At 40.0% G+C, this 72,089-nt stretch overlaps 2 protein-coding genes, 1 long non-coding RNA gene and 2 pseudogenes across 3 annotated transcripts; 1 reads left to right on the top strand and 4 right to left on the bottom strand.

Annotated features, from left to right (window-relative positions):
- Positions 1 to 14,719: 14,719 nt before the first annotated feature.
- LOC104427894 (scarecrow-like protein 9) lies at positions 14,720 to 16,585 on the bottom strand. Its single transcript, XM_010040906.3, has one exon. It carries the CDS (start codon positions 16,583 to 16,585, stop codon positions 14,720 to 14,722), a length of 1,866 nt encoding a protein of 621 aa, XP_010039208.2.
- A 3,358-nt stretch (positions 16,586 to 19,943) lies between these two features.
- Positions 19,944 to 27,582, bottom strand: LOC104427893 (annotated as a pseudogene).
- A 3,637-nt stretch (positions 27,583 to 31,219) lies between these two features.
- On the bottom strand, positions 31,220 to 37,175 carry LOC104427892 (scarecrow-like protein 9). Its single transcript, XM_010040903.2, has 2 exons — positions 36,230 to 37,175; positions 31,220 to 32,382 (listed from the first exon to the last, which is right to left on the bottom strand). Exons 1-2 carry the CDS (start codon positions 37,173 to 37,175, stop codon positions 31,220 to 31,222), a joined length of 2,109 nt encoding a protein of 702 aa, XP_010039205.2.
- A 17,480-nt stretch (positions 37,176 to 54,655) lies between these two features.
- On the bottom strand, positions 54,656 to 59,922 carry LOC104430497 (annotated as a pseudogene).
- An 8,053-nt stretch (positions 59,923 to 67,975) lies between these two features.
- LOC120288144 lies at positions 67,976 to 68,453 on the top strand. Its single transcript, XR_005546434.1, has 3 exons — positions 67,976 to 68,116; positions 68,200 to 68,326; positions 68,419 to 68,453. It is a non-coding gene; the product is annotated as an uncharacterized LOC120288144 (long non-coding RNA).
- The last annotated feature ends 3,636 nt before the right edge of the window (positions 68,454 to 72,089 follow it).

Genomic DNA, 72,089 nt, shown 5'->3' with positions numbered 1-72,089 from the left:
CAATCCCATATCCTTCAATTCAAAATTGGAAGACAACCAACTTTTGACAGTATTAACAAGTTCCATATTGCTTCCGACAATTAGTATATCATCAACATATAATGATATGATCACAAATTGATCCTTGGATTTTTTGATATATACATAACGATCCTCATCTATCATTGTAAAAGCATATGCCATTATGACATTATGAAATCGTATATACCATTGTCTTGACGATTGCTTAAGGCCATATATCGACCTCAAAAGTCGACAACCTTTTCTTCTTGGCCTTTCACTATGAAACCAGCAGGTTGTTCCATATATGTTCCTTCCTCTAATTCTCCATTGAGGAAAGCAGTCTTTACATCCATTTGATGTAACTTAAGATCCAGACTAGCCACTATTGCCAGAATAATGCGAATCGAGGTAAATCTCACTACAGGAGAAAACGTATCTTCATCATCAATTCCTTCCTGTTGATTATACCCCCTTGCCACAAGGCGAGCCTTATGCATTTCTATCGAGCCATCAGCCTTTCGCTTTATTTTGAGAACCCACGTATTCCCAATAGCTCTGCGTCCTTTTGGAAGATCAACCAGTTCCCAGACTTGGTTTGATTTCATTGACTCCATTTCCCCTTCCATTGCATTAATCCATTTTTCCTTACTAGGGCAATTCAAAGCCTCATTAATATTTCTTGGCTCATCCTTATCTTGTGGAGCAACCATAAAAGTTTCCCCTTCAATGTCAAAACGTCGACGGGGAATACTTTGGCGACTTGTTCGCTATATGGGAGAATGTACACTTAGCACATCATTCCCCATTATGCTCCCACTCGGATTAGATAATGACGTTGTCTCATCATGTGGTTGTAATTGAGAATGAGTTGAATTCAATTCAATACTTCTCATATTACTCCCACTTGGACGAACTCCACTAATATCATTATCTTGATCCAAGGTTTCATATAGGGGCAATCTTCCCCTATTTCGCCCTTCTTAGGAAATTCATCCACTAAGAATGTGACATCCCGTGATTCAAATTCAGTTATACTCCCACTTTCCTGCTCACCTATGAACACATACCCTTTCGAGTGTTCGGAGTATCTCATTAAAATACTTTTCTTGCCTTTAGGACCCAATTTCCCAAACTTGTGAGAGGACTTATGAGTATAGGCAGTACTGTTGGAGAAATCTCAGTGAAAGTGTTTTGAAGTTGACAAAACGTTTCCATCAGTCTAGTCTGAAGGTCTGCAGACTCGTTAGTTAAAGTCTCAAGACTTCCGGACAGCCGACTCAAGACTCAAAGTCTATCCTCATTGACAGTCTCTAATCCGTTGAAGAAAGGTTATCCGTAACTGGATGTTTTGTTCAGATTTAACCTTATCATCCGGAGAAGATCTCGTGGTTGGAGAAGACGTATAAGAATCCTTTGATTGATCAAGATTGATTCAATGACTGAAGATTCGATGATTGTCTAAATATTATTGGAAGGTTCTACTTATGGAAACCGAGATCCTGATTGTATGGGCGAACAGGATTGATGGGCTATCAACACGTTCCTTTAATAGCTCGAACAATCTTCCTAATTGATTCCGTCCAACGGGTAGATTGGAGGAATTCCTTTGGTAAGTGCCAACGGGTATGATGGCATAAAGGAGTATATAAGGAAGACGTTCTTAGTTGTTCGAGGTGTGCGCGATAGAAGAATTCCAAAGTCCGAAGCTCCTATTTGTTTAGATAAATCCTTTGAGCGAATACTTGTATACAAAAGAGAGTCTATATTTGTGAGAGACCTTGAGGAGGTGTGGTAAAACATCTACACTGTGGAATCAAGGCAAAGCCGTGCTGTAACTTCTTTTTGATCATAGTGAAATCCAGCCGGTGGGGCTCATCGGTGCGGAAGAGTGGACATAGGCTTGGAATAAGCCGAACCACTATAAATCCTGTGTTCAATTTTCTCTTCCTTACTCTCTCTACCTCGATCGTATTTCAATTTGTTAAGAATTGCTTCTGTATTTGAGACAAATTATTTGTGCGCCTATTCACCCCCCCTCTAGGTGTTTATACTAGCAATATTAATTGGTATCAGAGCCTGTGTACTTACTTTATTTGAAGTGTTTTACTTCATAGTAAAAGATCCATGGCTAGTATGCTAGCACCAGGGTTGATGGAAGGACAAAGCAATACCAGACCACCCTACTTTGATGGAAAGGATTACAACATCTGGAAGAATAAGATGAAAGCTTTCCTACGATCAAAGGATCCTCTAGAATGGGATGTTGTAGAAAAAGGAATTACTCCTACCACTGCATTAGTCTCTGAAAGAGGAAAAGAAACTGAAGAAACTAGCGGAATGTCTCAGGAAGAAATAACCAAGAGACAAACACTCGATGCAAAAGCAATTTACTCCTTATATTGTGCTTTATCACCAACTGAGTATAATAGAATATCTTCTTGTGGTACAGCAAAAGAAGTTTGGGACAGATTGCATATCACCTATGAAGGAACAGATCGAGTGAAGGAAACAAGAATCAACATTCTTCTTGGTCAATACGAAGCCTTTAGAATGAAACCAGGAGAAACTATATTTGACATGTTTAGTCGTTTTACAGATATTGTAAATGGTCTTGAAAATCAAGGTCAACCAACTTCTGATCCCATGAAGGTAAACAAGCTACTGCGTGGACTCTCCAGGATTGGAATCACATAAAGACTTCGATAAGAGAGACGCAGAGAATTATGCCACTATCTCGTTGACGAGCCGATTGGAACTCTTCAGTCCTATGAAGTGGAAAGGATCAATGAAGATGAAGATCCAAAAGGTAAGAAATCCATTGCATTAAAATCAAATGATGATTTTGATGATACAGATTTTGAAGATGATATGGACGATGAGGAGCTTGCTCTCATGATAAGAAGATTCAGAAAACTAAATAGAAAATGAAGAAGGTTCAACTCAAAGAAACAAAGCTTTCAAAGATAGCAGACCAAGTCTGTTGATGATGAGGAACCAAATAAAGATGTAGTCTCGCTTTGAATGCAAGAAAAAGGGACACATCGTACCCAACCGTCCTCTTCGAAGAAGAAGAAAGGAAAAGCTGAAAAATTTCGAAAAGCTCTCAAAGATGAAACTTAGAGTGATACTGAGTGTGAAGAAAGTGATAATGAATATGCCAATCTATGTCGATGGCACAATCGGACTTAGACTCTGGATCAGACTCAGGATCAGACTCAGACGGTGAATTTGAGGCAAGTAATTTTAAAATTCCTGTCAAAGTTTCTAAATATATTGATGAACTATGTTTTAGTCTTAAGACTTCTCTCAAAAGAATTTCCAAACTGAAAAAGAAAACTCAGCTCTAAAACAAAAAGGAAATGTTTTAGCGAAAGAGTTAAAAGTCTAGACTTGTCCGTTTCCAATCTTAAAGAAAATGAAGAAAATCTTTTAAAAGAAAATGCTTTTTAAAAATAGACTTATCAAATATATCAAAGAAATTTTCTATAGGGTCTGAAAAACTTGAGAAAATTCTTTTAGCACAAAGACCTTACTTCAATAAGTCTGGTCTTGGTATGACAGAAGAAACAATTCCCTTGATTGATTTTCCTAAAGTAAAAGAAAGAATTAAGAAAAGGCTTTCAAGTGAGGTTTACAAAAATCACTTCAAGAAAGTTTTTGTAAAACCTGTAGGTAGAAATGCTCTCAGATGTTCTAAGTGCAATAGTCCGGATCACTTTGAAAAAGAGTGTCCTATGGTATGGAAACCTGTTAAGAAAGTTTGGGCTAATACTGTTTATCTTACTAACACCAAAGGACCCAAGAAAATTTGGGTACTAAAGAAAGCTTGAGACTTTATTTTAAATGCAGGTCTCCGTCAAGAAACAGGTAAAGTGGTATCTTGACAACGGATGCTCAAGAGACATGACAGAGACTCAAATTGCTTTATAAAGCTTGCTCAAGTAAATGGTGAAAAAGTTTCATTTGGAGGAAACAAAGAAAGGAAGTATTGTGGGATTTGGAACAACCGTGAAAATTGGAACTCTCACAATAAGTAATGTTTCCTTAGTGGAAGGACTCAATTACAATCTTCTCAGCATTAGTCAATTGTGTGATACTGGTTTCAAGATCTTCTTTCAAGAAGGAACATGTTCGGAATCGGTAAAGACTCTACTCGATCTTTCATGGGTCGAAGACATGGAAATATCTATCTTCTGGATGTGAAACCAAATGAATCGCAATGCCTTATCTCAATTCAAGACGAAACAAGCTTATGGCACAAAAAGCTTGGTCATGTCAACATGAAGCAATTAGCCAAAATCTCATCAAAGCAGCTTGTTCGAGGACTACCCAAATTGCCATACCAAAAGACTGATTCATGCACTCCATGTATTCTCGGGAAAGCAGATCGAGTTGGTAAGTTTGAAGAAAGATCGATGAAGGTATCTTCCTTGGATATTCTACTTCAAGCAAAGCTTACGAGTCTATAACAAGAAGAGTCAGTCTATAGAGGAGTCAATGAATGTCAAATTTCAAGACTCAACGCAAGATGAATCAAGTCGACTCATCAAGAAGAGTCTCGAACTCCGCTCTAGACCCTCCAAAGTCTACAACTCAAGAAGCATCTTAGACTGGAAAACCAGCATCAGGTTGTTAGTGAAGATCCAAATAAAGAAAGAGATCATCAACCAGACAAATCAACAAGTAACTGGAAGCATAAGTCCAGTCATCCCAAAGATCTTATAATTGGCGAAATTAATGAAGGAATTCGCACCAGATCCAAAAGGCGAGAAGAGTCTAGTGCTGTGGCACTCGTTTCTGAAATTGAACCAAAGAGCATAGAAGAAGCTTTGTCGATGAAAGCTGGATTGAAGCTATGCAAGAAGAGCTCGAACAGTTCAGCATTAATGATGTCCGGGAATTGACATCCAAACCAAAAGGTAAAACTGTTATTGGAGCTAAATGGGTGTTCGAAACAAGATGAATGAGAAAGGAAAAGTCGTATGAAACAAAGCAAGATTCGTGGCCAAAGGATATACGCAAGAAGAAGGAATAGACTATGATGAGACTTACGCTCCAAAGAGCAAGGTTAGAAGCTATTCGACTATTACTTGCGTTTGCTTGTTATAAGAATTTCAGGTTATTCCAAATGGACGTCAAAAGCGCCTTCCTAAATGGATTTATCCATGAGGAAGTTTATGTGGAACAACCACCAGGGTTTGAAGACCCAAAGAAGCCGGACTCGCTTGGACGAAAAAGGCTTTGTATGGTTTAAAGAAAGCACCTCGGGCTTGGTACGACAGGTTAAGTAAGTTCCTAATACAAAATGGTTTTGTCAAAGGTAAAGTAGATACGACTTTATTTATCAAGAAGGAAAACAAAAGTTTCTTACTTGTTCAAATATATGTGGATGATATTATTTTTGGATTCTCTAATGAAAGTCTCAGGCAAGAAATTTTCAAAGTCTATGCATGATGAGTTTGAAATGAGTATGATGGGAGAGTTAACATTCTTTCTTGGTCTTCAAGTAAAACAATTGAAGGAAGGAACTTTTATTTATCAAGAAAAATATGTTAATGATCTTGTCAAAAGGTTTGGATAGGAAAAGTGCAAAAAGACCGACATACCAATGTCAAGTTCTTTAAAGATAGACAAAGATGAAGAAGGGAAGAAAGTTGATCAAAAGTTGTACAGAGCATTATTGGATCACTTCTTTATCTAACCGCCTCTAGACCTGATATTTTGTTGAGTGTTTGCATCTGTGCTAGGTTTCAATCGATCCTAGAGAATCTCATCTCGTCTTTGAAAACGCATAATTAAATACATCGCTTCATCATCAAGCATCGGTCTTTGGTATCCTAAGAAGGGAGACTTTAAACTTCCGGGATATTCGGACGCAGATCTGGCGGTTGCGAGTTGATAGAAAGAGCACTTCAGAACTTGCCGGTTGCTTGGAAGCGAAATGTGTCTTGGTTTTCAAGGAAACAAAGCACTGTGTCTCTTTCAACAAAAGAAGCAGAGTATGTAGCTCTTGGAAGCTGCTGTTCGCAAATTCTATGGATAAAACAACAGCTAAGAGATTTTGAAATTGAAGACTCATGCACGGAGATTAATTGCGACAACACCAGCGCTATCAACCTCACCAAAAATCTAATTCTCCACTCAAGAGCAAAGCATATAGAGATTCGACATCACTTTATTAGAGATCATGTTCAAAATGGAGATGTTTCAATTCAATTTGTTGACTCAAAGAATCAACTGGCTGATATACTCACAAAGCCTTTGGAGAAAAATCAATTTGAGTCTATACGGACCAGACTCAACATTTTGAGGTATGAGGATATCAAAGTCTAAAGACTTTCAGACTCAGGCTTACAAGACTTTATCTACAGTCTTGGTTCGACCTTTAGACTGTAAGTCTTTCTCTCTCCAATCTTATCTTGAAAAGGTACGATCATCAGACTTGTTTAAATTGTTGCTATATTTAATTAACGTAAAAAATTGCATCGATTCATTTTCAAAAGGGAAGTTATTTTTGAAATAGCTATTTTTGCGGATAAAGACAGTTATTTTGAAAAGGCATATTTTTATTTCCTTTGTGACGGTTCGTTTACCCTTCTTTTTAACCGAACGAGCACTGTCGATTTCTCTTCACTTTTCTATTCACTTTTATCTCAAAAACCCTAGAAAGCATCGATCCTCCATTCCCGATTGTCTTCTTCGCTCAATCTTCAAAAAGTTGTCATCTTTTCTGGGAAAGTCAAGCAAGGAATCTTCCAAACACTGAGAAAGATGTCATCTTCGCGAAAGTCCTCAAGAATCACAAGCAGGGGACCACAGAGAATGAGTGAGGGGCCTACGCACTTCGATCTTGCAAGATGAAGTTACTCTAGATCGACAACCGAGCCCACAACATTCTCGGCAGCGTCGCGTCTCCTCCATCTAGTCCTCAAGGCGTTGTTCATCGCATCAAGAAGAAATCATCGAGGATGCACCCGTAAGAGTTCAAAAGCCCGCTTTTATTTACAAGCTATATCGTGCCTTAAAAGGAATTCGTACTCCTTTGAACTATGTTGATGAGTTTCTTAGAGACAAAGGATATAGGAACGAATATATCTTTCTCGCGAAAAATGGAAAGTTTGGGAATTGCTTGTAAAGGGGTGGTGAGGAAACCCTTACGAATATCCCAAGTGATCCTCGTGGATCGGGGACCGAATCAGTAGATGGGAATGACGATGATAATCTGTTCAGTCTATTTCAACCGAAAATGGGTATTGCGGCTGAAATTCAAGGAAAAAGGGGAGATTTGTTCGATCAAAGGAACAAAATGATCTCGTACTCGAAATTGCTGAAGCGTGGGGTAATAAACCTAGGAGTGTGGACTTTGATTTTCTGGATGCTGTGAAAGTGAACTTGAGGGAAAAGTTCAGTTATCTTCAACTTGAAAAGTTCTGTTCTAACTCAACTGAGGCTTATGCTGAATTGACTGCATATTTCTATTCAAATCTTAGCTTTTTAGATGCGAATAGATTCTCCTTCAGCGTTAAAGAACAAGACTAGGTTGTGGATATGAATATGCTTTGCGGATGTGTTAGAAGTTGAGAGAGCGGATATCAACTAATCAAAGTTTCCATTGCTCGGGCCACACTTGAACCGGTGAAAGACGGGAGAACGGATGAGAAGATCACCTACTCACGGATGAATGCATTCAACATCTTGCTTCACAAGATTGTGATTAATTGCCTTCGGCCGAAATCAACTTCCAAAACCGATGTTTCAAGCTCGAGGCAAAGTTGATGTATGCCATCCTCTCGTGGAAAGAAGTTTTCTCTCCCTCATACTTTGTTATGTTTCACATGTATAGAGCAAAGATGAAGGACAGAGGTCAACTCCCTTACCCAAGGCTTGTTACGAAGTTATTCGGACATCTGAATATTCAGCCTCCGCAAATCTTTTTGTGTTCGATCATGCGATCATATGGTGGTAGGACTGAAAATGGTGACCAAAATGCATCGAAGGAACCGAGCAAGGAATTGGAGAAATTCAAGGAGAAGACTCTGCCAAATCTCATCAATTCTCTTCGCTGCTAAGAGAAAAGGGAAGGAGCCCATGGCTACTCCATCAAAGAGAAGAAGAGCTCTCCTCGTTGAGGATGAAGATGATGACGAAGACATCACCATCTCTGCAATGGCTTTGAAGAATTTAAGTCGTCCTGTTCCACAGAAAGAATCGGAACAGAAGATGAAAGAAGCAGAGGAGAAGGAAGAAGAAGAAAGAGAAGCAGAGCAAGAAGCAGAGGAAGAAAGACCTAAAGAAGAAAGAAGAGAAGAAGGAGAACCTGAGGAAATCTCTTCTCCACTTGTAGGCATGGAAACAGGGGGAGATCAGGAGAAAGGAGTGACGTCTTCATATCCCGATGCAAGTGAAGGAGTCAGTCGCTCACCTGCATACCGAGAAGATGTTTATGCATCTCAATTTCCAGAGGAAGGTCATGAAGCTTCATCGCCAAACCTGTGAGATTATGCTGATCCACCATCGTCTGCTTTTACTCCATTAGATCGAGCCGAAGCAAGTACTCAGACTGATAATGGAGCAGATTTTCGCAGAATCATGGATATTCTCTTGGAGATGAAAGGTAAGATTTATGCCTTGGGATGCGAAGTTCAAAGCTTGAAGAATGAAAGTCAAGCTTCTTCCTGTTCATTGAATGATAAGATGCAAGCCCTCTCTATTCGAATCAGGCCAATGCCAAGAGTTAGGAGGTTGTACAAATGAAGGAAGACTTTAAAAGGCCGGAAGGCATCGTTCGATCTATGGAAGATATCCAGCTTGTCCGCGTTCCCAAGCAATCTTAACTTCATCTCATCCTTTTTAATGATGACAAAAAGGGGGAGAGATGCAAGATTTGATTCAAAATCTTTTCATTCATTAAACTTTTTGTTGGATTGTTTTTGAGGTTTATGGTTTGAACCTGTTTGACTTTGTTTTGTGTCTGGATAAGAACTGCCTAGACTTGGACTTGACTTGACTGCTTCTATTAATCAATATTGATATCTTATGAATGGCTTAATCATATACTAGACTAACCTATTTTCTGTGGTTGCAAATTCTAGTGTTATTCTATTAGCCATTTATTTCTATAAGATATGCATATGTGTTTGAGAAATGTTTTGCAGGTCAAAGTTATCCAAATCTGCGGGAAGGTTTTGTCACCATCAAAAAGGGGGAGATTGTTGGAGAAATCTCGGTGAAAGTGTTTTGAAGTTGACAAAACGTTTCCATCGATCTAGTTTGAAGGTCCGCGGACTCGTTAGTTAAAGTCTGAAGACTTCCGGACAGCCGGACTCAAGACTCAAAGTCTATCCTCATTGACATCTCTAATCCATTGAAGAAAGGTTATCCGAAGCTGGATGTTTTGTTCAGGGATTTAACCTTATCATCCGGAGAAGATCTCGTGGTTGGAGAAGACGTATAAGAATCCTTTGATTGATCAAGATTGATTCAATGAATGAAGATTCGATGATTGTCTAAATATTATTGGAAGGTTCTACTTATGGAAACCGAGATCCCGATTGTATGGGCGAACGGATTGATGGGCTATCAACACGTTCCTTTAATAGCTCGAACAATCTTCCTAATTGATTCCGTCCAATGGGTAGATTGGAGGAATTCCTTTGGTAAGTGCCAACGGGTATGATGGCATAAAGGAGTATATAAGGAAGACGTTCTTAGTTGTTCGAGGTGTGCGCGATAGAAGAATTCCAAAGTCTCGAAACTCCTATTTGTTTAGATAAATCCTTTGAGCGAATACTTGTATACAAAAGAGAGTCTATATTTGTGAGAGACCTTGAGGAGGTGTGGTAAAACATCTACACTTTGTGGAATCAAGGCAAAGCTGTGCTGTAACTTCTCTTTTGATCATAGTGAAATCCAGCCGGTGGGGCTCAATCGGTGCGGAAGAGTGGACGTAGGCTTGGAATAAGCCGAACCACTATAAATCTTGTGTTCAATTTTCTCTTCCTTACTCTCTCTACCTCGATCGTATTTCAATTTGTTAAAAATTGCTTCTGTATTTGAGACAAATTGTTTGTGCGCCTATTCACCCCCCCTCTAGGTGTTTATACTAGCAATATCAAGTACAACCCTATGGCTTAAGAAAACTTAAGTCCGGTTTTCTATCTGTCCATAACTCATATGGAGTGGAAGTAACTGATTTGGAAGGCACCCGGTTAAGTATATGGGCAGCAGTTAACAACGCATCACTCCAAAAAGTGATATGTAAGTTAGCATGCGCCATCATGGACCTAACCATTTCCATTAGGGTTCTGTTTCTTCTCTCTGCAACACCATTTTGTTGAGGAGTATATGGAATAGACAACTGTCTTTCTATTCCCTTTTCATCACATTATTTTCTGAACTCATCAGATAAATATTCTCGACCTCGATCGGATCTCAATACTTTTATTTTCTTGTCTAATTGATTTTTTTCCAAGTTCATAAACCTTTTGAAACAACATAATGCTTCAGATTTATGAGAAATCAAATAGACATATCCGAATCGAGTATAATCATCTATAAAAGTGATGAAGTAAACAGCCCCATGCCTTCCTCTCACATTCATTGAACCACAGACGTCAGAATGGATTAAATGTAGAGGAAATTCAGCTCTTTTACCTTTTCCAAATGGTTTCCTTGTCGTTTTCCCTACTAGGCAATGCTCACATCTGGACAGATCGACTTTTTCAATGTTGCCCAACAAGCCCTTTTTGGCTAGTCTATTTATAAGATGTTGGCCAATATGGCCAAGTCTAGCATGCCACATAATCACATCATTATCATATGAAGTAGGAGACGTGAAACAAAGGGAATAACATATATTGACATCACCACAGTCAACATTTAGTACAATAAAACCATCTAGAAAATGATCACAATCATAGTAGTTTGTATCCAAATACAAATCTACACCGCTATTACGGAAGTTCATACTAAAACCAAGCTTAACCAACACCAAAACAGACACTTAAATTTCGACGAATCTCTGGAGCATATAGAACATCATGTAGGAACAAGGTGCGTCCATGACGCATGTTCAATTGGCAGGTGCCAATCCCTTTAACTTCATCTCTGGAGTTATATCCCACATAGATCCACTTAGTTCCAATTGGTATTGTCGGAATTCCACGAAGGATTCTCTATCCTTCGCTACATGGTCTGTCTTTCCTGAATCTATAGTCCACAAATGATTAGATTCAGCCAATAATTCAGAACTTGACACATTATCAAAGTTCTCAAATGTACAAGAGGTGTATACCTTCTTTGGCTCACGACAGTCGCGAGCATAGTGACCCTTCTTGTCACAATTGTAACACCTCACCCTTGACATTTTCTTCACTTGAAGACGTTTTCCTCTCTTGTGTTGGTTAACTCTTGATCTCTTGCAATAAGGACTTGATCCTTTACATTCCCACATATTGAACGAATCAATACGTTTGCGCTTAGAGCTCAAAGCCTTTTCTGAGCTAAAACCAGCATTGCAAATATCTATTTTCGGCTCACATGCCATCAAACGGTCCTCTACCAGCTCAAGGTGGCGCACAGCATCCTCAAGATCTTCCATAACATGGTCAAAAGCTTCTAGTGCTTCTTGCTTTTCCAGCACATATTGAATCTTCATATTCAATATTTCACAATTGTTGCCGTTCATATCAGCAATTACGTTCTTAATTGCTGAAACCATCAATCTGAACACATCAGACTTATATGCACGAATAATTAATGCCTATCATTTATGCATCCCTTTTTGCACAGACCCATCATATTAATGAATAATTTCAAGTAAGGATTTAGAATCAAAAGGTCACTACGTTTCCAATCATCCTCCAAAAATCCTGACTTAAAACTATCATTAATATGATTGCCATATGCAAAATCAATTCTATGAAGCTACAAAAACTTCTAAACTACCCACAGCTAATTACCTACAGCAATCAGCAATAACAGAAAGCAACAGATAATTGATATCCAATAAAACAATAATGCTTTCAACACAATACAACAATCTCTTACACTAAGTAATATACACAGAAGAAAATATCAACATAGAAAAAATATATTCACACTCAATAACATCTCAAACTAATATAAAAAATAAATAGGGAATGTCCTTTCTAATCTATCAGTCAAAACATTTGAGAAAACTGAAAGCACATTTGCCAACCATGGAAAAACTTTTAGAGAGCTCTCATGTCGCCACCAAGGTGCATTTACTCTACGCCATGTGGCGCTCAATCTAAGGGTTGAAGTTTTGGCCAACTCAATCCTATAGTACTCTCTTACAAAAGCTTCCACCAGCCTCCTATAACCCGGGACCACGTTGACCTCCCATAGCCGATCTAACACTGCTTGCCATTCAGGTGGAAGAGTGTTCATCAAAGCCGGCACCTTCTCAAAGTCCGGCATAAGATAACCATTCCGAGATGATTTCTGTATCATCGATTGACCTTGACCATGTGTGATACTAAATCACCATCAAGCCACCGATAATTAGCTAACTCTTTCATCAGCCTTTTCAGTCTAGCTCTTCATTCGTCCGTTCTCGGGATTGCAGGTATCCTTGCATAACGCATCATAGTTCCTGCAACAAATGCAGAACTGAAATGGATCACTTTTACAAAATGGAAAATACATAATTTTCCATGATTCATGCAACAAATGCAGAATAAAAAATGGATTACCTCTAACCCACACAGACATAATTGAAAAAGAAACAAAATTTTTTTTTTTTTTTCGGGTCAACGGTCAAAATCAACGGTCAACGGGTCAACGGTCATCGGTCAACGGTCAACGGTCAGGTCGTCGGACCGGACGGACCGGTTGGCCCGGTCGGACCGGACAGACTGGTCGGCCGGTTCAGGCGAACGGATGGCACGTGCCGCGCGTGTGTGCGGGCTAACGTCAAGCAGACGTCATCCGGCATGTGCCGCGCGCGTGCCGGCGTCCGCGGTTCGGGTCGGGTCGGGTCGCCGTGGGTCGCGCCGGACCGGTGACCGCCCGGCGAAACGTCGTCGCGCCGACGTCGCGATGACGTCATCCCAGCGGTTACCGACCGTTGGATGACGTCATGCTGACGTCATCACGCGTCGGTCCGCCGCCCGGCGCGTGCCGGTTTGCCGCCGGCGTCGCGCACGTGCCGGTTCGGCATCGGCGCGTGGGACGCACGTGCTGGCCGATGCCAGCGCTTCGGGCGCGTCGCTCCCACGCGCAGCGGCTTCTGGCGGCGCATGTGGGCGCGTGCAGCATCTCCCGGCGGCGCACGACATGTCGCCGGACTCGCCTCGACGTCGCCTTTCTTCCTATGCCATTAGAATTCGATTTTGACTTACGGAAACTTGAAAAAATCGATGAACAGTGCTCGAGTGTTGGGATTTCTCGCCCCGATCCGTGCCGGCCGATTTTCTTCGCGAAAATTCAATCAAAAAACGTCAAAAAAGTCGGGAAAAACGTGAACTAGGGCTCTAATACCAATGTTGGGAATAACGGATCCCCGAAAAACGGATTCGACACTAAATCGAACCCCTAAATTAATGCGGAAGATGAAGCCCGGGAAAACACGTATCACCGATTGTAAAGCACACCACGGAGTCGAGCGTACCTTGTTAGCCATAGATTAGACACCGACGCCGATAAGAGGAAGAAAATCTGGCCTTGTTCAATCCGATGAAGCCTTGAAGGGAAGACAGTGTCGCCGTTTGCTTACTGTTTTTGTTTTAGGGGGGAGAGAACGTTGGAGAGAAGACGTACGTTGAATTTCCAACTGTTGTCATCTCTCTCTCTCTCCTCCCTTTTATACCTTCCCCCATCCACGGGCCCTATTCCTGTGGGCCGGGCCTTTTGGGCCTAGCATGGGCGGACGGGCCTTAAGCCCATCACCAATTAAAACCATCACAAGCAAAAGGTCTGCTGTGCCACAACGTGAGCGACAAGAACTTGGATTTGATCGTCTAGATATGGAACTGGAACCAAGCTGCAAGTTACTTGGGTTAGGTAGTGCGTATTCATAGTGGGCGACTGACATGGGCTCTAGAAAAACAGAGTTAAAATATTGGTTTATTTTGACCAAAAACAAATCATTTATGACCTATTTTTTTGAGTTCAATTTTTTCTCAACCCAATTTAGAAAAAGAGTTATCCACTACGAATATGGCCTATTAAATCTAAGTCACAAAATGTGGCCCTATATGTGGCCAGTGGGTTTGTGAAAGTAATTTCCTTTTTGAACCTGAACCGTCTACTTTGGAATAGCGTTTGTTTTTGTCAAAAATGTATATAGAATATAAGATATTTGGAATTTCAGCTATGTTTACCCTACGCATAGATATGTACCTATGTGAACAGCTGATATGTCAGGAACTGTTCAGGTGCTGGATTCAATCATCCTTTAGTAAGATTCATATGGTATTACACGATCAAAACAATGCTTGTTCCATGCCAAAAAAATGAGACGTGAATGAATCGCCACTCAAAAGGGCACGGAGATTAGATGGTAGCGACACAATGTGTTAAACAAGGGGAATTCCAAATAAAAACCATTCACTCATCTGGTAAAGCCCAGGTATAAACATGTTGAGGAGAATCATGAGGGGATTCCGACATCACGGGTCATCTTCTGATTTACAGCTGCTGTTAGCAACGACCTCAGTTTTGCTCCTTCAACAATGTGCACATATCAATCTCGCTATGCCAGTTTCCAAGTAGAAAAGGCGTATAGAAACCGTCCTTTCCATCCTAGCAACAGCCACTTGCCGACTTCGTCTACGACGAAATCTTTGTGGTAGCGCAAAGCGATATTGTTGATCACGAACCGCGCTACCCTCCTGCTTAAGGGCACCTGCACAAACCCAGCCCTCATGTTGCGTAATTGCCACTGCTTGTACGACTCCGGTCTCTCCACTCTCTCCCATCCCTCACAGGCTATCGTATTCAACGCCTCCCTCCCCAACATATCCTTCTCGATCAGCATCCTCTCCTGGTTTTCGCCGGGTACTATAGTGTCTAGCATGTCGAATAGAGAAGAGAAGTGATGCAAAGCCTCCCGAAACCGAGTGAGGAAGAACGGGGCATTATGGGTCCCGTTGATAACACCGTGGATGAAGAGATCCGGCTGGGCTCTTCTAATCAGGTTAAGGACAATGTCCCGTGAACTTTCTTCCGCGATGGTCTCATCGAACAAGTTCTTGAATCTGAACATGCAGTTGACTATAGTCACTTCGTCCCTATCGATCTTGAGTTCCTCTAGTTCAATGAACTCCCACCTCTTCGCAATGGCGTTGTACTCAAACGGCACGTTGAAACTTTCAGCGTAATTTGCCAAGCGCTGACCCGTTTCCTTGACTCTTTCTGCGGGCCTGAATCCCGGTTGAGGGAAGTCTATACCGGTGATCCGGAGCTTCGGTGGACAAGGTCTCTGGGAAAGGCGCTGAATCAGAGCGGGCCATCGGAATCCATAAAGAATGCCGAAATCGATGACATGAATCTTCATCTTATCTGCTACTGTATCTAATATCGAAAAGATCGGGACCGCGTCAGAATATCTTTGGAATGGACAAGCTGCAAGGTACAGTTGGTACGAATTCAGCATATCAGCTGCTGTTGTTTTCCTATTGATGAGGCCTCTATAAATCTGGCTGCCTGTACCGGCCAACCGCGCCTCAAGACCATTAGCGAAGTAGTGAGCGAGTCTCTGGGTCCCATTGCCAAAAGGTGAGGCGTGTTTCCTGATCTCATTTAACAGAGCATTCGCGCTTCTATGATCATTTGATGCTACGGCTTGTGCGCATTGGATGAGGAGCGTCCTCACATCGACTACCTCCACTTTCCCTCTTCTCTTCTTGCCGCGACCTCTGCCCGATTTGGGCTCTTGGATCTTGTGTTCAATTTCGTTCACTCCGTTCTTCAACGATGCACGGAGATTCATAAGACGCGCCAGGCCCTCCCCTTGGCCACTAAGTAGAACGACGTCGAAAGCATCCGAGCGAAGTACGGATTCTTCATGAACAAAAGCCTGCTTGCTACTTCTCTCTTCCGTGTTTCCTTCTTCCCTATGGAGACTCTCTTTTCTCTCCGATGCACCAAGGCGGTCCCTTTTGTCAATCTTTCTATTCGATTTCAGAGGTAGAAGTTCGGTAGGTGCTTGATTAGGAAGAAACTTGCTGGATTCCTCGATCCCCATCCTAAACTGCCGAACGAATTGGCTCTCATCCCACAAGTCAAGCCTCTGTGCATTACCTCCTCGATTAGGTTGAAATCCTGCTGGACGAATATCCTTTTCAAAACTCATTGCAACATAATTGCTTGGATTTTGAACCCGACCAATATTGGCATAGTATCCAGTTTTCCTACTGCCGATAGTGCTAGTATATCTAGTGCTGTCTAAGAGACTATCATTCGAGCGTTTGTCATTGTAGGTGATGCAATTGGTGCGACTTGGCTCAGGTGAAGGCGGGTACTTTTTGCCGAGGAACTCATAAAAGGATTTTTCAGCTGACAATGGATCCGAAGAATCTTGAAGCATGCATGTCTTCTCTTCTATGTCTTCTTCCATGAGTACGCGACTTATGTATTCGAAGACTGCATTGGAGAATTTGGCCTCTTCAGTATCCAGTGTATCACGATAATCATTTGAAAATGGGGCAAGATTAACCTGTTGGGAAAATATGGCTTCGAATTTGATAGAACAATAAAGTCGGATATTTAGAGTAATCAAGTCGGACTTTGAGGCGTGATATTATTTTCTTTTAAAATTTATTTGCCATGCTAATGGTCATCGGCAAATATCCTCCAAGATACAACAAAGTACTAGATAGTAATTCTAATATTTCTCAAGTATATTTATAGGAAACAATTGAAAAAATAGCTGTAGTTTTTTAGAAAGAAGACTCGAAAACATAAAAATGATTGCACACTCTTATGGAAAACTGACATGTATATATACTTAAAAATGTAGGCAACTTTTTGTGAAAAATTGCAAAGTGAACAAATGTATCCTTTCAAAAATTACCTAGATGAACAAAAGCGTCTATTTGGAAGAAATTGAAAACATGAAAAATGCAACCTTCCAAGAAAGGTTGCTATTGAATTGATTTAAGTTAATAAGATAACCGTAAAAAATAAAAAATAAAATAGCAAAGTGGTCAATGCTAATTAAACCACACGCATTTGTGCTAAGTGCGCACCCGCACGCGGGTATGGTGAGATCTACCCCACACCCAATCATTTCTTTAGGTACGCTAAAGAAACCGCAAACTTATTAATTGGCCCACTTTCTTCCACTTTTCCTATATAGGACAAGGAAAAATACACTTAGTTTGTTTTACAAACAAAGTTACAACATAACCAAATAATGCATCTCTCCACATCTGTTGGGTGCACTTTGAAAAGTTGGTCTAGAAACTAAACAACGATCTGCAACAGTAGATATTGACTGATCGTCCGATTGGAACCCACTAGAAGAACACAAGGCTCCCATCAGTGGATCCATCATTGTGTTCTCACTCACTCCGACGGTAATAGAGCAAGAAAATACCAGCTTCGCTGCAATAGACCGGTTATCTTAGCCCAAAGTTGATGGTTTCGTTGCTCCCATCTGGAAAAAGAAAAAAAAATTCTCGGCTAGATGACTATCCTATTGTAACCTCAGACTCCGATTGCCAACCCAAACCCTAAAAGAATCAATCCACAGAAGTTCTGGTATTTTCCAGTAATGTTTGAAAAGGCGACGGTTTCTTTATGCCGATCGTTGTTGTCAGTGACAGTAGGTCAAGTAACCAAACCGATCATAATCTGCAGATCCCCTTCTACCGTATCCACAAAGATTTTCAAACTCACATGTCCTCTATGATAGTAGATGACTTCAATCCACCTAATCTCTGCTAATAATTTTGTTTGCATCTAGTTTTGACAGGAAGATCGAAAGCATACCTGAAGGATATCCCGGTTCTGAAGAGAGAAATATGAGGCAGCAGAAGCCAAGCCCAGTCTTCGTGCGCCTGAAGAACGGCAGCAATTACTGCCACTACCCACCGAAAGTTATTTAAAGACCATAAATTTTCTTCACATGCTTACCACCCTGTCAAGCGTGGGAAATTTAAAATGTAATAAAATCTGTCGCACTAAAATATTATGTGTGTTGATTCGTACATACATACTTTGGAAAGAAAAGCACATGAACAAAGTTATTGTTTTATTTTCGAAGTCTGGTCTGCAGCGATTACTAATATTATAATGGATAGGGCATCCTCATTGCGGGTATCAATTTCAAAATAAAAAAGTTCCCCCCACCCGGTCAATCTCCAAATATATTTCACTCCATACGCTCTTTCATTGGCTGCAGAACTGGAAAAGAGGAGCAAGGTAAAGACTGATTTTGCACCAGATGGGAGGAAAGGATCGCTTCAAAATCTGTCGTTTATTTCTCGTTCTCTCCATGTGAATGGACCTGCCAAAATGAACTCAAAGACAATATGTTATGTCTAAAAAAGTTGATCCAGAATCACAGGACCATAACATAAGGTGCAATATTTAGGACCCCGTTGTAACTTTTATTAACTCTTGCTATCTACATCTATGGTAAATCTCTCAAAAATAGCAAAATCTTCTAACAAAATTCCCATTACCTATTGCAGTCATGCTCAATCAAGGTAAGAACACAATATACCAAATGAAAAATCAAGCAACTCCACAATTATTTAGGCCAGTCGAAGGTTTTTTGAGGTCGAAATATGTACAAGTTGTGAGAGCGGAGACTCTTGCGACCTACCCCTTGAGGGGCCACTCTCGGCAAATAGGTTTAGAGGTATTTGCTCACAAGATGGTCAGAATGGTACATACAAGTGACGGTCTCAAATGGCTGACCAAATGATAACACGGCAAAATGATACAACAATATTAAGAGCGTGTGCTCTCCCAAGGCTATACCTCACATGAAGTGAGATTCATTTTAAAGTTCTTTAACCACTTAAAATATTTTTAGGAGTTGCTACTAGTTATCATTGGGGGTCGGTTAGAACCCAATTGAGATGTAGGGGTCTCAATTTTTACTCAACTAAAGAATTCTAGTGATGGGGACTTGCTCATGCTAATGTTTCCATTAGAACCCTTTAGGTACCTAACTTAACAGTGTGTAATCTAAGCGACAAATTACTCTTGATTACAATTTATAATCCCATTAGTCACATAGTGACTGTACAAATGTTTTTGTAGGAAGTTCATTAAAATTCTAATATAATATTATCCTATTCTAGAAAGGGAAATTGGCAATCGATATATTGAAATGAAGGTACGGTAAGTAAACACCCAAGTAATTGAAATGCATCCACCTAGGTGCGAGAACTGCAAACAACCCACAACTTGTTGGGTAAAGAGTTATACAAAGCTCTATTATTGAGCCTCAAGACATGAACCCTTATAATCTTGCTATTTGAACTTAGGCAAGCTTAATCCTAATCAATTGAATAAGGTGAAATCTAAGCTAGACAATTCTAATCTTTTATTTGAATGTGAGGCTAAGTCCAATTGATTTTATTTAACAAAGCATATGCTAATTAGGCTACCGACGTCTAAACTAGGCTAACTGGAATTAATCCAGCTAAAATATTACAAGCGTTAGGGCTGGCTCGGACATTGGCCTAAAACCACCTTGGCTCCATTTGGTCGCCGCCTCTTCTGGTCGCCTCCAGTCACTACCGATGGGTGTCGGTTTCATCAATTCAACCATTCAGACAATGCAATCAAGCCAATCACAACATTGGCAAAGCTCATACCTGGGTAAAAACCCAAGTATAAACATGTTGAGGAGAATGATGAGGGGATTCCGACATCCCCGGTCATCTTATGATTTTTGACAGGTGCTGTTAGTGACGGCCTCATTTTTACTCCTTCAACCATGCGCACATACCGATTCTCTATGCCGGTTTCCAAGTAGAAAAGGCGTATAGAAACCGTCCCTTCCATCCTATCAACAGCCACTTGCCGACTTCATCTACGACGAAATCTTTGTGGTAGCGCGAAGCGATCTTGTTGAATACGAACTGCGCTAGCCTCCTGCTTAAGGGCACCTGCACAAACCCGGCCCTCATGTTGCGTAATTGCCACTGCTTGTACGACTCCGGTCTCTCCACTCTCTCCCATCCCTCACAGGCTATCGTATTCAACGCCTCCCTTTCCAACGTAACCTTCTCGATCAGCATCCTCTCCTGGTTTTCGCAGGGTATTATAGTGTCAAGCATGTCGAATAAAGAAGGAAAGTGATGCAAAGCCTCCCGAAACCGAGTGACAAAGAATGAGGCATTGTAGTTCCCGTTGATAACACCGTTAATGAAGAGATCCGGCTGGGCTCTTCTTATCAGGTTGAGGACAATGTCTCGCGGACTTTCTTCCGCGATGGTCTCGTCGAACAAGTTCTCGAACCTGAACATGCAGTTGACTATAGTCACTTCGTCCCTATCGATCTTGAGTTCCTCTAGTTCTATGAACTCCCACCTCTTCGCAATGGCGTTGTACTCAAACGGCACGTTGAAACTTTCAGCGTAATTTGCCAAGCGCTGACCCGTTTCCTTGATTCTTTGTGCGGGCCTGAATCCGGGTTGAGGCAGGTCTATACCGGTGATCCGGAGCTTCGGTGGACAAGGTCTCTGGGAAAGGCGCTGAATCAGAGTGGGCCATCGGAATCCATAAAGAATGCTGAATCGATGATGTGAATTCTCATCTTATCCGCCACTGTATCTGTTGGTGTTTGCGAAAGCGTGTGTTAATTGTGTATGCAAGAGAGTGTTAGAAGAGAGTAAAGGGAACAAGAAAGAACTTTTTTATTATTGATTATAGTACAAAAGGAATGGATGGAGCTTGCTTACATTTGTTGATTTGCTATGCTCCCCCCTTTCTTATTTATAGGGACTAAATACAACATTCTAAATTTATGTGGAATGTTGTCCACTTAGGCTTCTTCTAAGAAATTCTAGATTGTTGTTTATCCATTCTTCTTATAGAGATTTCTGACACTTTTCTTTTGCCGCCTAACTAGATTTTCTTAAGAATTTTTCTTGACTTTTCTAACTCAAATCTTTCATGAAGTTTCTAGAAATTGGATCAACAATTCAACACTCCTCCTTGATCCAATTTTATGTTACTCCAAGCATCTTCCACAATGTCTCGAACTTGGCTTGTGATAATGCTTTAGTGAATATGTCCGCTATTTGATCCTCAGTTTTGCAATATTTCAGCTCGATCTCTTTGTTATTTTGCACCTCTCGTATGAAGTGATATTTGATGTTGATATGTTTGGTTCTTCCATGGAATATTGGATTCTTTGATATAGCGATTGCGGACTTATTGTCGCAAAGTATCGGAGTCGATTCCATCTGTGCTTCTCCAATGTCTTCTAGAATTCTTCGAAGCCATATTGATTAATTGGCGGTCGTAGCAGCTGCGATATATTCAGCTTCTGCAGTAAACTGTGCCATTGAGTCTTGTTTTTTAGATGCCCATGAGAATATTCCGGAGCCCAGTGTAAAGGCATAGCCAGTAGTACTTCCCCTATCATAAGCTGAACCTGCCCAATTGCTATTAGTGTAGCCAATGAGCTTGGCATCTGCACTTGGGCGATACCGAATGCCATAATCTATAATTCCTCGTAAATATCTAAGAATTCTCTTGACAGCTTCAAAGTGAATTTGACTTGGACTTTGCATGAATCGTGATAGTAGACTTGTTGCATACATAATATCCGGTTGTGTAGTAGTGAGATATAGCAGACTGCCAATAAGACTTATGTAGAGGGAGGCATTAGCTTTTTCTGCTCCATCTTTCAATAGTTTCTCATTTGTCATGAGTGGAGTTGAAATTGCTTTGCAATAGTTCATCTTGAATTTTATTCAAGAGGTTCTCAGTATATTTCTTCTGCGAGATAAACACTCCTTCGTTTTGGTCAATCTCGATGCCAAGGAAGTAGTGCATCAAGCCCAAGTCCGTCATCTCAAATGTCTTCATAATTTCTTTTTTGAATTCTTGGATCATTGTCTCATTGTTTTCTATATATATGAGATCATCTACATATAGAGAGACAATGAGAGTGTCGGACTTACCTTGGGTCTTGATGTAGAGTGTCGGCTCACTCATACTCCTCCTGAATCCTTGCTTAATGAAGTACTCATCGATTCTACTATACCACGCTCTTGGTGCTTGCTTTAACCCATACAAGGCTTTCTTGAGTTTGAGAACTTTTTCTTCTTGGCCTTCGAGGATAAAGCCTTGCGGTTGTTCTATGTATATTTCTTCTTGAAGATATCCATTTAAAAATGCTGACTTCACATCTAGTTGATAGATCTTCCATTCTTTTTGTGCTGCTAGGGCTATGAGTGCTCGAATAGTATCGAGACGAGCAACGGGGGCAAAAGTTTCGGTATAGTCGATACCTGGTTGTTGCAAGTATCCTTTTGCCACAAACCATGCTTTATGCTTTTGGATTGATCCATTCACATTGAGCTTCGTCTTGTAAACCCACTTGACGCCAATGATCTCTTCGTCTTCGGGTCGATCGACAAGCTCCCAAGTTTCATTTTTCTCAATCATCTTGATCTCTTCCTCCATGGCTTTTATCCAGACTTCATCTTTGAATGCTTGTTCGTAGTTTTCTGGTTCCAAAATAGCAAAGTTGCATGTGTCGTAAATTCTTCTAAGGGCTTTTACCCTTAGTATTGGAGACTTTGGAGTATAATCTTCTTGCGTCACTCTTGGAGAGCTTGGTGGAGTTATGTCATGAGTGGTGGAATCCGGTACTTCTTCTTCTTGTGATGTTGACTCCTCTTGAGCAGGTGGTATGTTTGGCAAAGGTGATGTACTTCTTCTCGATCTTTTCGTCCTCCCAATTCCAGGCAGCATTCTCGTCGAACTCGACGTCTCGACTAATCATAAGCTTATTGGTTCTTAGATTGTAAATCTAATAGCCTTTTGATTGGTCACTGTAGCCAAGGAATATTCCCTTTTATGTCTTTTCATCTAGCTTACTCCTTTTTTGAGCAGGGATGTGGATGTATCATATGCATCCAAATACCTTGAGATGCTTTGCTGAAGGCTTCTGTCCACTCCATGCTTTGACTGGTGTTTTATTTTGGACTGCTTTAGTTGGACACCTGTTTAACAGGTATATTGTAGTATAAATTGCTTCTGCCCAAAAAGTGTTGGGAATGACTTTCTCCTTTAGCATGGACCTCGCCATCTCCATAACGGTTCTATTCTTCCTTTTTGCTACTCCATTTTGCTCTGAAGCATAGCCAACAGTCAGTTGATGATGGACTCCTTCATCTTCACATAATTTATTAAACTCCTTTGAATTTTATTTTGTGCCTCTATCCCTCCTTAGGACTTTGATTCTTTGGCCACTTTGATTCTTGACGTGGCTCTTGAATTTTCTGAAGATAGAGAAAACCTCTAATCTTTCTCGAAGAAAGTATACCCACGTCATTCTTGTGTAATCGTTAATGAATATGATGAAATATTTTTTTTGACTAGGTGTAGGTGTCCTCATCGGACCACACACGTCCGTGTGGACAAGTTCCAATGGCTTCTTAGCTCTCCATGCACCTCTAGATAGGAATGATTGTCTCTGTTGTTTTCCAAGAAGACAGCTTTCACAAACATCTGAAATTTCTGTAATAGCTAGAAAATCTCTCATCATATTTTTCTGATGGAGAATTTTTAGCCCAGTAAAGTTGAAGTGGCCAAATCTTTGATGCCATAGTCATGAATTATCAAGTTGAGCTTTCATGACCATATCTTTGACATATTTCCATCGAATAGGAAAATTGTTATTTTTCATCTTAACAGAGGCAATGACATTTTTGTATTTATCATAGATAATGCAGACATCTCTATTAAAATATAGAGAATACCCACTTTGTACCATTTGGCCCACACTCAAGAGATTTTGTGCAAGATGAGGGACTAGATATACATTATGTATATATTTTGGGCCTTTATTTGTTTCTACGGTAATGGTGCCTTTTCCTTTGACATCTACTAATGCACCATTGCTCAACTTTACTTGGGATTTCACCGACTTATCAATATCAGTAAATATAGATTCATCCCCGTCATGTAATTCCTACACCCACTATCAATGCACCATGTTTCATTTTTATTATCATTTGCCACTTGGCCTGCGTAGAATGTATTCTCTTCACTTTCTTTTTTTCTACATAGTTTGCTCGATTATTTGTTTTTGAGCGACAATCTTTTTCGACGTGGCCATATCTTTTACAAAATCGATATTGTTTTTTAATTTTTAAACCAACAATCATTCTCCAAATGATTTGTTTTCTTGCAAATACCACAAGGTGGATAATTTTTCTTTTGTATAGTTTCTCCTCCTTTTTATTTTTTGGTAAAGGTTAGTTTCTCCTCCTTTTTTATCTTTCCATGAGCTCCTTCCACCATTTTTAGATTGATGAGATCGTATATTTACTTTAGACTGAAAGGCATTTTCAACTGAATCTTCATCTTGTGCCATTAATCTTTTCTCATGTGCTTCTAGAGAGCCAACTAATTCACTCATTGATAGGGTCGTCAAGTCCTTAGTTCCTTCTATAGTTGTAATTATGGAGTTGTATTTTTTGGTAAGTAATACCAATATTTTCTCAACAACCCTTTGATTAGTTATCCCATCTCCATAGGCTCTCATTTGATTAACTAGTTCCTTTAATTTTCCACAATATTCTTGTACGGTTTCATAATTTTTCATTTTAGAATTCTCAAAATCTCTTCTCAGAGTTTGAAGCCGAATAGTGCGTAGCTTTTCCGATACTTGAAACTCTTCTTGTAGTATTTCCCAAGCCCCTTTTGCAGTCCTTGCTCCAATTATTCTTGGAAATATGGTTTCTGAGAGTGCTTGCTGGATAAAGTATAATGCCCTTGCATCCTTTTGTAGTTGATCCTTTGAAACACTTGCATCTTCATGCGGAGTCCCGCAACCTTTCTCCATGATGTCCCATAAGTCTTGGGCCATCAAAATGTTCTTAGTTGTAGTTGTTAGCTCGGGCTCTGGCTCTGGCTCTCGTAGGCTCTGGCTCTGGCTTTGGCTCCAGCTTTGATTCTGGCTTTGACTCTCGCTTGGGCTCTGGCCTTTTAGTTAAGGATGGTGAGAACAAACGCCCAAAACTTCATCCAAAGACGTGGCTTTGACACCACTTGGTGTTTGCGGAACAGGGAGTGTTAGAAGAGAGTACAAGGGAACAAGAAAGAACTTTTTTATTGTTGATTATAGTACAAAGGAAAGGGAAGGAGCTTGCTTACATTTGTTGGTTTGCTACGCTCCCCCCTCTTTCTTATTTATAGAGACTAAATACAACATTCTAGATTTATGTGGAATGTTGTCCACTTAGGCTTCTTCTAGGAAATTCTACATTGTTGTTTATCTATTCTTCACATTAGCCCCAACAACTTCCCTATTCCTAATTACTGGCCCACCCCTTGATTCCCATTAGGCCAGTTCCTTACCCCATTCATAGCACGTTCAGTAGAAAGTATTCATTGTTCATGAAAGAAGTAAAACATATTTATATAAGTGATATGAATTATAATGGAAAAGCAAAAAATGGAGATTTCTACATTTGACACTTTTCTTTTGCCATCTAAGCTAGATTTTCTAAAGGATTTTTCTTGACTTTTCTAGCTCAAATCTTTCATGAAGTTCCTAGAAATTGGATCAACAATTCAACAGTATCAATTACCATCCTGCTTGAGACGATATTAGAATATCTTTGGAATGGACAAGCTGCAATATACAGGTGGTAAGCATTCAGCATATCTATCAGCTGCTGTTGTTTTCCTATCGACGAGGCCTCTATATATCTGGCTGCCTGTGCCAGCCAACCGCGCCTCAAGACCATTAGCAAAGTAGTGAGCGAGTCTCTGGGTCCCATTGCCTAAAGGCGAGGCGTGTTTCCTGATCTCATTCAGCAGAGCATTTGCGCTCCTATGATCATTTGATGCCACAGCTTGTGCACATTGGATGAGGAGCGTCCTCACATCGACTACCTCCACTTTCTCTCTTTTCTTCTTGCCGTGACCTCTGCCACCTTTGGGCTCTTCGATCTTATGTGCGATTTCATTCACTCTGTGCTTCAACGATGCACGGAGATTCATAAGATGCGCCACGCCCTCCCCTTGGATGTTAAGTAGAATGACGTCAAAAGCATCCGAGCGAAGTACGGATTCTTCATGAACAAAAGCCTGCTTACTACTTCTCTCTTCAATGTTTCCTTCCTCCCTATAGAGACTCTCTTTTCTCTTCAATGCACCGAGGCCGTCCACTTTGTCAATCTTTCCGTGTGGTTCCTGATATAAAAGTTCGGTAGTTGCTTGATTAGGAAGAAACTTGCTGGATTCCTCAACCCCCATCCTAAACTGCCGTACTATTCGGCTCTCACTACACAAGTCAAGCCTCTCTGCATTACCCCCTTGATTAGGTTGAAACGCCGCTGGACTAATATCTCTTTCAAAACTCATTGTACCATAATTGCCTGGATTTTCAACCCGACCAACATTGGCATAGTATCCGGTTTTCCTACTGCCGATAGTGCTAGTATATCTAGTGCCGTCTAAGAGACTGTCATTTGAGTCTTTGTCATTGTAGGTGATGCAATTGGTGCGACTTGGCTCAGGTGAAGGCGGGTACTTTTTGCCGAGGACCTCATAAAAGGACTTTTCAGCTGACAATAGATCCAAAGACTCTTGAAGCATGCAAGTCTTCTCTTCTGTCTTCTTCCATGAGTATTCGACTTATGTATTCGAAGACTGCATCAGAGAATTCAGTCTCTTTGGTATCCAGTGTATCATGACAATCATTTGAAAATGGGGCAACATCAACCAAATGATGCATGTCTCCACATCTGTTGGGTGCGCTTTGAAAAGTTGGTCTAGAAACTAAACGATCTACAACAGCAGATATTGACTGATCGTCCGATTGGAACCCATCAGAAGGATACAAGGCTCCCATCAGTGGATCCATCGTTGCTTTCTCACTCACTCTGACGGTAATAGAGCATGAAAATACCAGCTTCGCTGCAATAGATTGGTTATCTTAGCCCAAAGTTCGAGGTTTCGTTGCTCCCTTCTGAAAAATAAAAAAAAATCTCGGCTAGCTGACTTATCCTATTGTAACCTCAGACTCCGATTGCCAACCCAAACCCTAAAAGAATCAATCTGCACAAGTTCTGATATTTTCCAGTAATGTTTGAAAAGGTGACGGTTTCTTTATGCCGATCGTTGTTGTCAGTGACAGTAGATCAAGTAACCAAACCAATGATAATCTGCAGATACCCTTCTACCGCATTCACATAAAATTCTCAAACTCACATGTCCTCTATGATAGTAGATGACTTCAATCCACCTAATCTCTGCTAATAATTTTGTTTGCATCTAGTTTTGACAGGAAGATCGAAAGCATACCTGAAGGATATCCCGGTTCTGAAGAGAGAAATATGAGGCAGCAGAAGCCAAGCCCAGTCTTCGTGCGCCTGAAGAACGGCAGCAATTACTGCCACTACCCACCGAAAATTATTTAAAGACCATAAATTTTCTTCACATGCTGACGACCCTGTCAAGCGTGGAAAATTTAAAATGTAATAAAATCTGTCGCACTAAAATATTATGTGTGTTGATTCGTACATACATACTTTGGAAAGAAAAGCACATGAACAAAGTTATTGTTTTATTTTCGAAGTCTGGTCTGCAGCGATTACCAATGGATTAATTTTAACTTTTTGAAGATTTTTTTTAATATTTTAGAAGTTTTTGTATTTTTTGGAAAAATTGAATTTTCAAAATTTCCAAAACATTTTGGGTTTTTAAAAATATTTTTGAGTTTTTTTTTGTGCCTTTCTAATTACTACGGAAATGTTTAGAGTTTTCTGAATTTTGGAATTTTCTGAAATTTTTTGAATTTTCCTTAATTTTCTTTTTTTTTAATTAATATTTTTTTTAAAACTCGAATTTTCAATATTTTCTGAAATTTTTTGAATTTTTTTCTTTTTTTTTTCTAATTTTCTTTAAAAGTTGTTGAATTTTCGAATTTTTTTGAATTTTTATTCTAATGTTTGAATTTTTTTGAAATTTTAAATATTTTATTAAATATTATATTCGAGGAAGCGGGTTTGGACCGGATAAATCCAATCTGACTTGCTACCCGACCCAATCGGATAAAAACAAAAAAATTTTGTTTTTATTTCTTTCTTTTTCTCTTTTTGTCTTTTCCCTATTTTTTCCTATTCATTGCACCCCCTACTTCTTCACGTAACGTCCCCATTCGCCGTCCTTTCTTCCCTTTTCTCTTTTTTTATTTCTTTTTCTTTTCTTTTCCTTTCACTTTTCTCTTCTCTTTTGGTGTTCTTCTTCTTCATGCGTTCTCTCTGCACGCCGAAGCCACCTTATCTCCTACACTCTTTTTCACCGAAACTCATCGACCAAACCAACGCCATTTTAAACGAGCCTCACTACCCTTCGTCACCGGCATCGACACCACCTGCACTCGGGCCACTGCCAAGCCGACACCCACTCTCTCACCTATACGGACAGGGAGGAAGACGGGACACAACTTGCACAAAAATAAGCCCAAATCACAACATATGGCCATAAGCCCTAACCACGACAATGTAAACTCAAAATGGACGAAAAAAAAGCGTGTAGAACAACAAAAGAACACATCTAGCAACGAAGGACGCCTATAATGAACAAAGGTTCAGAAATAGTTATGCGGGCTTCACTCAGGCATTTATACAAACAGTCCGCGAGCATTACTAAATGTTTAGATTTCCTACTTAACCGGGACTCGAAATGGGATCGAGATTCTCGGAAAACAACCAAAAACACAAAAAGACTTGGATAAAGACCTACGGGGGCCGGAGGGACCAAAGCTCGTGCGAACGGGTCGGCCACGAACTCCAGTCCGATGCCCTACAAAAACAGAGCATACATGACCGGAGAAAACCTACCTGGTTTGGTTCGGTGGGGGTATTGCGGCGGCCGGCGGCTGACGGAAGAACCACCGGACGACGGCTGATTACTCTCTTGGGCTCACGTTCTTGTTGCTCTCTCTCGGCCAAAACCTGCAGAAAAAACCAGAACCCCCCTTGGATTGCTCCTCGATCTCTCTTTTAAGATCGGCCAGCAAGCGCGCATGGCTCCTGCCACCTCCAGCTGCCTTGCCGGCCTGAATCCGACCTTTGGATCATGCTGTGCGATCCGCCGTCTCCCCTGCTCCCTCGCCATCCCGTATCCTCTGGATCGTACTTTGCTAGCGTGAGGGAGAGAGAGGGGAAGAAGAGAAGAAGATTGGGCCGATGAAGGAAAGGAAAAATGAAGGAGGCTGGGCTAGGCCCAAGCCAATAGAAATGGATAAAGAGAAAAAGAAAGAAGGCCGGGCCGACCTAGCCTCACCCCGGCCTCGCTTTTTTTGTCTTTTTTTTTTTCGATTTTTTTTTTTAAATTGTAGATTTAATAATTAGTGATAGTTATGTCAATACTCCTAATGTCTACGCGTAACGGATTTTAATGAAAACATACATGATGTATTTTAATGAAAGTTATTTATTTACTCTTTACTTCTTTTTTCTTTTTCTTTTTTTTAGTGACTAAATCATAATTTTGTACACGATTAAATCCTAACTAAAATAGTAAAATTTAGGTGTCAATGCCACTTAAATATTTTTAGGAGTCACTACTAGCCATCGTCGGGGGTTGGTTATAAACCAATCGAGATGTAGGGGTCTCAATTTTTACTCAACTAAAGAATTCTAGGGATTGGGACTTGCTTATGCTAATGTTTTCATTAGAACCCTTTAGGTACCTAACTTAACAGTGTGTTATCTAAGCGAGAGATTACTCTTGATTACCATTTATAATCCCATTAGTCACAAAGTGACTATACAAATGTTTTTGTAGGAAGTTCATTAAAATTCGGGAAAATTCCAAATAAGGACCCGAAGTTGACCAATTTTCTCAAATAAGGATCCGAAATGAACTTTGTATCAAATTTAGACCTAAAGTGGATCCATTGTCTCAAATAAGGACCCAAATTCTCCGTCGGTCAAGCAAGACGAGGAGTGATGAAAATCGAGTCGTGACAATCATTGGACAGTGATTTGGTTGAAGAGCAGCAGGGGAGAAGAAAGAAGAAAACGTAAACATCTAAATTAATAACCTAAACTTAATTAATTTAGAATTTTCCCTTTTTTTTCCAATCACAAATTTCTAACAAAATTGCCCCTATTTTAAATGCCGGAAAATGTCTATTGGTGAACTAAGGTTTTCAATAGAGATCAACTTGATTATTTCGGATCCTTATTTGATATAAAATTCACTTTGGGTTCTTATTTGAAACAATGGGTTTATTTCAGATATTTATATGACACAAAGTTTACTTTGGGTTCTTATTTGAGAAAATAAATTTATTTTGGGTCCTTATTTGAAATTTTCTCTTAAAATTATAATATAATATTATCCTATTCTAGAAAAGGAAATTGGCAATCAATATATTGAAATGACGGTGCAGTAAGTAAACACCCAAGTAATTGAAATGTATCTACCTAGGTGTGAGAACTGAAAACAACCCACAACTTGTGGGTAAAGATTACACAAAGCTCTATTATTGAGCCTTGAGACATGAACCCTCGTAATCTTGCTATATGAGTAATCTTGCTATTTGAACTTAGGCAAGCTTAATTCTAATCAATTGAATAAGGTGAAATCTAAGCTAGACAATTCTAATCGTTTGTTTGAATGTGAGGCTAAGTCCATTTGATCTTATTTAACAAAGCATATGCTAATTAGGCTACCAATGTCTAAATTAGGCTAACTGATATTAATCTAAGCTAAACTATTACAAGAATTAAGGCTGGCTTGGACATTGGCCTAAAACCACCATGGCTCCATTTGGTCGCCGCCTCTTCCGGTCGCCTCCGGCCACTACCGATGGGTGTCGGTTTCATCAATTCAACCTTTCAGTCAGTGCAATCAAGTCAATCACAACATAGGCAAAGCTCATACCTGGGTTTTTACCCAGGTATAAACATGTTGAGGAGAATGATGAAGGGATTCCAACATCCCCGGTCATCGTCTGATTTTTGACAGGCGCTGTTAGTGACGGCCTCATTTTTGCTCCTTCAACCATGCGCACATACCGATCTCGCTATGCCGGTTTCCAAGTAGAAAAGGCGTATAGAAACCGTCCCTTCCATCCTATCAACAGCCACTTGCCGACTTCATCTACGACGAAATCTTTGTGGTAGCGCGAAGCCATCTGGTTGAATACGAACTGCGCTAGCCTCCTGCTTAAGGGCACCTGCACAAACCCGGCCCTCATGTTGCGTAATTGCCACTGCTTGTACGACTCCGGTCTCTCCACTCTCTCCCATCCCTCACAGGCTATCGTATTCAACGCCTCCCTTTCCAACGTAACCTTCTCGATCAGCATTCTCTCCTGGTTTTCGCAGGGTATTATAGTGTCAAGCATGTCGAATAAAGAAGAAAAGTGATGCAAAGCCTCCCGAAACCGAGTGACGAAGAACGGGGCATTGTAGTTCCCGTTGATAACACCGTGGATGAAGAGATCCGGCTGGGCTCTTCTTATCAGGTTGAGGACAATGTCTCGCGGACTTTCTTCCGCGATGGTCTCATCGAACAAGTTCTCGAACCTGAACATGCAGTTGACTATAGTCACCTCGTCCCTATCGATCTTGAGTTCCTCTAGTTCAATGAACTCCCACCTCTTCGCAATGGCGTTGTACTCAAACGGCACGTTGAAACTTTCTGCGTAATTTGCCAAGCGCCGACCCGTTTCCTTGATTCTTTGTGCGGGCCTGAATCCGGGTTGAGGCAGGTCTATACCGGTGATCCGGAGCTTAGTTGGACAAGGTCTTTGGGAAAGGCGCTGAATCAGAGAGGGCCATCGGAATCCATAAAGAATGCCAAAGTCGATGATGTGAATCCTCATCTTATCCGCCACTGTATCGATTACCATCCTCCTTGAGACGGTAGTAGAATATCTTTGGAATGGACAAGCTGCAAGATACAGGTGGTACGCATTCAACTTATCAGCTGCTGTTGTTTTCCTATTGGCGAGGCCTCTATATATCTGGCTGCCTGTGCCGGCCAACCGCGCCTCAAGACCATTAGCGAAGTAGTGAGCGAGTCTCTGGGTCCCGTTGCCAAAAGGCGAGGCGTGTTTCCTGATCTCATTCAGCAGAGCATTTGCGCTCCTATGATCATTTGATGCCACAGCTTGTGCACATTGGATGAGGAGCATCCTCACATCGACTACCTCCACTTTCCCTCTTTTCTTCTTGCCACGACCTCTGTTGCGATGGGGCGAGCGATCGAACAAAATATAGACGGAAGAAGAAAAATAAATCGGGCACCGATTTACGTGGTTCGGTCGTAAAGACCTACGTCCACTTTAGAAGCGATGCGAATTTCACTATAGATCGAGCGATACAAGGAGATTATACACTCAAGTCACTCAAACACTCTCTCGGTGTTTCCTGTAGCCCCAATTTAACCCCAAACCCAAGTCACGACACAAAATTATCACACAAGCTCAAAAACAAACGCTGAAAAAGAACTCCTTTTCTTGATCGCGCTTCAGCTTGAAGATATGCGGCTCCTCCTTTTTTTCTCTCGTACGGGTGCAACAGCAACACCCCAAGAAGAAGACCTCTTTCGCGGCTTCCTTTTGTGACTTCTACGTAGGGTTTTGGTCGGCAATTTTCAGAAGCTCTCCAGAAGAAAATCTGCATAATATTTACTTTTATACGTGGGTGTGCAGGACGTGCCAAAGAAGGAAATCGTGCGCCCAAGCTTGGGCCACCTACGCTCCGCTCCGTGCTTCGCTGAACGTGTGTGTGTGCCCAGAGTCAACACTTTGACTCTGGGCCCACCCATTCATTCACATGCAGACTGAATCCACGAGTAAATTCGTTTCTCATACCCACGGCCGGATTCCTTTTTTTTTTTTTTTTTTTCAACTTTATTTCCTCTTCAGTAATTCCTTCGAGTCCACCAAATTTTGCGTTTTAGCAAACGCTCAAACTCGAGTCATATTTAACAATCTCCACCTTGGCTCGATGTTTGAGCCAAATTACAATCGCTTCGTAAAAATTCAAATTATGCTTTGCTACTTTCCCATAGCCCCGATGGGCTCAACCGCCACGTAGATATTATCCAAGTTCAAGCATCGCTTGAACTTTGCCATAACTTGAGGATCTCATCGAATACCAACTCCACATGCACCTTTAACTGCTCCGCAAGGATTTTCTGACGCAACCTCCCTAACCGCAGATAAAGCAAAACCATTATTGCATCCATATCTATCAAGAGATCGAAAACGTACCTTGTTAATTTCAGCAGTTACAGCCACCGTTGGCTCTATAAACTCCACCTCGCTACGAGCACCATCTCGTGTTGATTACTTTGCTAGTACCAGTACTCGCTACCTCGGGAGTTTCGGTTGCAACTCCACCTCAAGCCGAACACCGTTCGGATCCGTATTAACACCTATAATCACTCCTAGCCGAAGTACTTGAGACTCATCAAGGGTAACTTCTCTGCTGTTAACAGGTGAATTTATATCTGGACACCACAACGGATCGCCTCGCTCACCTTGTGCATAGTCATGAAATATGCACCTTGCCCTCCTATCGAGCTTACCATCACTCACTTGAAAATAATACGGGCAACGTAACATTCTAATGATAGAATAACCAGCAACGTTACCTGACCACACTTCTTTAGGAGTCCGCCATTCAATAGCAGTTGATGGGGATCTATTCACCAAGTAGCTTACTGTACTTAGCACATTAGCTAAGAATCTCCTAGCCATACCAGCACTAGAGATAATTTTACGGGCCATCTCTAGTAATGTTCTGCTCATCAATTCTGCAAATTGTTGTGATTTACTAGCACTAGTGCGGTGTTTCACTATGCTATCTTTCATGCAGAATTTATTTGTCAGCTCTGAGCAAAACTTCATGCTATTATCGGTCCGCACATGCTTGATCAACTTACCGCCTCTACGTCTCGATCAAAGCTTTTGACTGCAAGATCCCGACACCAAGATCAAACTTGTGCTTTGGCACAAACACCCAAGTCTTCTTTGAGCAGTCAAAAGACTTTCGAACGAGATGCATCCGACGTCTCGGCAAAGAAATAAATTTATCACCTGTCTCACCTTGAAGTTTATACGAGCCATCATGCTTGATTCCTTTCATTATCACCAGGGGCACCTCGAACAATCTTCGAACTCCACCTTTTGAAGAATACCGCAACCAGCTGAATCTAGGGCACCCAAGGAAATTAAGTTCTTTTTAATTCTGAACATGCCTCACTCCAGTCAATGTCCTCACGATACCATCATGCATTCTCGATTTTAATATCACCAACACCCACAACATTGCACTTAGTGTTGTTCCCTAACTGGACTTTATCACTACCCGTGCATTGATAAGTGATAAACCAATTTCTATTTGGTGTGACATGAAAAGAACAACCAGAATCCATAATCCATCCATCAAACGATGAATAATCGGTGATGACAAGACATAATCAGCATTATCTCGCACAGCTGCAACATTATATGTAGAATCAACCATAATTCCCTTACCCTTCTCATTCTTCAGCTTAAGGCAATCCCTTCTAAGATGCCCCCTCTTGCCACAGCTCCAACAGACAACATTAGCAGTCCTAGATTGACTACGTCTGTTCATATTAGTACTACCATTACCCACACGTATTACAGCTCTTCCTCTATTTTCACCTACTAGAGCAAGAGATGCGGGTCGCCGATTCTCTTCTACGAATGTCCTCGCTTAGAATCAAATCTCGAACCCCATCAAACGTCAAACTTGTTGACCCGGAGGAATTACTAACAGCAGAAACGGTAGTATTCCAACTATCGTGGCAATGAGGATAATAGAATCAAAGCACATACCTCATCTTCAAAATCAATCTCAACCGAACTCAATTGACTAACAATCACATTGAATTCATTGATATGATCTGCAACTGACGCACCTTCTTTCATCTTCAAGTTAAATAGACGTCGCATCAAACAGACCTTGTTGATCGCAGAGGGCTTCTCATACATATCCGACAGGGCTTGCATCAAATCAGCAGTGGTCTTCTCCTTCAGAGGATGTTAAACGCGACGTTACGAGCCAACGTCGCCCGAATAACACCCATAGCTCGTCTATCCAGAAATCCCAATCAGCTTGCTTCATCGTCGCTGGTTTCTCCCGGACAAGGGCAAGTGCGGTTTCATCCGATAAAGATAATCTTCAATCTGCATCTTCCAAACTAAAATCCTTCCCATCAAATTTGTCGATTCTCACTTTTACTTCTTCTGTCGCCATCGATTCGCTTCAACTCAGCCAAGCCTGGCTCTGATACCACTTGTTGCGATGGGGCGAGCGATCGAACAAAATATAGACGGAAGAAGAAAAATAAATCAAACACCGATTTACGTGGTTCGCCGTAAAGACCTACGTCCACGGGGAGAGCAAGTAGCGAATTTCACTATAGATCGAGCGATACAAGGAGATTACACACTCAAGTCACTCAAACACTCTCTCGGTGTTTCCTAAGCCCCAATTTAACCCCAAACCCAAGTCACGACACAAAATTATCACACAAGCTCAAAAACAAACGCTGAAAAAGAACTCCTTTTCTTGATCGCGCTTCAGCTTGAAGATATGCGGCTCCTCCTTTTTTTTCTCTCGTACGGGTGCAACAGCAACACCCCAAGAAGAAGACCTCTTTCGCGGCTTCCTTTTGTGACTTCTACTTAGGGTTTTGGTCGGCAATTTTTCAGAAGCCCTCCAGAAGAAAATCTGCATAATATTTACTTTTATACGTGGGTGTGCAGGACGTGCCAAAGAAGGAAATCGTGCGCCCAAGCTTGGGCCCACCTACGCTCCGCTCCGTGCTTCGCTGAACGTGTGTGTGCCCAGAGTCAACACTTTGACTCTGGGCCCACCCATTCATTCACATGCAGACGGAATCCACGAGTAAATTCGTTTCTCATACCCACGGCCGGATTCCCTTTTTTTTTTTTTTTTCAACTTTATTTCCTCTTCAGTAATTCCTTCATGAGTCCACCAAATTTTGCGTTTTAGCAAACGCTCAAACTCGAGTCATATTTAACAACCTCTGCCACCTTTGGGCTCTTCGATCTTGTGTGCGATTTCATTCTCTCTGTGCTTCAACGATGCACGGAGATTCATAAGATGCGCCAGGCCCTCCCCTTGGCTGTTAAGTAGAATGACGTCGAAAGCATCCGAGCGAAGTACGGATTCTTCATGAACAAAAGCCTGCTTACTACTTCTCTCTTCCATGTTTCCTTCCTCCCTATAGAGACTCTCTTTTCTCTTCAATGCACCGAGGCGGTCCACTTTGTCAATCTTTCCGTGTGGTTCCTGATATAAAAGTTCGGTAGTTGCTTGATTAGGAAGAAACTTGCTGGATTCCTCGACCCCCATCCTAAACTGCCGTACTATTCGGCTCTCACTACACAAGTCAAGCCTCTCTGCATTACCCCCTCGATTAGGTTGAAACGCCGCTGGACTAATATCTCTTTCAAAACTCATTGTACCATAATTGCCTGGATTTTCAACCCGACCAATATTAGCATAGGATCCGGTTTTCCTACTGCCGATAGTGCTAGTATATCTAGTGCCGTCTAAGAGACTGTCATTTGAGTCTTTGTCATTGTAGGTGATGCAATTGGTGCGACTTGGCTCAGGTGAAGGCGGGTACTTTTTGCCGAGGACCTCATAAAAGGATTTTTCAGCTGACAATAGATCCAAAGAATCTTGAAGCGTGCATGTCTTCTCTTCTTTGTCTTCTTCCATGAGTATGCGACTTATGTACTCGAAGACTGCATCGGAGAATTCAGTCTCTTTGGTGTCCGGTGCATCACGACATTCATTTGAAAATGGGGCAACATCAACCAAATGATGCATCTCTCCACATCTGTCAGGTGCGCTTTGAAAAGTTGGTCTAGAAACTAAACAATGATCTACAACAGCAGATATTGACTGATCGTCCGATGGGAACCCATCAGAAGGATACAAGGCTCCCATCAGTGGATCCATCATTGAGTTCTCACTCACTCTGACGGGAATAGAGCATGAAAATACCAGCTTCGCCGCAATAGATTGGTTATCTTAGCCCAAAGTTCGTGGTTTCGTTGCTCCAATTCAAAAAAATAAAACGAAAAAATCTCGGCTAGCTGACTTATCCTATTGTAACCTCAGATTCAGATTGCCAACCCAAACCCTAAAAGAATCAATCTGCACAAGTTCTGAGTAATATTTGAAAAGGTGACGATTTCTGGATGCCGATCACTGTTGTCAGTAATAAGTAGATCAAGTAACCAAACCAATCATTATTTGCACATACCCTTCTACCGCTTTCATATAAAATTCTCAAACTCACATGTCCTCTATGATAGTAGATGACTTCAATCCACCTAATCTCCGCTAATAATTTTGTTTGCATCTAGTTTTTACAGGAAGATCGAAAGCATACCTGAAGGATATCCTGGTTCTGAAGAGAGAGAGAGAGAGATGAGGAAGCAGAAGCCAAGCCCAGTCTTGATGCGCCTGAAGAACAGCAGCAATTACTGCCACTACCCAAAGAAAATTATTTAAAGACCACAAACTTCACATGATGACCACCTTTTCAAGCGTGGAAAATTTAATAATGTAATGGAATCCGTCGCACTAAAATATTATATGTTGATTCGTACGTATGTACTTCGACTAGGAAACACATGAACAAAGTCATTGTTTTCTTTTAGTAGTCTGGTCTGCAGCGATTGCTAATATTATAATGGATCGGGCATCTTCATTGCAGGAATCAATGTCAAAATAAAGAAGGCCCCCGCACCCGGTCAATCTCCCGCGAAAAATTTCACTCCATGTGCTTTCTGCAGAACTGGAAAAGAGGTGCAAGGTAAAAGAGTAAATTTGCAACCGATGTGAGGAGAGGACCACTTTGACATCTGTCGGTTCTGTCTCGTTCTCTCCATGTGAATGGACTCGCCAAAATGAACTCAAGACACTATGTTATGTCTAAAAAAGCAGATCCAGAATCACAGGACCATATCATAAGGCGAACTATTAGGATGCAGTTGTAACTTTTATTGACTGTTGCTATCTACTTCTATGGTAAACCTCTCAAAAGTAGCAAAACCTTCTAACGAAATTCCCATTACCTATTGCAGACATGCTCAATCAAGGCAAGAACAAAATAATACCAAATGAAAAATCAAGCAACTCCTCAATTCTTCAGGCCAGTCGAATACTTTTTGAGGTTCAAAAATGTACAAGCTGTGAGAGTGGAGACTCTTGCGACCTACCCCTCGAGGGGCTGCTCTCGACGAATAGGTTTAGAGGTATTTGCTCAAAAGACGGTCAGAATGGTACATACAAGTGACGTTCTCAAATTTATCACCAAATGATAACACCGCAAAATGTACATCAATTAAGATTGCATGCTCTCCCAAGTCCAAATCTCACATGACACGCAATTTTATTTTAATGTTCTTAACCACTTAATTATTTCTAGGAGTTGCTATTAGTCATTATTGCGCGTTTGTTAGAACCCAATCGAGACACAAGAGCGTTGTCTCAATTTCTACTCAACTAAAGAATTCTAGGGATGGGTATTTGCTTACGCTAATGTTTTTCTTAGAACCCTCTAGGTACCTAATTTAAAAGTGTAATCTAAGTGACAAATTACTCTTGATTACCAATTATAATCCTATTAGTCACAAAGTTACTATACAAATGTTTTTGTAGGAAGTTCATTAAAATTCTAAGGCTCCGTTCATTTCATTGAAAATAACTTGCGGGAAAAAGTTTTTCGAATTTTCCGGTGTTCGTTTCATGGAAAATGAATTGCTTGAGGAAAACATTTTCCATGAAAGGAAAATAGTCTTCTAAATTAGGGGAAAATATTTTCCACTTTTGAAAAGTGAAAAACATTTTCCCCACTTGATCTCTCTTATCTCACATCTCTATAAACCCTCACTTTCTCCTCCTCCTCCTCCTTTTTTTTTTTTTTATTTGAATTGTTTTTTTCTTTGTTTTCCCTCTTCTTCTTTATCTTTATGTTTTCATTTTCTTTTTTAAAATTTAGTTTTAATTATTTTTCTTTTTCTTCCCTTTTCTTTTCTTCTTTGTTAGCCGGTTGTTGGCCATGGCAGTGATCAGCCATCGGGGTCAACCAATGGCCGGCGATCGGCTGCCATGGCCAGCGATCGGCCACAGGCCAACTCCAGCCTCTCCTAATGCCAGATCTCGGCGAGGGCGAGGCTTGAGCTCGCCGAACTCGGCGAAGCTCGGACTCGCTTGGATCGAGCGAGCTGCGAGCTTGCTGGCCTCGGCAAAGCTCGAGCTTGCTTGGATTTGGTTGGCAAGCTTGAGGCTCAATTGATCCAAGCGAGCAAAGCATCCGTTGTTCCACACGACTTGCTTGCATCGGCCAAGCCTCGAGCTTGTCGGATCCGGCGATTGCGTCTTGGTTGGTCGCCGGGTAGCTGGCCACATTGAGGCACGCGATGGTGAATGAAGAAGGAGGAAGAAGAAGGAAGAAGGAGGGAGGAAATGAAAAAGGAAAAAGGAAAAAAATAAAAATAAAAATTCCATTTTTTAGAAGAAAAATAATTAAAATTCAATTTTAAAAAAAATATATAAATTAAAATTAAATTTTCTTGGTAATTTTTCCCAAAAAATAAAATTAGATATAGACAATGAAAAAAAATTCACTTCAATATTAGATTTAAGCCAAATACCAAAAAATATAGTTTTTTTCTCTTGGAAATGACTTCCTAGAAAATATTTTTTGGAAACGTGATATTTTCTGCAAAACAAATGGACCCTAATATTATTTTATTCTAGAAAAAGGAAATTGGCAATCAATATATTGAAATGATGGTGCATTAAGTAAATACCCAAGTAATTGAAATGCATCTACCTAGGTGCGAGAACCGAAAACAACCCGCAACTTGTTGGGTAAAGAATTATACAAAGCTTCATGAACCCTTGCTATTTGAGCTTAGGCAAGCTTAATTCTAATCAATTGATTAAGATGAAATATAAACTAGACAATTCAAATCATTTATTGAAATGTGAGGCTAAGTCTAATTAATTTTATTTAACAAAGCATACGCTAATTAGGCTACCAATTTCTAAACTAGGCTAACTGGAATTAATCTAAGCTAAACTATTACAAGTTCCATATAGATTCATTCCTCTAATTCTCCATTAAGGAAATCAGTCTTTACATCCATTTGATATAACTCAAGATCCATACTAACTACTATTGCCAGAATTATGCGAATTGAGGTAAATCTCACTACAGGAGAAAATGTTTCTTCATAATCAATTCCTTCTTGTTGATTATACCCATTCGCCACAAGGCGAGCCTTATACCTTTCTATCGAGCCATCAGCCTTTCGCTTTATTTTGAGAACCCACTTGTTCCCAATAGCTCTGCGTCCTTTTGGAAGATCAACCAGTTCCCAGACTTGGTTTGATTTCATTGACTCCATTTCCTCTTTCATTGCATAAATCCATTTTTCCTTATTAGGCCATTTAGAGCCTCATTAATATTTCTTAGCTCATCCTCATCTTGTGGAGCAACCATAAAATTTTCCCCTTCAATGTCAAAACGTCGACGGGGAATACTTTGGCGACTTGTTCGCCGTATGGGAGATTGTACACTTTGCACATCCTTCCCCATTATGCTCCCACTAGGATTAGATAATGATAACGTTGCCTCATCACGTGGTTGCAATTGAGAATGAGTTGAATTGAATTCATCACTTCTCATAGTACTCCCACTTGGATGAACTCCACTAATATCATTATCTTGATCCAAGGTTTCAAATAGGGAGTAATCTTCCCATATTTCGCCCTTCTTAGGAAATTCATCATCTAAGGATGTGACATCTCGTGATTCAAATTCAGTTATACTCCCACTTTCCTGCTCACCTATGAACACATACCCTTTCGAGTGTTCGGAGTATCTCATTAAAATAATCTTCTTGCCTTTAGGACCAAATTTCCCAAACTTGTGAGATAACTCATGAGTATAGGCAGCACAACCCCATGGCTTAAGAAAATTTAAGTCCGGTTTTCTACCTGTCCATAACTCATATGAAGTGAAACTAATTGATTTGGAAGGCACCCAGTTAAGTATATAGGCAGCAGTTAACAACGCATCACTCCAAAAAGTGATATGTAAGTTAGCATGCGCCATCATGGACCTAAGCATTTCCAGTAGGGTTCTGTTTCTTCTCTTTGCAACACCATTTTGTTGAGGAGTATATGGAATAGACAACTGTATTTCTATTCCTTTTCATCACATTATTTTCTGAACTCATCAGATAAATATTCTCGACCTCGATCGGATCTCAATACTTTTATTTTCTTGTCTAATTGATTTTCAACCAAGTTCATAAACCTTTTGAAACAACTTATGCTTCAGATTTATGAGAAATCAAATAGACACATCTGAATCGAGTATAATCATCTATAAAAGTGATGAAATAAGCAGCCCTATGCCTTCTTCTCACATTCATTGAACCACAGACATCATAATGGATTAAATGCAGAGGAAATTCAACTCTTTATCTTTTCCAAATGGTTTCCTTGTCGTTTTCCCGACTAGGCAATGCTCACATCTAGGCAAATCGATTTTTTCAATGTTGCCCAACAAGCCCTTTTTTTGCTAGTCTATTTATACGTTGTTGGCCAATATGGCCAAGTCTAGCATGCCACATAATCACATCATTATCATATGAAGTAGGAGACGTGAAACAAAGGGAATAACATATATTGACATCATCATAGTCAACATTTAGTATAATAAAACCATCTAGAAAGTGACCACAACCATAGTACTTTGTATCTAAACACAAATCTACACATTTATTATGGAAGTTTATACCAAAACCAAGCTTAACCAACACCAAAAACAGGCACTTAAATTTCGACGAATCTCCGGAGCATATAGATCATTATGTAGGAACAAGTTGCGTCCACCACGCATGTTCAATTGGCAGGTGTCAATCCCTTTAACTTCATCTCTAGAGTTATATCCCACATAGATCCACTTAGTTCCAGTTGGTACTGCCGAAATTCCACAAATGATCCTCTATCCTTCGCTACATGATTCGTACTCCGAATCTACAACACAAAGGATTGGATTTAGCCAATAATACAAAATTTGACACATAAGCAAATTTCTCAAATGTACAAGAGGTGTTTACCTTCTTTGGCTCACGACAGTCGGGTCGGGTCGCTGGCCGGTGACCGCCCGGCCAACCGTCGTCGTGCTAACGTCATCGATGACGTCACCCTAGTGGTTACTGATCGTTGGGTGACGTCATGCTGATGTCAGCACGAGTCGGTCCGCCGATCGGCGCGTGCCGGTTCGCTGACCAGCGGCGAGCACGTGCCGGTTCGCCGACCGGCGCGTGTGTCGCAGCGCCGGGCGAGCCAGCGCTTCCAGGCGCGTCGCTTCTAGGCTCGTCGCGCCGACGCGAAGCGGCTTCTAGCCGCGCGTGTGGGCGCGTGCGGCGTCACCCGGTGTCGCACGACATGTCGCCGGACTCGCCTCGATGACCTCTTTCACCCAGTTCCTTCATAAATCGATTTTGACTTACGGAAACTCGAAAAAATCGATGAACAGTGCTCAGGTGTCGGGATTTCTCACCCCGATCCGTGCCGGCCGATTTTCTTCGCGAAAATTCAATCAAAAAACATCAAACAGATCGGGAAAATGTGAACTAGGGCTCTGATACCAATGTTAGGAATAACGGATCCCCGAAAACCGGATTCGACACTAAATCGAACCCCTAAAGTAATGCAGAAGACAAAGCCCGGGAATAACACGTATCACCGATCGTAAAGCACACCACGGATTCGAGCGTACCTTGTTAGCCACAAATTAGACACCAACGCCGATAAGAGGAAGAGAATTTGGCCCTTGTTCGATCCGATGACGCCTTGAAGGGAAGACAGTGTCGCCGTTTGCTTACTGTTCCTTTTTGGAGGGAGAAAGGGAGAGGAAAACATACGTACCTTATGCCAAAAGGTGTGTCCTCCCTCTCTCTCCTCCCTTTATATACGTGCCTCCAAAAATAGCAACGTACCCTTTCATCCATGGGCCCTAATCTCGTGGGCCGGGCTTTTAGGCCCAACATGGGCAGACGGGCCTTAAGCCCATTACATAAAACCATCACCAATGGAACCAATAAAACACTGGTGAAGTGCCATAAAATACAGCAAACACAATTACAATCAACTTGCTGCTAATAATTGCATCTAATTTCACTCCCATGTCTATTCTACCATTTTTTAGGTCCCTGAAAAGCAACCCCGAGAATTCCCAATAATAATAATCAATATTTTCAAGTAAGTACATGTTTGATAACCATCTCAATAATAACTTATTTTGACTTTTTGTTCTTAGGAGCAATTTGGAAACAGAATCGCATTTAGTAAAATTTTTGTTTTCAAGAATAAATTTCTTTTTTTTGTTCCCAGAAGTTGATTTGGAACCAAAAAAAAGAGAGAGTTAATTCTTATTCCAAAAACAAATCTAATAATCAAAACCAACTCTTCTTCTTCTCTTTTCTTTTTCTTCATCGACCGACATCTTGCGGTTGCTGTTCGCCACCATCAACCGCCGCCCACTGCAGCCACTCACCGCCGTCCGTTGCTACCAGTTGCCAGCAACCAGTCCGGCGAGTTCACCGAAGGCAAGCCCAACCCCTCAGCCTCACCGGTGACCAGGCGAGCCTCGCCCTGCCCCACCGATGGCTAGGCGAGCCTCGCCCAACCCCGGCGAGGCTCAAACCAACGAGGGTCGGCGACGCTCCGGTGAGGTGCGTCGGCCAAAAGAAGAAGGAGAAGAAGAATAGGAGAAAGAGGGAAAAAAAAAGAAAAAAATATATTTAAAAATTAAAAGAAATTGATTTAGAACATAATCAATAGGCACGGTATCAAACAAAATTTTATTCCATAATCAGAAATTTTGAACAGTTACCAAACATTTGGTATGATTCTATTCTCGAGAACAAATTCTGATCTGAAATGATTTTTTTTATTCTACTCCTAGGAATAATTTCTAAGCATTTTAAGTAGTTTGGTAACTATTCAAAATTTCTGATTCTAAAATAGAATTACGTTTGGTACCGTATTCGGTATTGTGTTCATTAATTGTTCTAAATCAATTTCTTTTAATTTTTCAATATTTTTTTTTTTTACTTTACTTTTTTTCTTTTTCTTCCTATTCTTTTTCTTCTTCTTGTGGCTAGTTGCCGGATCGGTGACTAGCCAAATGAGGGCCGGCAACCTCACTCAGAGCATCTCCGGCCCTCGCCGAGGCCGGCCCTCGTCGGCCAAACCTCATCGCCGCTTGGGAGAGGCTCGCCCGCCTCGGCGGGTGGCCAAGCCGCCTCGGGGGTTGGGCGAGGCCTGCTGGCCACCAAGGGCCGGGCAAGGCTCACTGCCACCGGCGAGGCTTGCCCAGCCCCGGCGAGGCTCGACCTCGCCACATCCGGCTAGGCCGAGGGTGTCGTGAGGCTGCATAGCCTCACCGATGGCCGGGCCCTTACCGAGGTTGGGAGACGACCGCCTAGCCACCGGCGAGGCTAGGTGAGCCTCGCCAGGGCCAAGCAGGCCTCGCCCAACCCCGATGAGGCCCGCCTAGCCAACGGCGAGCTTGCCAGACCGGTTGCCGGAGGCAGGCGGTGGCAGACAACACCTACGAGATGGCAGTCGATGAAAAAGAAGAAAAGAGAATAAGAAGAAGAAGAAGAAGAAGAAGAAGAAGAAGAAGAAGAAGAAGAAGAAGAGTTTATTTTGATTCTTAGATTTGTTTCCGAAACAATAATCAACTTTTTTTGTTCTTGATTCTGTTCCAAATCGAATTTCGGTAACAAAAAAATAGAAATTTGTTCCTAAACAAAAATTTTACCAAACGCGATTTTGTTGCCAAATTATTCCCAGGAACAAAAAATCAGAATCAAACACTATTGGGATGGTTACCAAGCAGGCACTTAAAATGCTTAGAAATTATTTCCGAGAATAGAATAAAAAAAAAATCATTTCTAATCAGAATCTGTTCCCAGGAATAGAATCGTTACCAAACGCGCCCTAACTGACTATGCATCCCCACAACCATCGACTATGCTTGGAAAGGAAACATGTTAGGACCAAACGGGGCATTGAGCAGAACAAAGTGGAAGCAACATAGAAAAGGAAGGAGCATAAGCACTCTTTTATATAAGCAGCTCTTTGTTAATAAGAAGAAATCACATCATTGTAGTGAATTCTCTACAAATTACAAAGTCACTACTCACTAGAGATGTGTACTCCAAACCTCCTTCCCCATTAACAAACCCTGCCACTTGACAAGCAGCCAAAAGCCATACAAAGTAATGTTAAATGGATAGAAAATCTTGATGGAAAAGAAATGGGAGTGAAAGATTACTCTCAACAGTGCCTTAGGATAATAGATTTTGGTTCAACAAGTTATTAAAGTTAGAACTTAGAACTGAATGGTTGTGCTCTTGCAACATCAGAGCCTAGCAAAATCAAAGAAAAACAAAAAGAAAAATAAGTATTATTAGCTTAGAGCTTTTTAGTTAGAGTAAACGAAATAGATCATTGCAAGAGCATTCATATTGAGGCAAACGATGCAAGCTTGGTGAATACTATAGAGGTGTTAAATGGGTTGTGCAACCCATTTATGGACCCATTTATGGTTAAATAGGTCATTAATGGGTCAAGCATTATTTCATAAAGCACCTATGATGGGTTTTAATGGGTCAATACTAAGATATATGGGTTTTAAATGGGTAAGAGAGCTGACCATCTCTCTCTCCTCTTTTTATCTTTACAAAAAAAAATTATTAAAATCGAAATTCTAATTTTTTTTTCTTTCTTCTTCCTCCGGTCGCCAGCACGGCGATGGCCAGTGACCAACCAAGTGAGCCTCGAGCTCGCCGAATCTGGGCGAGGCGGAGGCCTTGCCAACACCGGCGAGGCTCGAGCCTCGCCGATCTGCCGAGACTCGAACTCGGCGACGTTGGGCGACGCTCAAGCCTTGCTAGATCTAGCAAGGGGCAAGCTTGAGCTTGCCCGATGCCGGCGAGCCTTAAGCTCACCAAATTTGGCGAGGGCGAGCTCCATGCCAGTGAGCATCGAGCTCCCAAGATCTAGCAAGGCGGAGGCCTTGCCGACGTTCGATGAGGGGCGAGCCTCGAGCTCACCGAATCTGGCAAGGCGGAGGCCTCACCGACATTCGATGAGGGGCAAGCTCGAGCTTGCCTGAGGCCGGTGAGTGTCGAGCTCGCCGAATCTAGCGAGGCGGAGGGCTCGCCGGCGTCGGCGAGGCTCGAGCCTCACCGATCTAGCGAGACTCAAGCTTGCTGGCATCGAGTAAGCTCGAGCTCGCCGAATCTGGCGAGCCGTGAGCTCACCGGCATTGGCGAGCCGCGAGCTCACTGACATCAGCGAGCCAGGCGAGAAATTAAAATTAAAATTAAAATTATATTTAAAAATAAAATAATTAAAATTGATTTTTAAAATAATTATTTAAAAAATTATAAAAATTGTCTTGAGGCTCACCAGGGCCAGCCACCAGCCGTTGTCGTGGCCGGCGGCCGGCCAAAGAAGAAGAACAAAAAAGAAAGAAAATTAAAATTAAAAATTAAAAATTATATTTAAAAATAAAAATAATTAAAATTCGATTTTTAAAATAATTATTTACAAATTATAAAAATTGTCAAATGTATAAAACTATTTTAGTTTTTAAATATATATATATATACAAGAAATATTTTTTTTTGAAAAATTATCGATTGGATTTGTATTGCTCGGAAGTTTTTTAGTAATATAATTTTAAAAAAAAAAAACATAAGAATAAGTTTTCCTAAATTTGGTTAAATATGAAAATATTTTATTAATATGGGTCGGGTCGGGTATGGGTTGAAAATTTTACATTAGACATAAATTGGTCATAAATAGATTAATGGGTCAATTTGGATCGATCCATTAATGACACAGACTCCAAACCCGAATCATCCAATGCATGACCCGACTCAAACCCGACCCCTGTTTAATAGCTCTAGTGGACCCACCCGTTTAATAGCTCTAGTGAATAGGTTGATTTAAAGAGTTAAATTATCATGGGATAATTCAAGTCAAGCTTTGATAGATGCAGGAACAATTTATAATATTGTATACAAAAGCTTCTATCAGATAAATATCAAAATGAGTAAAGAGAAAGAAGATATTGCAAGCAGATTTTATACTGGTTTGGCATATATCAAGCTAACCACCAACAAGGCTGAAATCCTTTAGTAATCTCAAAAGGTACTATAACATAGTTGTTTCTACCCAAAATCAATAGATTCCGCTATCAATAAACAAGCACTGCTATTACACTTGTACACTTCTCAAAACACATATTACAATCAATAAGAGATGCTAACAGACAGAATCACAAATGAGCAGAATCATGTTGCAATAATCGAAAAGCATGTGACAAGATTAGATGTGTATAGCTTTCTCAATTTTTTGCTGACTCCTTCAGTTTGATTTGAGCTTCTTATATATTCCTTTGATTATCCATTGGAGAATCTTTAAGAAGATGAAATAGCCGTTGGAATCGATAGACACAAAAGCTGGAACTCTGGCCGCCCAAGCAATTAAATTTTCCTGGCAAGAGTGAGATTTCCCTAAATAAAGTTAGCTGCATGAGCAAAATAGGCAAGCACTGATTAGATTCGATCTCAGATCTCTTGTTATGAATTCCAGACCTTGACCTTAGCCACAAATCTTTTGTAATCAAAGATGTCTAGGTCTTCATATCTACCTAATATAATACATGATGAGTATCTCCTACAGAGTTGCCTTTATTAGCAATCCAATGAATTTATCCTAGCTGTGCGTCACAAAACTGATTTGTGATTTGCTATCCATAGGTCTTCCTAAGTACATTCGGGATCAAAACTCTACCTAGCTGTTCACCTTATCATCTCTCCCCAAGTCCTGATGAACACGCTGTTCTACTGAACTTGTTCACCCTCTATCGAAGTTCATCCAGCTTGTAGATGTCTTATCACTCTGTATTTTTTATACCATTACTAGTCACACAGCATTCCTCATATCAAGTTCACTCGATAACAACTAAATAGATGGTTTCGTCAACTTTAAAATATCATAAGAGGTTTCCCAACAATTCATGCGAAGTCAGAGGGTTTCAATGGTAAATCCTGCTGGTAACAAAATTTGCCTTTCCTAAATATGCCAAATTTCCAAAAATTGTGATGATTAATTTATCCTTATTTTACCTTGATAATTCACTGCTTCTCAAATTTAACTGAATTTCATTGTAGATTGTATCGCATGATCTAGCAGCCTCTCTTGGGGTTAAATCGAAAATAGCAATTTATCCTCCATATTGAGAGGATCCAAATCCCTAGCTTGAAGACATGTAATACATTGAGTCTTGAACAGGGATCAGCATGCTATCCAACAACTAAAGCAACTGCCACAAACATAAGCCTTTTCGCTGCAAACATCTAAAGCATTTAGTGCAGTCTTTCTAGCATAGTGAAGCCCTAGTGGTGTTTCTTAGCCTTGACAGAATTGTATTACTGCATTTGAAGGTTTAGGCTCTATATATCTCGGCATCATAACAACCGTACATATACAAGCCATTTTGTGGTGAACAATTAAAGCATATGGTAGTCTTTCTAACAGAGAGTAGCCCCCAGTGGTGTTTCTTGGCCCTGACAGAATCAGATTACTGCATTTTGAAGGTTTAGGTTCTACATATATCGACATCAGTTGTATTAGAACACAGGTTGAAGATGCTTTTTCACCGACACATGACAGCAGCAAGATTACTATACAGCATGATGGCATACAAGAATTTATTACCCAACCCCACAGTTCGTTTGTCATTATGGAATTTACATGTTATTTCCCAAGAAACACTTTATTTGCCCCAAACCCTGTTGTAAGACTTAATAAAATAGTTTCAGCATATCATTGCTATACCATCATCACCTGTGAACACTGGGTAAGGCCTTCACAGTTAGTTTTATTCTCAGAGAAATAAAAAGGCATAACAGCGCAATTCAGGCCAGTGGTAAGAAAGCACTGGACAAATGCAATGCGTAAATAAGAGCGGTTCCTGTTTGATTTGAATCAAGCCCAAGATCTATCAAATGAACTATTCACATGCATTATTCAACCTACAATAATCTATCACAGTGGCAATCTCAAATTTATATGTAAAGGAGTAACTTCTTTGTCAGGATAAGAAAGTGCTTCAAGCAACAATTTTTGAATCTATAAAACCATTAATAACATTGACTGAACGAATCAACCAGATAAACTGTGATAAGAACCAAAATGTTCTTTTGGTGTGATAGCTCCTTTACCTATTCTCAGTGCAGCAAAGAGATCAGAATTCTAATGTATTCAATCCAAAGGAAACGCATCGAGTGGCAAGGCACTTGGACTATCAAATTCAAATTCTGCCTGGAACAAGCGTGGCTCGGATATAGTCTAGGAAAAAGTAGAATAGCACGAAAGACACTTGTTAAGATATGTTGTAACATAGGACATGGAATAATATCATGTAAATTCAAAATATTTATCATATAGCTGATGCTCAGGTAGAGATATGAAAGGAAAGAATTATGCCTTCTTCAAGACGTAAATTACATGAAAGGAACAAAGTTAAATAGCCCGGGTATCAATTTTGTCAGGGTTTAAGCAGGTAGACAAATACCACAGAATTAGACATGCAAGGAAACAGAAGAAGGCAGCTTCTTCAGGAAGAGTGTAGTACCTGAACGTAGTATCGCTCCTAAGAATTAAGTATTGTCAGATAAACCAATAGGCTATAGCATCATTAACTAGATTTATGTTCTTCCATTTATTAATTCAGAAGAGCTGGAGCAACACTGCTGAATCACCCCTACTCAGCCTAAAAACAATAGAAAGGAGATTCCTTTGTATTGTCATAGTAAATAATGCAAACAGATGCATTAAATTGAAACTAAAAAGAAGAATCAAACATAAAAAGCAACTCAGAGTGATCTCTTCACAGTAGAGTCACATTGCTCTTAGATAGTCTCCATTAAAAGTGAGAGTGACGCTATTACAAATCCCCATCTCAAAAGTGACATGACTTGGACCAGAACATCTCAATGAGTTTAACCTAAAAAGACTAACCTTAGTCTACCACCCACAAAGCAAAAGAACGAGATAATGCTTCCCCATTGCTCTAACAAGCAATCTATAATAGACAAAACGATACATAATTAAAATGACCAATCCATAGAAGGAGAACTTCCTAAAGAATGACTGAAATGTCAACCTAGAACTGCATAAACAACAGAGATGATTTTGAGACCTTGGCCTAAATCACCCGAGATATGGTCAGTTTGGCTCATCCTATTCTGAGCCTCACACTCGTGTACTTTGGGTGTAAGTGCAGCCCAAGTAAGCATTTTCTAAAAGGTCATCCATACCACTGATAGTGTTCTCACCCGAGGACTAGCTCTCTGCACCATCCTAAAAGCTTGCTACCAGGAGCCGTACCTTGTCCAAGCCTTCCAGTCCTGGCAGTCACTCCCCACCCTCATCAAATCAAGGAATTATAATTTTACCAAAAAGAGAGGAAACTAAGCAACCTATACTTCCTAATGGCAAGTATGAGAATGAAAGAATTTATCCAAAACCACAACCAACATCTTTGACTAAGCAGCTGAATGGGAGTCAAAACATTACATTACCTTGCTTGTGATTGAACAAGAGATGCAGTGGCAAAAGATGCATGTGAAGCAGCAACATGTCAAAAGAAATTGAGAGATTAACCTGTCTTGACTTTTACATTTTCAAAGGAGTAAAACCATTGCATTGGCACCTAGCAAAATTTTTAAACAAGTCAGACCTCACCACGGCCCTCCAGTGACATATCTATTAATTATAAGACAATTTCTTTCAAGTTTGGAGAAATCAGATCTAAGCATCGTCAAGTGCGTGATTCTCAGGTTCACAACTGGCATATTTACAAGGTTAGTTTCTAATACAATATATTATAGGAAAATTTCTTTCAAGTTTGGAGATATCAAATCTAAGCATCGTCAAGTGTGTGATTCTCAGGTTCATAACCGGCATATTTACAAGGTGAGTTTTTAAGACAATATACTCCATCACAAGAGTTCCCACGACATCAAGAAAATTTCTGCTATATCTAAAGTTACACTAGATCAATTATGCGTGATTATATATTATGCCTACGAGCAATCTTTTAAAAAGAAACAGATCAAAAGAACCCACTTGATGTCTGCTTCCAGTTTAAATGAGGTCAGAAGTTAAGTTCCAAACAGTAGCATTACTGAAGACAATAAAGATTGAAGAAATTTGTAAAGGTAGAAAGTGAAGTCTACAATATGATTTCTTTCAAACAAATAGAAGTGGTATGCACTTATCTAACTTATAGTTGGTTACACATTGAACTTTTTTATGATTTACTACTTTATCATTACTACGAGTAATGATGTTAAATAAGACAATTAGTTTGTAAAGTCTCTTTATATCTGTATTCAAATTTTGAATAACCACTGGTTAACATCACCGTCGCCACTGGTTGCCGCCGTCCCCCGTTGCCGGTTGCCAACAACCAGTCCGGCGAGCTCGCCGGAGGCTCGCCGAACCGGGGCGAGGTCCTTGTTCCATAATCGCGAATCAAAACTCGCCGGAGGCAAGCCCACCACCGGCAAGGCCAAGCCTCGTTGGGGCTGGGCAAGCCTCATGACGCCTGAGGCCTCGCGGTGGCGGGCGGGCCTCGCCCAGCCCCGGCAAGGCCGGCTGGCCACTGATGAGGCTCAGTAGGGCTGGGCAAGCCTCGCTCAACCGCCGGCAAGGCTCAGCCGACGAGGGCCGGCCTCGCCGAGGGCCGGCGACGCTCCAGTGAGGTCGCCGGCCTGAAGAAGAAGAAGAAGAATAGGAGAAAAAAGAAAAAAAGGAAAAAGTATAAAAATTATTTAATAATTAAAATAAATTAATTTGGAATAAAATCAATGAGCATGGTACCAAACACAATTTTATTCCAGAATCGGAAATTTTGGATAGTTACCAAATGGCTTAAAATGCTTAGAATCTGTTCCTAGAAACAGAATAAAAAAAAAATTATTTCTTATCAGAATCGTTACCAAACGCGCCCTTAATGACTAGCTTAGTACCTCTTCGGCTCCTACAACTAAACAAGATCAGACGTAGTCAATCTAGACAGAGTTTAAAACACTAGCAGACAGCAAAATTAAATCTGTCATCAATAACAGCTTGATTAATCTCAAAAAGCAATTATATGATGCATTGCAAAAGCCTCAGACACTATGTTACAAAATTTCCTAGACACATACATAACCTTAACATTAAAATTAGAAGGAATAAATCATAATGTAAGAAAAATTACAAATAGTAATGATGATGTCCCTATGTAGGAACCAGCTAAACTTAAACATAGTCAAAACGCATACTGTTCAACAACTATACAGTGAAAAATCCACTTCTGCCAACCAAGATGGAGATAAACACTAAATTCTATACTTCCCTGCAGAAACGTTTAGTATTTCATCTTTCACCCAGACTCTAATCAGTCCATTCAAACAGGAGAAAGGATGTGAAGATTATTGCTGTCTGAATTGACTTATACTTTTTGCTTAATCTAAATCTTGCAGCTCATTCACTTGAGTCTTTTTCATCTAAAATTCCTGAAAGTTTCACAACACTCAAGTGTTGATGTAAATGATTGTCGATAATGAAAATCTTTTGATAGAAAAGAAAAAAGTATGCCTCCCATTCATAAAAAACTATAACAAATCTAAGCAACTGAAGAATCTGACCAGCTAAAGGGCACCACCGTAATGCAGAAAAAGTAATGTGGTAAGCCATCCATCCAAACAAAATGGATGCTGGTTTTACAAACGGAAGGGCTTCTCCAATGTTAAGGACAATTCAATCCTCAACAAGCAAGTTCCTCTCTAACAGAACACCACAGCCCAACTGACCAAGAAAAATGCACTCCAAGATCGTCACTGCACAATGAAAAAGAATATGAAGAAACAGATTGTTTGACCTGCTTACAAAGAAAACATCTATTGGCTAACACCATTCTTTTTCTCTTCAAATCCTTTTGTAGTTAGAATTCTCCTCAAACACTCTCAGGACAGAAAGCTAGTTCTCACCGGTGCTTTAGAATTCCAGGAAATCTTCCAAGGAGAAGGGAGTTCCCAACTTCTGTTGTGTTCCAGAAGTTTGACATGCCGATTTGACGGTGATAAACCCATTGTTGCAGGCTATAGTGAAACCATAACACAACATCCTCTCCTCCATCAATACCCTGAAAAGCATAAAGCGTGCCAAAGATCATGAAGTAGTTCAATTGCCCCATGATTCCATAGATCTTGAAGCTGCCACACCATTCCTCCATTTTTTCCCTTCACGAAATGAGGCCATTAAAGAATGATCTCCACAACATTTGGCAGATTGCTGCCTTATAACTGTCAAGATACTGTAGCTCCTAGCCATCTTTTGGATAAATTTAGATCATTCTAGTAAACAGAAGACTGTTAAGTATAAGTCCAATGATCCAAGATCGGATGGCTAAGTTTTCCTATGCAAGCAATTTCGTCCCAAGTTGCAACACCATGTTGCTGTCATATTTGCGAAAAAGTCCTTGGTCGTGACCTAGCAATAAGAATTGTTGAAGTATTTAAGTATTAAACCATGCCTTCATCTAAAAATTTGAGCTTTTAAAACAATTGACTATGGTTTCACACAATTTCACATGGTATTGAAGAAGGAGGTCTTGAGTTCAAGTTGTATAAGGTCCCCTCTTTGTTTTCATACTTCAATTTTAGGCCAAAGCCCAATCTACGCATAAGGGGGAGTGCGAAAGTATTCAAATAAATATTGAACCACGCCTTATCTAACAACTTAAACTTCTAGCACAATTGGCATTGCTCCCACAAATTTGCACTAGCATGATTGAAGCTTCATTAACAGTATCATGACCAATCAGCAAAGCTGAATGGTAAAATATAATCTCACTTGAAGATTGATGAATCAACGGTAAGAATCAAATAAATTCTTAGGTAAAATCCAGGGATTTTCTATTAAATTATGCCAAAAAAAGAATCAATAAAATATCAGTATCTTACAATCTGACAAACCATCCATCAGTATCTCCCGTGGGGAAATGGAAATTGTGAAACCTGTTTCAATAGATTTACTTAGATTTTGCAACCACACAACTGCACTTATACTCATTCAGAACCCAACCTACAGATTGGACTTCTTGAGCAACAATTGTATCACAGAACGCTAGATAAATTCAACTCAAACAGACCAATAAAAGGAAGTGGGAGGAAACAACTTTTCAGGCTGATAGCTAATGTGAACCTTCCTAATTTCGACAAGAAAGGATATCTGGGAAAGAGAAAAAAAAAAGTTTGAATCAACTCAGTCAAGAATTACCATCAGGTCAAGTGTAAATTGATTTAAATGCTCATAATTTTTCACTCACATGCTGTTATGTTTCTTCAAAGCAACAGCCTATATTTTGAGGCCACCATCATCAATTTTGCGCCTTGATGTGATGTCATTGGAAGACTCTAATCAATTTGCAAATAAACTAATCGTGATCCATGCGTAACATAAAAGTTAGAACTCAATGCTTTATCAGCAAGTTCGAAAGCAGACTATAACCGAATGGGGCATGACATTTGCTCTTGAATTCAAGAAAGATATCTATGATTCTGATTTGCATATTAATAAAGCTCAAAAGGACCCAGTCAAATGCTTTATTCACCAGTAATCCTCACAAGAGCATTGCCCTTCCTTGAAGTAATGAAACCTGCAGGTGTCCCTAACAGTGATTTCCCTTTTTGTAATCTTAGAGATATGTTTGATTGCATTATGGCAATCCCCACATATTCTAAGATTTTTCACCACAAGTATTGGCTCCCCATCCTTGGTCGAAATCAACCCAAATGCAACCGCTAGCTTCTCACTGTGATGTCTGTTAAGTTACTTTAATTGAGTTTCCTTTATTATCAGAGTTTTATTTCCTTTTTTACTGACATAAGGATATTATTGTTATATACAATTTATATTCAATATAAATACAATGGGTGTAGGGTTTCAGTGATTACAAAAACTATAGCCCTCTCTTTCTTTCTTTTACGTTCTCTTTCTCCTCTTCTCTCTTCCTTCTTTCTCTCTTTCTACTTGCTGCGGGTTCTCTAATCAGTTTTGTGACATGGTATCAAAGCGGGTCTAACTATCTGATTACTTAATCATATTGCTGGTTTGAGAGTCCCCTAGTAACTCTACTTCTTCTCTGGTGCGTAGCCACCTAAAGCTGCAATTTTTATCTGTTTTCTCTTCAAGTCTCGATACATATGAGATCAGAAGATATCGGATTCATTAGGTTTGGTTTATGAACATGGATTACAACACTTGCTGATCAGCGGATTCAAGAATCAGAATATTCTATTGATTATGGTTGACTAGTCTTGCTGGTTTTCCATCAAACATATAATTATTTGAATCGAGATTTCTGGTCAAATATTTTCTTCTATACAGCAGTCTCTATTTATGAGTTTTCAGCATCCCTTTGGTTAATTGATGGAGCCAATTACATCTGATTATACATTAGCGTTGCTGCTTTGTTACTTGCACTAAAGTCTCAAGTTTCAGCCTCCTTGATTAGTGGTAGATATACTTATATTGAGATTATCATCATGAGTGATACTAAGGCTTCTACAGATAGTGTCAACGTTCAAATTACCACTATTAAATTAAATGGATCCTCCAATTACTTGTTATGGGCCCAAGCTATGAAGGTCTATATTAATGCCAAAGGGAAACTTCATTATCTTACCACAGACCCTCCTGATGAAAATTCTAGAGACTATAATGGTTGGATGAGAGAGAATGATAGACTTCTGGTGTGGTTATGGAATAGCATGGAACCATCCATCGCTGCTAATGTCATGTTCCACACAACCGCTAAAGGAGTGTGGGATGATCTTATGGAGAGTTACTCACAAGACAAAAATATGTCTAGAGTTTATGAACTATATGAGAAGATTTTTAATTTTAAACAGGAAGACAAGTCTCTTGGAGAATATTATAGTGCTTTGAAAGGTATGTGGGAAGAACTCAATCTTTATCAGCCCATCACTACTGATCTTGAGAGACTAAAGACACAACGAGCTGAATTTCAAGTGGCCATATTTTTATCTAGCTTGAATGCTGACTTACAGCCTGTGAAGAGTCAGCTTCTTGCTGGAGAGAGAGTTCCTTCTATGAATGAAGCATTTAGTCGAATTCAGCGCATTGTCCCTCCGTCTTCTACTTCATCTAAAGACAATTCAGCATTTGTGGCTAGTAGTGGTGGTCGTGGTCGTGGTGGATTTTCCAATAGAGGTCGTGGTTTCGGGGGAAATCGTAGTTGTGGTGGTGGACGTAGTGGACAAAGTTCTGATCGAGATAGCCGTCAGTGTATACATTGTGGCAAATTCGGTCATATTGTTGACACTTGTTGGGCCAAGCATGGCAAGCCTGAGTGGGCTCAACGATCAGTTATTGCAAATATTGCTATGTCTGAAGGGAGTGCTCGAAATGTGTCTTACAAAATGACATGAACCCATCTCTCCCACCTGGGGGTAGTTCTTCTGAGTCTACGGCTCGAGATGATATGGTTGCACAACTCATCAAACGTGTCCAACAACTAGAGGCTTCCAATTTCTCATCCACTACTACTCTTGCACGTACAGGTAACATGGCCTCTTTCTCTACTTTGTCTCCTAACGCCTCTTGGGTCATTGACTCGGGGGCTTCTAGTCATATGACGGGTAAGCAAGAACTATTTTCTTCCCACACTAATTCTAGTCCTTCATCCGAAGTTATTTTAGCTAATGGTTCATCGACTCAAGTGGTTGGATCAGGGATTGTTTCACTTACATCTTCCTTATCTTTGTCCTCTGTTTTACATGTTCCCCAACTTCCTTTAAATTTGTTATCTGTTAGTCAGTTAACTAAAGCTCTTAGTTGTTCAGTTACATTTTACCCATCTCATTGCGTTTTTCAAGACCTTTAGACAAAGAAGATGATTGGTGGAGGGCATGAAAGTGGTGGACTCTACTATCTAAATGGTGTCTCCACTGCTGACGCCAATGGTCTAGCTGCTAGTTTTATTACCCCTATTATGGCATTCTCGTTTAGGGCATTTATCTTTATTTAAGTTACAACAAATAATTCCCGAGTGTAAATCAATTTCTATTGAGTGTGAGGCTTGTGAACTTGGGAAACATCATCGCAGTTCCTTTCCTAGTCATAATGATTCTCGTGCATCTACTTTACTTGAACTTGTTCATTTGGACATCTGGGGACCTTCCCGTATTGGTAGTAGAAATGGTTTTAAGTACTTTGTTACTTTTGTGGATGATTATTCTCGTTTAACATGGCTCTATATGCTTCATGACCGCTCTGAATTTTTACATGTTTTTCAATTATTTCATCGTGAGGTTACTAATCAGTTTAATACGTCCCTGAAAATTTTGCACCACAAGTATTGGCTCCCCATCCTTGGTCGAAATCAACCCAAATGCAACCGCTAGCTTCTCACTGTGATGTCTTAATCTCATTTCCATCTCTTTTTCCTCCATTCCATCCTCCTTTAACGAAACCTGATTAACTTCCAGTACATAACCAACCTTCCTAATCTTCAATAGCATCTCATCCTAGTAATCACGAGTCTCCTTAATCATTGGGTGTGAACTGTCTTCTGCAACAAATACATGGGTTCTTCGATTTAGCTCAATCCAGCTGCAACCTGGATTCTTTTTAACACCTCTGTCTACCATATCTTCCAATCTACCAGCTCTAACAAACATATTCGAGAGGACAACATATGGAGCAGCATTTGCAGGTTCATGCTGCAAAAACTGATAAGCTGCTTTGACAGCTATCTCCATGTTACCATGCTTCCTACATGCATGCCCCAAGCAATGAGGCCCAGCCAACGGAGCCAGGACTGAATGGCATTGTCTCAATTAGCTTCTCAGCTTCACTTATTTTGCCTGCCCAACCTAGTAGATCAATCATGCACGAGTAATGTTCTGCCTCTGGCTCAAGCCCAAACTTCTCCTTCATCATGTTGAAATATGTTTAGCCCTCATGAACTTTCCCAGTATGTGCACATGCAGAAAGTATGGAGATGAAAGTTATACTGGTAGCAGGGATATCATTGTCCAGCATCTCTTGAAAGAGAGCAAGAGATTCCTCTCCTAATCCATGCTGAGCATAACCTGCAATCATTGAATTAAGTGACACAGTATTATGCTCTGGCATCCTCTTAAATAACCTCCTGGCATCCCCCAGATTTCCGCACTTCGAATACGTTGCAATTAAAGCATTATCAACAGAGATCCAATTTGAGGGAATCTCTGATTTGATTACCAAACCGTGCATTTGTTTCCCCTGAGAAGGAGATGAGAGATTGGAGCAGGCACTGATTGCACAAACAAAGCTACAATCATCCAGTCTGTACCCAAATCTTCACATACTGCGGAAATATTCTAGAGCCTCTTATGAGAGTTCCTCGTTTTGTGAATACCCTGAAATCATAGTGTTCCACTAAACCAAATCTGGCTCCTTGATCTCTTGAAATACTTTCTCGCAATCCGACATGGCACCCTTGCACTTAGAATACAAGTCAATCAAGCCACTCCCAACATGTGAATTCTGGTGGAACCCTGTTTTTACAAGCTTAGCATGAAACTGAAGCCCGCCTACCAAATCACTTAGGCAGGTAAATGCAGTGAGAACACTTGCCAAAGTATACATATCTACATGCATGCCCTTCCTAATCATCTCTTGGAACAGCTCCAGTGCTCGTAGCCCTTCCCGGTGCTGTCCATAAGCAACTATCTTTGAATTCCAAGAAACCTCATCTCTAGCCTCTCCCATCTCATCGAACATCCTCTTCGCCTCATTCAAATAACCATTCTTACTGTAATATGTTAGAAGCGCATTGCTCGGAGAAAAATAAGAATCAAGACCACTGGAAACCGCCAAAGAATGTAACTGCCTCATCAAAGAAACATCATCGCCGCAAGCCGTGACCACAGCAGACAATGTGAAGCCATCCATGTCGAGCCCCATATCGTGCATCCCCACAAACAAGGAGAATGCCGGTCCCATCTCGCCTCAGTCGGCAAAAGCAGAAAGCATGGTGTTGTAGGAAACGAGGTCCGGCGCGGGAATTCGATCGAACAGCTGGCGGGCGACCATCATCTGAGACTCCTTGGCATAGGCGGCGACGATGGCATTGAAGGAGAACACGTTCGGGTTCGGGGTCAGGTCGAAGGCGCGGCGAGCGGCCAGAAGGCGGCGGCATTTGGAGTAGAGGAGGATGAAGTGGTTGGAGAGGTAAGTGGAGGGAGGGACGAGGGACTTGATGTACAGGGCGTGGAGGGATTTGCCGGTCAAGAAGTCCCTCTCAGCTATGCAGTGCTTCAGGAGGTGGCGGAAGCTGTGGAGGTTCCATGAGAGTTGGTTCATCTAACGCCAAGCAGTGCCGATCAAGAAAGACTACAAATCAAACAGGGCAGATGCCAAAATCCCTCCTTGATTCGCCCTGTGCACGTGTTCGGGGATGCTAAGGATTACCCAAGAACCTAAGTAGCGATGTTGGAAGCATGAATTGGATCGAACACAATCTGTTCACGCAATTTCTGCAAGAATGTCTTTGAATTGCAGCTTCAGAACACGAAGAACCCTCTGAAAAAAGTCGAGCTCAGCAATTGCCCATATATAGCAGTTGGTCGTTGCCAGGTTGAATAGAGTTCCACCCGCCAAAAACATTATAAAGAAATAAAGGGACAACGACACAAATGATTTATGAATTTCGATTCATCATGTAACGATATTCATGAAATATGATTTTGTTCAATATGATCGCTAATCTTTGGCCTAACATGCAATATCGTTCCTGAACTTTTAATTTGTTCAATATGATTCATGAACTTTTGATACGCGTTTAATTTAGTATATGAGTTATATAAAAATATTTAATCTCATCCATAAACTTAAATTATATGAAAGAAAAAATTGTATTTTTTCATATGGTATATTGAACCAAGAACACATGTATTGTGTGCGTAAGAAAAATGATCATTGATCTATGGAAAAAAAATAAAGTTAACTTGAAGGGAATTTTTTTTTTCAATTTTCAAATTTCTCGATGAGGTTGTTTATAAAGTTCAAAAATTCAAACTGTAGTGAAATACCTTGGAATTAAAATATAATTTATGAAGTTATGCGTCCTCCATAAATTGAATATATACAAAAAACTAATTGAAGATAGTTCATAGAAAAAAAAGTTAAGACGTTTAAAAGTAAGGAGAGGGACGAACTCCACTGACACCTATGTCAATCGAATTTTTCGTGCTAGAGAGACTTGATTAAAAATTTTGTGAACATAGAATAGCTAGATTAAAAAATGTTTGTAAGTACAAGGATAAAAGGTAAATTTTTTCCAAATTGAAAATAAGTAACAAACCAAAAGTCGGTTCACCATGGTAGAGCATGGTGTAAGGCACTTAGCAAAATCCGTCGCATCACTTCATAACCCCATTTCATCAAATAAATTTCCTATCCCTAGCATTATCAGTAGTAAACACGTCTTGCCATGCACAGCCCCAACCCCAAAGCATATATATATAAGGCCTAATGCTGGGTTTCACCTGGACCAGCTCAGAAAATGGGCCTTGTAATTTTGCAAGGACTATCCACACATGCGATTTTCACAAAATTTGGTCGCACCACTTCAATTGTGTGAGTCGCATATAAAATACACTTTCGTTCATAAGTGTCGAGACTAGATAGCACGATGTGTGAATTTGCGGAGAAAGGGAACACGACCATGTCCATCTAGTCAGTTTTGCTACTTGTGGAAATTAAGTACTAAGACAGTGTGCATTTCAATGAAACGACTTAACAAACGAGGCCGTGTGATTTTTCGCCATTAGGCGTGATGCCCCAGTGGTGATTGGTGAAGAGTTGTAACGTATCTTTTGCGAGGTCAAAAGTTTAAGCCCTGTCATTGCAAATCTCTAGTCAATTTGTGTATTCGGCATTTACTTTCTTGTGTAGAGAAAATACAATCTCCCCCACGCTCTCGAGGAATTTGCTTCAGGCCGTATGGCCCAACACAAGGCCCAAAATCTGGCCTTAAGGTCAAGGCCCGACTTTGTGTCTCTTTCATGGGTAATCTTTTTCGTTTAGGCTGGGCCACACAACACAGCAGGGGCTAAACTAGAGTGCAATGTAGATGGGGCTACTAACGAGAGATGGACCGACGGTTTACACATTTACTTTTCATTTTTTTATATTTTTATTAGGTCCGCTATCAATATATATTACATTCCCATTATAGGACAGTCGACATGTGAATGGATTCAATTATGTAATTATGTTTGTGTACATATGTCACTTAATCGATAAGCAATGGGTTTTTCATACTTATAGTAAAACTCATAATAATATTTATATTTTCAGATAGTTAGAAGAGGCAATTATCAAGGCGCTCGTTCATCTACAAGTAACATGAGCACCTCGATTTTGACTATTCAAATTCATGTGGACTTATCGTTTGCATCTCGTAATTTGAATCTTAGTGAAACTAGTTTATTGATCCTTTTTCCTATTGGGTTATTGTCAATACGAGATAATCCCAGGAGATGGTGTCATGTCACTTAATTCCATATGAGACATTAGGTAAAATGACTATTTTACACTGATATTCAAAGTGTATACACTGGAACCTCCAAAATTAAGGTTGGTGGACTGATTAACAAAGTCCCTAAAGTGCCCCTTGTTTATTTTTTATCTAATCTATCGAAGTTCAAATATAACCTCTGTTTTTTTTTTCAATAACTTGATATTATAATGCAACCAAATCAAGATAATATTGAATTTTGTGTACCAATTTTCGTTGGGGTACTTGAGACATAAGTTCCAACCACTCCAAATAGAACCATTCCACAATACAAAGGTCTTGACCTTGGCATGCGTATGAAACTCTCAGCATGAGTCCCGGATGCTCCTTTTTAGTTAATTAAGAAACTGTGCGTGTGTATATATATAAATGTTATTAATTGTTTTATATGTACCCAAAATGCTTAACAATTTCATATGTTCATCGTTTCCACCGTTGAAGGATGAAAATTAGCCATCCAATAGACATTTTAGTGCTTATGTAATATCATGTGATGGTCCACCAATCAATTACAAAACATAAAATCTTGTAAGATTCCTTAAGTTCCCCCCGTAATACTTATGAACAACTCACTTTGGTGAACAACCACCTAATTTTTTCAATTTGAATTTGGATTAACTCACTTTTCTTGGCCCAAATAACGTCCACTATATTTTCTTAACATCCTTGCCTATGCACCACACTTCATTTTCTCAAGGCATAAGGATGTTAGAAGTATCAAAAAAATTTCGTCGATTCACTTAAGTATCGAATCCAAAAAAAAAAATGATTATTTAAATACCTTCAATGACAAATATATATATATTACAGGCTTTTACAATAAAATGTATAAGTTAACATGGCATTTTTTAGCTATTAAAAACAAATCTAACATGAATTATGATGTGACTGGACTCTACATAAATGATATCATATGAGTCTATTTTAGACATTATCCGTTATTCTCGTTTCAGTGGAGCCATAAATCCGAGTTCGAGGTTTCCATGGCAGATGAAGATGGTGGATAAGACGCAGTTTCAATGGTAAAAAATGGAGATGTTCAAAAATAATGAAGATGAAAATCATTCCCTGTCACCTCCCCTTTTCTAAGTAGAAACCGGGCTCTCCCGTCCCCACACCCCGCCCCCGTGTCCTTGAATGTCAGAATCTTGGCCAAATAAAAGAGGGATTTTTCTTCACCGCAGTTTCAGATTTTCTCCGGAGTTCAATAAATTCTAAAATATGACTTCGATTCCTGTCTGGTTTGTCTTCTATTTTCCGCCTTGTTTTGTTTTTCATTTCTCTGACTATCTTCCAAATTGTATTGCCATTGATTGCGCTCCCGGAAACTGAGTTTGCAAGGAAGCTCTAGTCGAACCACTGTCGCCATGGCTGGAGATCTGGAGATGGACTAGCAGAGTGATCCTCTTGATATGGAGATGGAGCTCTTCATGGCCGCGGAGTCGAGAATCGATGGGGGTAAAAGCAGGGATGATCGATCCAAGAGATCGTCGAGCCCATATCCAGCCTCGACTAAAGCAACAACTTTCATTACCCTCCTCATCTTCATCAGCACCTTGTATCATCTTCCACCTTTTCTTCTTATTTGGTTGTTCGCAAATTGAAAAACAAAAATCCTAGTTTGGACAAAAACCCTAACTTGTCCTAATTTTGTTTGCAAACAAAATACAGGGTTTACATTTGGGACAAAAATGTAAAAGATGTCGTTTAGGGCTATTATTGTTGACTAAGCGCCCTGGTGAGCCACGTGAGTCAGGGTAATTGACAAAATATTGTTACGTCAGATTTTTGACAACCCAAATCGGAATTGACATTTAAATGATTCGGCAAAAAATTGTTGACAACTAAGTGAACATCGTACAAAACTTTTGACACTTCTTGTATCCTTATGCCATTTTCTTACGTCATTAACCACGTAATAGAGCTTACTTCGACAAAGAAAAATTAGCAAATCCATTTTCAGGTAAGTACCAACCATGCAAGTATCAAAACTAGCGGCTACAATAAAAATCAAAGTTCGGGGGGTAATCTGTAACTTTTGAAAGTCCAGTTGTTGTTATGAATCAATGTCGAATTCATGAGATTTCATGCAATCATCCTATACTTAGAACTTTGAAGCAAATCACTAGAGATAATTTTCCTTGTTACAAGATGAGATTATTTATGAGGGCAAATCACTAGTCCAAACCACACATTAAATTCCTCATTGCGGAGTCATGCCTTTATGCTTGAACTCATCTCTCGAAGTTCAAAAGCGTTGGGAAAGCCCCGGAAAAGTTGAATACCTTCGTGACGGGGAGATCCAAGAGAAAGCAAATAATCCGAGCCAATGGACAACTTAGTTGGATTTCCCATACCCAAAAGCTTAAACCATTGAATTATGCTCACTTAAGTAGTAGTAATCACTTCTTTTTATCTATAAACATATAGGCTCTGTTTATTTCGGAAAAAATAAAAAATTTGAAAAATATTTTTCCTAAAAATAGTCGTTTGTTTCTTTTACAAAAACGAATGAACAAAAAATATTTTCATCATTCGTGAAAATGTTTAGACAAATTGCTGTCGGTAATAAAAATAATTTTCGTTAACTAATTATTTCAAAAAATACAAGCGATTGTTTTAGAAAAATATTTTCCAAATCATTTATTTTTCGCAAAACAAACATAGCATATATAAAATTTCTTTTCTTTTTTACACCACTTACATGTGTACATAACAAATTTGCATCGGATATAGGTCGTGCATATCAAAGAGTCGCAAAATAAGCAAGAAAGAATGTCAAATTCGGACTCTCATGTAACGAATATTCGAGCTAAATCTGGATATATCCTCGATGCGAGGCGCCGAGGACTAGTGAGATCGTTTCGGCGGTCCTACTTTTTCTTCTTTTGAGCGAATACCCAAGGACTAGTGGGATCGATTCGGACACGGTTTCAGGCGAAACAAAGTCACAATCGAAATTGACGGACAAGTAACGCCGTCCACTTCACCACATGATTGTTGCCCCCACGCTTCCCAACTTTATTAACAACACAAGAAAAGCGCGGACCATGTTATCATCTTATTCACATTTTCGCCAAAAAAAAAAAAAAACGGAGGACCCCAAAATCATAAAGTTAATGAGCAAAAATTTTAGAATTAAAGAAGTTATCTCATTAAATTACAAAAAAGAAGATACAAGACACGTCCAATGTGGATTTGTGAGCAGCCATTTCTCCACTTCAAAAATTGACTCCATTGCTTCATTTTGGTGACGTTCATATCTCAAATTGAGAGTATGCTTAAGTATTTTTAATAAATCAAGATTCTCCATAATTTAAGAGAAGGAAATGCTTGTGTAGATTGTCTGGCAAATTCTATTATCCAACCCAATAATACGAGTGATAATTATGTATTAGACAGGCCACTAATAGATTTGCTTCCTTCATTATTAGGGGATGAGATTAGATAATGTTTTATTAAGAGAGTAATAATGTAAAATCGAGTTATGTTCCTTTTCTTACCTTAAATAAATAAATAAATAAATAAATAAATAAATAAATAAAAAACTTAAGGCTTAAGGCTAAATCACCAAAAATAGAAAGGAAGTTGACTTGAAAACTGGCGGTGCGGTCCAACGAGGGACAATCTCAAGCAAGGGACAAGATGAGCGGTCCCCAAAAGTTCATTTTCTTCACTTCAATTATGAAAAAATTGAATAAAGTCTATTTTCTGTGACTATCTAAAAAGATTGTATTTACTTTCTTTGAAAGACAACGTCATCGAAACTATTAATTATCCCACTGGTTTCCTGTACCAGTGTAAATGCATTTAAAGGAAAGCAAAGGTGCTAAACTAGGGAACGCAAACGAGGAGGCTTTTCTAGTAGGAGCTGCGTATGATCAGCTATGAGAATCATGCAACTTGGGTTTGTCCAGGTGACTTCAACGATATTCTTTATCCATGGGAGAAGGTGGACAAAACGAGGAGGCAAAGTCGAAGATTCTATTGTCTTCCAATTGGAGGACCTCGACTTCGATGAACCTTCTCTTGAATATTTATAAAATAAAGGAAATTAGCGAGATAAGTACACTAATGGTGCTATAAGTTGTGTCGGCGCTCACTTTGATACCAAAAGTTTCCGTCGGATCACTTAAGTGCCAAAAAGAAATCATTAATGTACTTAAGTGATCCGACGGAAACTTTTGGCACCAAAGTAAGTGTCGTACACAACTTATGACAACATTAATGTATTTATCCCGAAATTAGCGATCACTTACTCATATAAACATTCCCCCAGTTCCAGTTGGAGACGCGAGACTGTTAAGAGGAAGAAAGGACAAGCAGAAAAGCACAGAAGGACGATTTCGACCGCTAATCAAAAAGTCAAAGAGACAGGAAAGGCCGTGCCTTGGATATTCTTTTCTAGGACGCCACGCTCCCATCTCAATTTTGATTTGAAAGCTCCCATCTCAGTTAATTTTGATTTGAAAGTGACAGCAAGAGGAAATGGAAATTGCATAAAATCGTTATGCACCAGCGAAAGTCATGCCGATCAAGAGATAATGGTAGACCTCATGTGATACCCATGTGACATAACAATTAATATAATTTGATCTCATACGTAGTAGAATTATGCAAGTGCAGCTTAAGAAGTGTAAACTACAATGATGGCAAAATTCAGGTGCACATAGCACCAAAGCATGAGAATCATCCAATCGGATATAGAGTTTGTAATTTAATGGTGCAAATCATCTGGTATGTCTAAATTGAGTTTTTATTTTTATCTTATTGCTAATATTATTTTTTCGGCATATGCATTTTGACTCTCAAACGTGAAACACTTAGAACTTTTACAATCTATAATGACTGACCAATAAAGTTACCTATAATATTTTCGAAGTTTTTTAGAGATTTGAAGAGCTATTTACAATTTCGGTGGAAAAGCCAAAGTTATACGTTTTGTACCCTGTTTGAACTTTAAATAAAGTTGGATCAGTTTTTACCCCTTTTTTTTTTAAAAAGTTTTTTCGATTTTTTTTGTTAATTTAGACCTCACAAACCACTCGCCTTGACTTTTTTAATATTCTGAACTCATGAACTTGCGCCACAAGTGATACGTCAATTCCAATTAATATTTTCAAAGCAAAATAAAGTAGATAGCGACCTTGCAAAAACCAATGCCTTTGTCGTGCTAAAAGCATCAGTTTGATTGTCATGCCAAAGATTGCATTTTAGTTTAGCGCATCTAAGTTGGGTATCGATGCATGGAGTCTCATCTTATTCCTTACGTTACTGGCATGATTACTAAACATAAGATGAGATCAATTAATCTATAAAAAGAAGTGACAATATTAAGGGTAGAGATTTTTCATTTGCAAAATCATTTTTAGTGAAGAAAATGACATAATGTTTGAAATCACTATAAGCATATACATTTAGGAAAAGGATGTGTAACTATTGTAATTAAAAAGGCAGTTACAGTGTCGGTCACTAAAGGAGATGCCTTTTATTATCTATATACAATAAAAATTCATTTTCTAAACTTGATACTTAATAGCCAACGGGTCACATCTTATCACCATGTGATGACCAATGGCTTAAGGAGGGTGAGGAAGGCAATGTCCTCACACGTGTTGAAATAATAAAATCAGTGGTAATCGAATATGAAAGTATTATAAAAATACGTAAAATGGTTTTGTGATTTTACGGCAGCCCATCATAAGTAAATATGGAAAATAATTTAAGTCATGGGGACCTAGGTCTTGTGTGCCGTGCTGCAATTTAGCCATCATGTGTGGAGTTTTATGTGGGATCGAAATGTCAAGCGACTCAAATCAATCGGTGTCCATGTCTTCAAATTTCTAAGTCTTTGGTTTTTTTTTTTTTTTTTTTTGTGCGGCCTACGTCTACCGTATGACACGTGTCCTGTTGCAATTACCTACTTTTCTAATTTTTAGATGCATCTATATAAACCGACCCAGGGCCAACACGGAGAGACTCTCTCTCTGGTAATCATATCTCAGTTTGGGAAGTTCAACCAAGGAGAGCTCACAAAAGAAGTCTCTTTAAAGTTTTCTGGGGTCTCCTCCTGCAAGGTCGCCAGAAATGGAGGAACCCCTGAATAGGTACTCTTATCCTTGCCCTGCTCAAGGCCAAGGTACTCTCTCTCTCTCTCTCTCTCTCTCTCTCTCAACCATGTTCATGGCCGATCTTGCACGGTGGTGGTGGTTGCTTTTGCAGGGTACTATCAAGGACCTCTTGTACAAGCGCCTCCCCTGCACTATGCTCCTCCCCAGTACTACTATGCTCCTCCCCAGTACTATGCTCCTTCTCCTCCCGAAACAAAGCCGGGTTTTCTTGAAGGATGGTACTCTCTCTCTCTCTCTGCCAGAAAGATTTTCATGTTCATATGATTTAGGGAAATTTAATTGGTGACGTGTTGTCGTTGGTTGGTTTCAGCCTTGCGGGCCTTCGCTGCTACTGTCTCCTCAACGAGTGGTGCATCGATTCGTCCACCGGTTAGCAGCCGTGTTGTTTATGCTTCAAGGAAAAAGAAGGAAACATAATAAGCAAAAATCAAGTTTTACCAATTTACGGATCTTTCTCTACATCATGATCGCACTGCTCTGTATTTTTTTTTTTTTTAACAGCACTGCTCTGTATTTGACATATCATGTTTTTCCCGGGTTCTGTATATATTTCCCACTTGATGGGATGCTATATATTTGACATTTCCCTTGTGCCCTGCATTCTATATGTTGTTGTATCATCGCTCTTTTGGATGGGCTCTGAAAATTTACATTTTGTTTTTATATAACTTTAGAAGTGATTATAAAGCAGAGGCAATGCTTGTTAAATTAATATCTCGAATTTAAATTCGTATAACGATTTGTTAAATTAAATTTTTTAATAAATTTTTTAATAAGCGGATTATAGATCGGATGAAGAAGGAAGAAACAATTTCCTTCTTGGATTTTCTCTTTCGAACGTGCAAAACAAGACTTTGGGCCCACTTTATATATATTAAAGGAAAAGAAAAAAAAAAGGAGGGCCCAGACTCTGGCCACATGTATATGAATGGAATATAATTTCCTTGGTGCAGCTAAAAGCCCTACCAGAGTTAAAAGAAAAGAAGCCGCACGCAAGAGGAGCTGAAGCCGCGTAAAGCCTTGATTCAGAACGCTGGAGTTCTTAATTTTGGCATACGTAGAGCGTTATATTTTGAGCTTGAATGCGCAATAATTTTGTACCGTGAGTTTATATCCAAATGAGTTATTTATTTATAAATATTTTGATTTTTGAATTAAATTTAAGTATGGGAAACACTCGAGCGTGTGAGCGATTGTAAACTTTAATTCTCCGATTATAGTGGATTATTTGCTGTTCACTCTCTTTGTGGACATAAATACCGATATTCGAATCGAACCACGTAAATTTATAATGTATTTATTATTTCTCGTTTATTTCTCTGGTAATTTCGCGTTGACATAAATTGCAAGATCCTGTCGTTTCCATGTATTATATTCCAACAATGCTTGCTTTCTTTCCTTGAAAGGATAAGACGAAAGTCGAGTAGCCACATGAACCACCAAATTCGATCCCAGTCGACTTTGACTACAGTTGGGACTTAAATAGAAACTGCGCGACAAGCAATTGAATCTTTCTACAGTTCGACACCAGTAACATTTGCCATTTTCACGATCGCACGAGTTCAAAAGCAAAATGGCGTTCAAGTAAAGCGAGATGAGATCAGGCAACAATTTTTGCCCGACAGTCTGTTACCAAATTTGAATTTATTTCTTGGGGAAGTTACTGAGATCATCAAGTCCGGTTTTCTGGTAGCACTCAAGCTTCAATTGGTGCAACTGCAGAGAATGATATCCTCTGTGAAATGCAGGATGCTATATCAAAACCGAAGATGTTGCTCAGTTAAGTGACCGAAATGACGTGCAGTATTCGTGTCACAACTGAAAATGACGACTCGTCTTGAAAATTAATCTCTTGGGTCCAAAGCAAATCTGGTCTGATTACCTGACCTTCGACATGACGGGATTCGTGCCCACCGCTCACACAAAAACTTTATATCATCAATTCGCTGACCGAGGATATAACCCGTGAAATGCCCAGGAAACTTCCTCTGAAGTCACAGACAGATGCAGAGTCAATGTAAAAAGGGGTCATGCTTCTGTTACGATAATCTGACATCAAGATCAAACAATTAACGGACCATATTCCATTTGAAAACAACACTAAGCCTGAAAATTTTTAAAAGAGTGCTTAACTCCATGATTTCTAAAGGTCCGGTCCCAATCAGTTGGTTCCACGCTACACTAAAGGCTGGTTTATGTTGTACTATTCCCACAAAAGGAAAGGAAAACGAGAAAAGGTGAATCTCAACAAGCAACTTCGCGTAGCCGGCGAAATGACTATGTTATGGAAAGTAGCAGACATCCTTTTCCAAGATGCAGCATGATGTGTACAGCCAATTAGCTCATAATCAAGTAGATAAATAGTCTCAATCAAATGGCTAAATTTTTTAGAATCTAACACCTGAAAATAGTTGAGATTTTGTCATGATCCAGAATCTGATGCTTATACTTAGAATCTTCCACCGTGGTTGCCCATGACCTTCTCATAAGGTTCCCGGGAAATGATGATGGTCCAGATTTATTTCACATTTTTAAGTGCCAAATAAAGCAAGGTACTAATAGATTGACTCATTAGGGGTTTTCGAATAAGAACATACATAAAAGATCTGAGGCATCCCATGACGCATCCCATTCCGCGAAAGGAATATACCACTATCGCAATTTCACAAGGTGACATCAAATTGACTATCACATACGTCACATGACTCGAAATTCCCATGCAACTTTGACTCCACAAAACTTGTTCTGCAAATCCAATAGAACCAGCAAACACTGCTGAAGTGCCATAAAATACAGAAACACAATTACAATCAACTTGCTGCTAATAATTGCATCTAATTTCACTCCCATGTCTATTCTACCATTGCAGGTCCCTGAAAAGCAACCTCAAGAATTCCCAATAATAATAATCAATATTCTCAAGTAACTGGCTATGCATCCCCATAACCATCGACTATGCTTGGAAAGGAAACATGCTAGGACCAAATGGGGCATTGAGCAGAACAAAGTGGAAGCAACATAAAAAAGGAAGGAGCATAAGCATTCTTTTATATAAGCAGCTCTTTGTCAATCAGGAAAAATCACATCACTGTAGTGAATTCTCTACAGATTACAAAGTCACAAGAGATGCATACTCCAGACCTCCTTCGCCATTAACAAACCCTGCCACTTGACAAGCAGCCAAAAGCCATACAAAGTAATGTTAAATGGATAGAAAATCTTGATGGAAAAGAAACGGGAGTGAAAGATTGCTCTCAACAGTTCCTTAGGATAATAGATTTTCGTTCAACAAGCTATTAAAGTTAGAACTGAATGGTTGTGCTCTTGCAACATCAGAGCCTAGCAAAACCAAAGAAAATCAAAAAGAAAAATAAGTATTATTAGCTGAGAGCTTTTTAGTTAAAGTAAATGAAATAGATCATAGGAAGAGCATTCATATTGAGGCAAAAAATGCAACCTTGGTGAATAGGTTGACTTAAAGAACTAGATTTCACGGGATGATTCAAGTCAAGCTTTTGATAGATGCAGGAACAATTTGATAATATTGTATGCAAATGCTTCTATCAGATAAACATCAAAACAAGTAAAGAGAAAGAAGATACCGCAAGCAGATTTTATACTGGTTTGGCTTATATCAAGCTAGCCACCCACAAGGCAGAAATCCACTAGTAATCTCAAGAGACACTATAACACAGTTGTTTCTACCCAAAGTCGATAGATCCCGTTATCAATAAACAAGCACGGCTATTACACTTGTACACTTCTGAAAACACAGATTATAATCAACAAGAGATACCAACAGACAGAATCACAAATGAGCAGAGTCACGTTGCAATAATCCAACAGCATGTGACAAGATTAGATGCATGGCTTTTCTCAATTTTTTGCAGACTCCTTCAGTTTGATTTGAGCTTCTTATGTAGTCCTTTGATTAGCCGTTGGAGAATCTTTAAGAAGATGAAATAGCTGTTGGAGTCGATA

The sequence above is a fragment of the Eucalyptus grandis genome, chromosome 9 (assembly GCF_016545825.1).
Source record: "Eucalyptus grandis isolate ANBG69807.140 chromosome 9, ASM1654582v1, whole genome shotgun sequence".
NCBI classification, from domain to species: domain Eukaryota; kingdom Viridiplantae; phylum Streptophyta; class Magnoliopsida; order Myrtales; family Myrtaceae; genus Eucalyptus; species Eucalyptus grandis.
Note: the sequence above shows the minus strand (reverse complement) of the source record. Positions and strands in the feature narration are given on the sequence as shown.

Bases quoted from the DNA above. Each gene is read 5' to 3' on its own strand.
- LOC104427894 (XM_010040906.3), bottom strand. From the start codon at position 16,585: ATGGAAGAAGACATAGAAGAGAAGACATGCATGCTTCAAGATTCTTCG.
- LOC104427892 (XM_010040903.2), bottom strand. From the start codon at position 37,175: ATGGATCCACTGATGGGAGCCTTGTATCCTTCTGATGGGTTCCCATCG. The intron at 32,383-36,229 runs GTTGTTAAATAT...ATCGCAACAGAG, and splicing joins AGAGCCCAAAGGTGGCAGAG to GTCGTGGCAAGAAGAAAAGA.